This window comes from Calypte anna, chromosome 18, assembly GCF_003957555.1.
Source record: "Calypte anna isolate BGI_N300 chromosome 18, bCalAnn1_v1.p, whole genome shotgun sequence".
Taxonomy (NCBI): Eukaryota; Metazoa; Chordata; class Aves; order Apodiformes; family Trochilidae; genus Calypte; species Calypte anna.
Window position 1 is genome coordinate 10,475,030 of NC_044263.1, and position 53,160 is coordinate 10,528,189.

Sequence of the window (53,160 nt, forward strand, 5' to 3'; positions counted from 1 at the left end):
GCTACACTAAAAGAACCAGCTCTTGCTGCTCTTCAATGCAGATAAAATGTCTATTTGCAGAATGTAATTAATCTCTTCTTCAAAATCAGGAACCTTAGTGTCCTTGGTAACAACATGCCAATGACTCAGAGAGTGTCTCCAGCTTTTTCTTCTGATTTTTGAGCAAGTTATTCAAAGTGACCCCAAATTCTAGCACTGAAAAGGAGATGTGCTTCAGAAGTGGAAAAGCCAGTGGGGTACCTGGAGGTGGGGATGGGTTTTACTCACCTCTCTGGTCTCTGCAGAACCCCTTCAGCAGCTTAAGGAGATTCCTGGACTTGTTTCAGCCACGTTAAATAAGATGAGATGAGCTCTGTCCCAAGACCTGGTCCTCAAACCACAGAGCAGGATTTCCCTTTATCACCAGGTGTAACCAGGCAGGCAATAAAGCTGAAAGCAAAACAAGGGTGAAAATCAGAGGGTTCCTTCCTTTGCCCAGACCCCACTGGCAATAAGGGCTGGGCCCTTACACAGGTGTGTGGGGATGTATGAGCACACACACGGGTGGATGTTCCCTAAGGTGCCTTTCTAGCCTGCTGGCTTATTTCAGCCAAGTGAGGCAGGAAAGAGACATCCAAAGGCATCCAGTCCCTCCCAGGTAACAGAGATGCAAAGCCACGTGCACTGCTGAGGCAGAGCAATGCAGGGAAGTGCTGCTGGCAGAGCCCCTGGTCCCTTTGAAGGTTGTGCTTGAGCACTGCCTGCTCCTCTGGCCATCCCACCCTGGGCTGGCTGAGATGGGGGCCAAAAAGCCAAAGCTGGGCCCCTCCAAAGCCCCCAGGGGCCATATCTGCTTTCTGTGAATTTCTGGAAGTAACCACGGCATGTCACTCACTGACCCTGTCCCAAAGCCCAGGGGAAGGATGGGCTGTGATAAAGTGACAGCTGGTTGGAGAGAGTGGGTGATGGAGGACTTCCATGATGTACTTATTTCCTGGGGGAAAAAAAAAAAAGATAAAAAGAATTGTTGGATAAAATCAGCATTTTCCAGTATAAATGCTGTCCCCCCCTCATGACACTTGAGCTGAGATGCTTGGTCCCCATGCAAGAGACATCCAGCCCTGCCTGCTGCACTCTGGAGAGAAAAAGGAGGGGTTTGTTGTAACCAAGGGCTTGGCTCCTTCAGTGCAAAGCAGCCCTTTCTTGCAGCAAGTTATCACTTTGATTTAGCCAGGCCTGCAGCTGGCACCACAGCTCACCCCATCCCCTCTGTCCCCAGGGATCCTGAAGGAGAAGAAGAGAGCAGGAGAGAGCCCAGCTCTGAGCCTGACACCACATAACACTGGAGTAAAAACCAGGTAGGATGTCGTGGTTGTCTGGGATAGATGCAGCTTTGGGGAAACTGTGGAAAGAATGTGCTAACTTGGGGTAAAAAGCCTGGTCTGGGCACTTCTGGGCTGCTCCCAGAGCCTCCAGGCATTTTGATGAGAGTTTCTTCCTGTTTCACACAGGATTTCTAGGTCCCTGCCTACTGGTGAGGCTGTGAAGGCTCTAGAAAAGTGTCCGACTCTGCAGGAAAGAAATTAGAGCCTGAAATGATCAGATTGGAAGGGAAAAACCCTTTTTTTCCTTTGCTTTCAATAGCAGCTCAGTTCCCAGGTGAGGGGCTCCCCACCCTCTGCCTTGAGGCCAGGATTATTTTGTAGGGATAGAAAAGGCATCAGCAGAGCTGGTGGTGACCTGGCCAGGGTAGGGATGGGGTGGATGTGATGTGGGCATTTGGATCTGACCTGGCTTTGTGTCCTGCACAGTGACCCCTGGGAGTCAGGGCTGGCTCCAGACTGTCCATCTGCAGCTCCCAGCAAAGGTAGGAGAACCCAAAGCACTCCCTGGGAACCCAGAGAGTTTTCTTTGGTGTCAAGGGTGAGGGGATGCTGGCCTGGGCTGGAGAAGGTGTCTGGGGGGGAAACTGAAGCCAGAGATGGCTTTCACATCTCCCCCGAGCCCTGCTTGCAGCTCAGGGACTCCCCTTGCCCTTCCTTCCCTTCAGCAGATCCCCAAAAGCTCAGAATCTCCTCAGTCCCAGCTCTCACCATTAACCATTCCTCCTCCTGCAGCTCCCTGTGCCCTGCACCACCACGTCCCACCCTTGGCAGACACCAAAACCCAAAGAACCCAGGACGCCAACCTGTGCACCCACCAACCCCCATCATCCCAGCTCCCCTCCTGGGGCACCAGACAGAAGGGTAAAGGCTGGGGCAGCAAAGAACTTTGCTTTTTTTGAAGTCTGAGCCCTGGGGGGCACTGGGGGTCAGGCGGGGGGCTCCTGGGGGTGGAGCTGGGGTCTCACCCACCCTCTGCAGCTTTCCCATCTCTATAAACACGTGGATAAAAGATGAGTTTGCAGCTGCAGCTTGCTGTGGATGGCAGCATTAGAGGTGCATCTGTTCCCACTAAGCACCAGTCTCGTGCTGGGTTTATTTGTCCCACTCGTGGCAGGGAGGAGTTGCTTTCGGCACTGGGAGATCTCTCGTGTCTGGGAGAAGCTGGGAGGGGGGGAAATGGGGGGAGGGAGATATATTTTTGGCTCTGTTTAGCCACAAAAATTTGGGTTTAAAATAAAGACAAATATTCCTGTTTTCTTTTGGCTGCCAAACTGAGGCAGACGATTTCTTGTGCAAGCCTTCATTTGTTTGAGTACTCGGTGTCCTGTTGGAAAAATAAATTGCTCTGATGAGGGAAGTCTATCAGCATCTATTGATCAGTCACCAGGGGACCTGCAAACATCAGCTCCACTCCAACAGAAGAAGCAGCTCCCAAAGCTTTTGCCACTCTGTGTGGGGCAGAAGGAGGCAGGTCTTTGCTTTTTTGTTGAGCAAAATAGTTACAGAGCAGCATCCTTTTTGTGGGCACAGCTGTGGCAGCCTCAGCGTGGCTGCCATGAATTTGCAGTGCCAAACACACCCCTTTTACACCCAGAACAGACAGGTTGCTCCTTCCCAAGAGCTGAGCACAAGCAGGATGCAGGGATGGGGGAAGGAGAGCAGCTGATCAGCAACAGTGGGGTTTTTCCCCATCATCTGGGGGACCATCATCTCTCCCCCATACAGGGGCCCCACTGCTCAGGTAAGGCCAGACAGACAGACTGCAGCTCCCACTGCCTTGGTTTTCCACAGTGATGATTTTACAAATGCTTACAGAGTTTTCCAAGTAGATTTTTTTCTCCCTGAAGCTTTTAAACTAAGAATTTACGACCTCCACTTGAAGTGATTTTTTTCTTTTTTTCTTTTTTTCTTTTTTCTTTTTTTTTTTTTTCTTTTTCTTTTTTTTTTTTTTTTTTTTGGTAAAAAAAAATATAAATTCCAATCAGGAAGAATAAAACTGCTGTTTTACCTGGGGCTGCCTTCATTTTATAGAAGATTAAAAGAAAGATGAAGAGTTAATAATGCCAGGAAGGAGGGGTCAGGGGATGAAAACAACATTTATGCATTGAAGGCAACAAAGAAGAGATTGGGAGCTGGAAAGAAAAATTCTTATCAGGATTGAAGCCTCAAAAGCAGAATCAGCTCCTCAGATGATATAAATCACCTTGGAGTCTCCTGGCATGCTGGTATAGCTGTAGCATGGCTCTTATGCTCTGATTTCAGGGAAAATAAAGGTCAGGGGCTTAGCTGCAGGGGATGCATCAGGGCTGAGGCTGTTCAGCTCTGGGTGGGCAGTCATGAGCGACAAGGAGGATCTGCAAGGTCAGAACCAGGATGGAAAGGAACCCCAAGGAAGATGCAGATGTACTGGAGCTCTGAGAGCCCCAAAGAGCAGGAGCAGAGCTTAATGCAACCCCCTGAAGGTCATCAGCTGGAGCTCAGATTTGCAGGGTTACTCATCCTAGGCTTGGGGTAAAATCCAGATTTCAGTCTGGGCCTTTACCAGCAGTAACTCTGACCTTTCTCCCCATCTGGAGTAGCACACACACACACACAAAATCCCTGGACAACATGGGACCAGCTGGAAACCCTGCCTGCAAATGTCACATTGCTGCTGGGAACAGGGTCACTGCACCACAAACCTGGGTACACAAACACTGCTTGCTAAATCAGCTGCAGGGGGTGGTGTAGATTTGGGAGATAAAGGTTTGCTGAGCCACAGACAGGCCAGCTCTCCATCTGGGGACCTCCAAGAGGGTGGGTTTGATGAGAAATGTCCTCTATTACTCAATGAGCCACAGCCAGCAGCCAAGCTAGAAAGGGGTGAGTCTGTGGCTGCCTGAGGGCTGCTGGCTGCACAGAGGAGTTTGCTGTCTGGGCTGAGATTTGTGATGGTCCTGGAAGGCTTTTGGTGGGTGGGAATGGGAATTCTCATAACCTTGCTAACTGCATCCTCTCTGCTGGCCAAAGCCACCCTCAGCTTTACCAGAAACACAGAGTTGGTAGTGATGGCCATCACAGGCCAGGAGAGGGGTCACTGGAGGTTCTCCAAAGGGTGAGATGCTGATGGTCTTCTCGGGGCCAGGAGGATGAAGGATGTGGTCCCACCATCAGGGTCCTGCTTGGGAGCTGCTGTTTGTTTCAGGAGGAAGGATTGCAGCATCTCTGCTCTTCTTCTTTCCACCTCTGTCCTCACTAAAACACACCTTGTGAAAACAACAAAAGAGAAATGAAGTGGTGAGTGGGCTACAGGCAGGACCAGCAGTCCCACACAGCCTGGAGGAGGGGGGGAAGCTGTGGGGTCTTGCTGGGCTCAGCTCCCCGGGGTTTATCTGATTGTCTGTTTTCAGCATTGCTCTGTGAGAAGGGAAAGGGACCACACAGCAGCAGCAAGTCCTGGAAATCTGTGAGGGAGGCTGTTCCCAGAACTCTCCCCTCCATCCTCCTCCCTGTATACAATTGGCTGTGGAGGAATTATGGCCCTGTGTAGGCTCCAACTCAATGAGATAACACTTTGCAATTAAATTCCTAATTACAGCCAGTCAGTGCACTTTCCCAGCTCTGGCTCTCCTGTCTGGGTTGACAGATCAAGTGGACCAGGGATGGGGTCATCTCATCTGGACTGGGCTGTCTGGTCCTTCTCCTCCATGAGCAGACCCTGCCATCCCTCCTAGGCTCCTGCTTCTGAGGCATCCTAAAGGCTGCTTCTGCTCTATAACTTTTCTTTTTCTCAAAAAGAAAAACAAAACAAAACAAAACAACCAGACAAAAAGCTAAAAGGGAGGAAATTGCTTCAAGCTCCTTAACTATCTCATGGAACAAAAATGCTTCTTAAGGCTGCTCAGGGAAAGAGAGGGTCAAATGTCCCTTATTACACAGATTTACTGAGAGGGCTGGGAAGTGGAAGAGGGCAACTGTCCAGCTGCCTGTCTCAGTGCACAAGGAGTCTGGTCTGAGATCCAGGCTGGGAGGTGAGGGCTGGTTCCCCCATCATGAAACTGGGGTGCTGGGTTTGCCAACAGAAGGTACTGTCTTGCACACCAGAGCAGACCTGAGCTGCATGTTTGCAGCAGAGAGGCTGAACAGAGCTTTCTCAGGCCTCTGTTTGGAAGTTTGTTGACTTTCTGAAGAGCAGAAGTTGGGTCCTTTGCAGGGAGGCTGGTGCTGGGTTGGAGCAGTGTCCTTGCCCCAGCCCAAGTCCCTGCTCACTGGGCAGCCCTCAGGTGGAGCCTGGCAGAGAAGAAAGGGAGAAGGCTGGCCCAAATTTGAGGGTGTAAATCAGCAGGGTTCCACTCCAGAGAGAGCTCAATTACATTGATTTACACTTGCTGTGGATTTGGTCCATTCAACCCAATTAAAACTCCAGAGAAAGTAGAGAGAGGCAGGATGTAATTACCTGCACTGGAATCCCAGCTCAGAACAAGAGGCAGAGCTCTCCAGATCAAATTAATCCCTGGTGTAACAGTGCTGAAGTTACACCAGGGTTATAATTGGCCTGAAACATTTTAACTATCTCATTTAATGTTATTCCTGCTCTGCTGGAGATGAGAATGTTTATCCTAAATGAGAGACTCTAATGCTCCACACAGTAATAGAGTGTGAGGCTTATGTGGTTTCTCATTTACAAGGATGCTGGAGAGGCCAGATTGTCATGGAAGATGCAGCAGACCTGGGCTCCCCAAACCTTTAACCATTTCCATCACTCTTGTGATGCCTGGTTGTCCCATTGCCCTTCCAGCAGTGTGCTCCCTCTCCTCATGCCATGGATGATGCTTTTCCATCACTTGGAGATGTGGATGCCTTGCACCCCAGACCCAGCCAGGGGCAGAAGGAAGAAGAGATGTATAGTGGTAAAAGAGAGAACAGAAAACACCGAGAGGCCTTTCAGGATGAAAGCTTCTATAAACAAGCAAAGTGATACTTCCCAGCAGAAGTCTTGCCTCCCTAGTGATGCTAAAAGAGGGGATTTCCATGGAGGAGAGCTGACTCCGTGGCCTTTCCCTGCCCAAGGAGCAGGGGCAGTGCTGCAGGTAGCTCAGCAAGGATGTGGATCCTCAGAATCCCTGCTGCTAACCAGATAACTCCACAGAGAGCTCCCAGCTGCCAGCTCTGAGTTATCCACCAGGCTCTGAGGATGATCCCATGGTCATCTGAGCTGCCACCCCAGAGGAGGCCTGAGCACAGTCCCTGCAGAGGGAGGGAGCGAGGGCACTGTCCCCTTCCATGGGGAAGATGTCCTGGGAACCATCAGCCATCCCATGCTCCTTCCCATGGCAATGCATGCTCCAGCCCAAGCATTCATCCTGCTGTCAAGAAAGCCAAGCCTCTGGGTTTCATTCCTCCCTGTCACAGCTGTAGTCTGGCTGGTGGCACCCTGCCAGGGATGCAATTTGGCCCCAAACCTCTGCTGTGTGCCCTGCATCCTCCCTGAGCCAGCCCTGCCAGGTCCTGCTCCCTGCAGGCTCTGCACTGGCACTGCTGGAGGATTGTGATTTTCTGTCATTAAATGGAACTTCTGTTCCCCAGGCTCTTTTTAAGAGAGACCCCTGCTCTCTTCCTCTGCTCCCTTGCCAGTGGAAACCACAGGAAAGGCAGATCTGTTTGTTTCAAAGCAATTTTTAATGCCCTGTAGCACAGTAGAGGCTTGAGCATTACAATTCCTTCTGGCTCCTCTCTGCTCCTCAGAGGATATTATTCTTCTCTTGATATTTCCTCACTCTTGGTAGATGTTACCCTAGTTTTAATTTCCAGGGCTTCCAGACTGTTTTTAACAATGCTGAGCTTTCAAGTTGCTTCTTTCAAACTTTCTCCAGCCATGTTTTCCCAGAGCCTGAATAGCTTTGATTATTCCCAGATGTTTTCAGTTTGTTAACCCCAGAGTAGTATTGTGTAATGGCCTGGAAAGAAGACTGGCAGCAAGCACCCTGGATTCTTGGTCCTGGTTCACTTTCTGAGCAGAATATTGATGGATTTTATCCCACAGCAGTAATGTCCTTGGCACCAGGTTATCCCAGAGGACTAGAGGTGGCTGAAATGCTCTTGCTGATAAAGAGAACCCTCTGAAATCATGGGTCATTTCCTCCACCCAGTTCCTTCTTATCCTCTGCTGAGATTTCTAAGCAGGATGACACATTGAAGCACCAAGCCTGCAGGATGCCTTGGAGCAGGCAGCACCTGATGGAAAAGCTCTCACCTCCAGGCCAGGCTGGATTCAAGCTGGGGCCATCCCTGCCTGCCAGGCCAAGGGCACAACAGCAGCTTTGCTTGGACCAAATTTCCCTTGGCCTGTGAGGATGCATGGCTATATCCTGAGAGGCCAAAGTGTGGGGAGAAGGGAAGTGTTACACAACTGGTTGTGCTCCTAACAAACCTCTGCAGCCCTCTGACCCTGGCAGCCCCACTGCTGTCACGCTGAAGCCATTGCATTGCTAAACAACACTTTAAAAATATCCTCATTCCCACCAGCAGAGAGCCAGGGTGTAGCTGAGCTGGCAGGAGACACAGTTCCTCTCAACCATCCATAAATCTTCCCCGAGATCACCCCAAACAGCCCTTCTTTCTTGGTGCCTCCACCCACACTGCTGGATCCTTCCACTTCCATTTCCCAGCTCTGGGGAGGTTACAGGGGGGTGAATACATCACACAGTGTCTCCCTGCCACATGGGGAGGACCACGCCTGGGCAGGGAACAACCACAAAAGAGGAAAACAGGATGGGAGAGGGGGGGAAAAAAAAAAAAAGGATCAAGAAAGACTATTTTTCCAGCAGAAAGTTAACCTAAGGGATAAACCAGCACATCCCCAGGACTGCAGCAGGTAAGAAGCAACCCAGCAGCATTAAACCTTTGTACAAAGTGACCTGAAGTGCAAAGACCCTGCCCCAAGGGAAATGTCCCCAGTTCTGCCTGAGACACTGAGCATCCCAGCACCCAGCCCCACTGCAGCAGGGTGCAGCCTAGGGCTGAGCAGATGTGTCTCAGCCCAGTTCTGTCTGAGCTGGTGGGACCAGTGCTGCAGCCAGAAGTGCTCAGGAGAGCAAGGAGGAGGCTGAGGGAGGAAGATCAGAAAGCAAAGCTATGAGTGAAAAGTGTCAGTGCTTGGAAAGTGCAGCCAATTTGCTTTTAGTGCATTTCATGCCTCTCCAACAGTGCCTAGAATAATAAATTCCTTCCCCACTCCAAGCCTGAATGCTGGAGGAAGCTGCTGAGAAACTTAATTGATTAGCTGGATGCGTGCACAGAAAAAAATTGCCCAGCATCAAGGAAGTCACTGTCTTGACAGTTAATGCAAATCCTGGTGGGAGATTAGGGAGAGCAGCTGCAGTTTATCACACAACCCCTTCTTTTAGTCTGGGAACAAGGCAAGGTCTGTTTTGATAGGGCAACCCGTTTTGTAGTGCCATGGAGGGGCTGGAGGGTTAGGGCTGTGATCACACTGCACTCACCATGCACTCAAGGCTCACTGGGCAGGCATGGCCCAGGTCAGTCCCAGCACCTCCAGCTGGAGAAGGACAAGGCACAGGCTTTGGGCTGCCCACAACTCTTTCCCTCTGCTCTCCAGACCTGAGCTGCTACCAGCCCTGGCAGCCCCTCAGTAACAGCAGGAGATGTCCTGAGAGCAGCTTCAGCATCCAGGCTGTGTTGATCTGGGCACATCAGTGGTGCTGGATTCCCTGATGCCTCCCAGAAAAAGAGGCACCCATTTTCCCAGGTCCCTGCAGGTCCTCTCCCTCCTCCCAGCCCCTGCCTAGGCTTTCTGCTTTGCTCTCAGCATCTCTAGCTCTGCCCTGCCTGCCACAGGGTCACCTCCTGTGACCCTGTCACCACACAGGACTGCTTGCCCTGTTTGGCAAAAGAAAACAAGAAGCCAAAGGTCTGCAGGGGCTGTGAACTTGCCTGTCACATTCTCTGACAGTATCAAAACCTTTCCCTGCTTCTGTTTTTCCCAAACTGTCACCACCTGTCACACCCCGTGTTTAAAACCTCTGATCCTGAAAGCTGCCCTGAGCCCTCTGCAAAACAAATGGAGAGAGAGTGCTCTGTTCTCCAAGGAGATTGGACATCACCACCAAAGCAAGGAGAGTGCCAACACCAGAGCTCCCCAGAGCAGAGCCTGCCAGAGGTGGGAGGCAGGCAGCCTGCTAACCCCTGGCATCCTGCTCAGCTCCTGCTTTTTGGCTCAGGGGAGGATGGAAGGGGAAGCAAAGGGCTCATCCCTACTGTTTGCTCTCTCCTGAGCAGCACTGCTCTCCTGCCCTCCATTTCCTGTTGCTGCTGTTTGCTGTTTGACCAGAGCAGCCCAGAGGAATTTCAGTCACGGTGCATTCCTAGCACAGCAGCTGTTTTCTAGAGCAAAACGGGAACAGCTGCCAAGAAACAAAACCTTCCCTTGATGCCTGGCACCTCTCCTGGGTGGAAAGAAACTTCTTGAAACCCCAGGGGAAAAACCACCAGAGCTCAGCTGCAGCAAAACCCATCCCCTCCAGGGAATTCTGCAGCACCAGAGGGCTCAGACAGAGACTAATGAACATCATGACAGCATCCATACGGTACCACTTTGAAAGCTTTGAGTGAAAGGGGAGCTCAAGAGGGATCTCTCCTTTAGTTGAAGGCAGAAAATTGTGGGGAAGTGTGCACTCTGGCTAACCCAGCCCAGCACCCAAACGTACCCAGTGTCCTCCTTCCTGTGCAGGCCTGTTGTCCCTGCTGTAACAGGGCAGGGTGGACACAGGTAGGTGGTGCTGGAATGGAACATGCTTTGTTCACACCTGGCTTGCTGTGCAAGGGCTTCTGAGGCTTGCCAGGGCAAAGTGGGTTTGTCCCCAGGAGCTGTGGGAAAGGCTGGTGCCAGGCTAGGAGGGAGCAATGCACACAGGGGCTGTGCTGCTCTCCAATTTCAGGGGCATGGTTGAATAGCAGAGCTGACAGATGTTCATAATCCCTTTCTCCAGAAAGGTTGATATCTTCCCCCGGGTAACAAGATGCAGGACAGAACCTGCAGCAGTCTGTTTCTTCTCAGATTGCTGTGGTTTCAAGAGAGGCTGAAGAGTGATGGACAGAATCTCTGGTTACTGGGAGGAGGAAGGAGCAGAGCAGCTCAGGTAGCTGATGCAGTCAGGCAGAGCTCCAGCAGTGCTTTGGGGGCAGCAGCATATTATCAGGAATAAGGAGGTGGTCAGAGCCAGAAGAGAATGGCAGAAAAAACTTTCTAGCAGCCTGGGACCAGCTGAGGCACTCAAGCAGGCTGAGAGCACCTTTCAGCTGCAGGAACAAAGCTTGCTCTGTGTTTGTATCACATTCAGGATGTGAGCAAAGAATCAGGTCAGAAATATTGGTAACCCACCTTCTAGGAGGGCTCATGCCAGCTGGTTTTTGCTAGTAACCAGGTTCCACCCTCAGTCATGGTGGCCACTTACAGACACTTATGCTTTTTCTCATTAATCCTTCTTGAATCCAAGGTTTAGCTGCAAGGAGCCCATTTGCAGGCAGTGCTCAGCAGGCTCAGCAAGAGGTCTGGTGGAAGTTGAGCTCTCCCTCCCAGTGCACCATTTCCCAGGAGGTGCTGGAACAGGCTCAGGCAGCAGCAGTACCAGCTGGGAACACACACACCACCTCGGGGGGGGGGCACTGCTTTTTCCTCCCTGGGGGCTTTTAGGCATGAAGCATGTAGAGTTCACAGCTAGGACAGAAGCAGCACCAATCTGCTATAGCCTAAGGCAATGACAGCAGGTTAACCCCAGTTCAGATGCATTTAGGTTTTCTGTGAGGGTAAGATGAAGGTCACAGCACACATCACATCCTCAGCCATCAAGAGTCCCAGGAGATTGCCATGAATGCTGCAGAGTGGAGCTGCTGACAGCAGGCAAGTCATGGCAGCACTTTAGCTTGGAAGTTGAAGATGGCAGAAAAGTCTGAGCCTTGAAAAAGCAAAAATTCGTTTGTGATCTGGGCTTTCAGGCCAGGCTTACATAGCAAAGCAGTCTCATCAAAACCAGAGTGCAGCTTCTCCTTCCATTTCTTGGCAAGACCAGGCCCTTCTGTTACAACAACACAAGCAAAGTCCACTGTTGAAAACACCATCTGCTGAAGAGGAGGAAGGTTTCACACTGTGTCATTTTCTTTTATCTCAGTGTAGGTTCTGCACAGGAGCTGGCTGAAGTTGGAAAAGCAGAGGAGACCCCAGCAAAAGCTTTCCCAGGTGCTGTCTGTGAGCAGCTTTTGATTAGAACAGGGCTTCAGGGGAGCAGGGCAGCACATGAGCAGGCCAGTCCCTCACGTTACCCTTCAGGCTTGGGTTGAAAGCAGTTATCAGAGTTCTCCCCCCCTCAAAATGCACAAAGCCCCAGGAAACAGAAGCAGCCCTGCTCCAGAGCTAAGCCAGCTCAGCTGAGCTCATCCTGGTTTGGATCAGGTCACTCCAGCCACAGAAGCAGCAACAATCATCCTGGGACTGGCTGTACAAGGAACCACTGTGTGCATCTTCCCTCCTGTACCTGCACAGAGGCAGAGCCACACACAAAGCAGCAGCAGCAAGGTCTTAAATCACTCACCAGGTATTCGAGCTTCTCTGGAAACAGCATCTCCAGCTGACAGCTCAGCAGCTTTGTCAGACCAAACAGCTGAAGCAGGGACACCATTCTGGAGTCTGCAGGGAAAACACAGCAGATCAGAACACATTTCTGGAGCAATACAAGTTGTACACAACAGGCAAAGCAACCAACAGCAGAGACATCTCACAGCAGAGAGCAACTGCCCAGCTATGGGTGCTGAGGTGATGAATAACTCTCAGCCCAGCATGGGGCTGAGCAGGATTGGGCAAAAGGGAGACACAAGACAGGGCAGGTGTGACTGGGCAGAAGTGAGCCCTGACGTGGGGCTGGTGACCAGCTGAGGCCTCAGGCTGGTTGCTGGGGGGTACAGTCCTCCTCTGGCCCCCAGGCACCTTGTTTTCACAGATGCACCCTCATTTTCCCAGTCCAGATTCTCCCCCGTGCTGAAAAGGGTGCTGCCCTTCCCCTGACCCCACACCTGGGATCCTGGTCCAGGACAGATGCTCCAGGCCTTGGGATCTGGGATCCAGTGTCAGATCCACATGAAGCCTGCAGAGCAGGCACTGATCCCCACAGCCCATGGGACCCAGGGCTTCAAACCAAACCCCTCTCAGCCTGGAGCCAAGCCAGGGCTCCAGCTCCAGGGCTCCAGCTCCAGCTCTTCAACAGCACAAAGCTGAATTTGCTCAAGTCATGCTGCCAGCTGTGTATTTAAACAGCAATTACAGAGTTTCTGCTGCTGTCATGTACCAGGTGCTAGGGAGGCAGATGAGGAAGGAGGGGTAATGGGCTGGGAAGCAGGAGCCCCCATTTCCCAAGAGATGCTCAAGGGATGCTTCTGATTCCTGCCCTGCTTTTATGCAGGCAAAATACCCCCCCAGCACCTTGGTCTTTTTTGCTCCCTGACTTCTCCTGAGCATTGACCACCACGAACTTTAGGTCTGGGAAAGAAAAACCCAGCTGGGAGCACTGGCAGCCACTGACTGCTGAGCAGAGCTGCCCTGGCAGTGAACTGGGACGCTACAGCACGAGGTGCTGGCCAAATCAGACATCACAGGTGATGCCAGTGCCAAACTGCAGCCTCTTGGAGGAAGATGTTAGGGAAGCAATTATGAATTTGCAGCCTCCCAAAAAGTGTTGGCAGCTGGATCCTCTGGGTGAATAAAACTCTGCCAAAAATTAAGATCTGTTCCTGCAAAGCTGAAACAGCAAACTTGTTTGTCTTTTCTCCTTCCCCTCCCAGCCATCTTGTTGTTTTAAACATTTACAGAGAACTTTATACTGTTTAAATAATGACTGGGGAGAGGGGAGGAGGGATTGGCTTCACTGGTTTTTGCCAGCTGCTCCAAGTCAACAGCACTTCATACACAACTTCTGGTACATCAGGTGCTGTTTGAGATGTTACCACCCATGCTGTCCTGCTTACCATTGCCTCAGTTTCCCTGCCCCCCAACGGGTTTGGCACAAGGAGGAGCCCCCTGACCCCCCTCTAAGCCTCAGTCATGCCCAAACCAGGTGCCAGGGAAGAGACCAACATCTCCCTCTCTGCATGCTCTGCTGTGTGGCCATGCAGCAGGACTGCTGGCAAAGGGGCAAACCTCCAGCTTCCCTCCTCTGCCCCCCCAGCAGCACCTCCAAAGCCCCAGAGCTTGCACACTGGAGCTGGGACACACACACAGGTGTTGGGCATCCGTGGTGGAGAGGGGAGGTGGAGGTGGATGCCACCAAGGCTGAGTTCTCCCCATCTCCTGCCCACCTCCTGTAGCAGCAAAGCTGCTCGAGATGGCAGCTGAAGGGAGAGCACTTGGAATGTGGAGCAGTGGCTGGAGGAGTCAGACTGAGCTTTGTGCAGGAGCATTAGGTGAGCAGCTGAGCAGCAGTACCTGGGGTTGGTAAAGTCAGAGAGGAACAGGAGTCTCTCCTTTGTGGGCAGGTCTCCAAGAATCTGGGGGTTGAGATGGGCTGGTTGGGTTTTATTTGCAACCTGGCAGAGCCTGGGGGGAGCAAACAGTGAGGAAGGCTGTAAAGGAGAGCTGGAGGCTTTTTGCAGGATGTTTGGACTGAGTGAAAGGACAGAGAAGTGAGCAGAGACATGCTGCTCAAGCAGGATGTGGGATAGAGAAAAATGTTTATACAGTGGGCTAATCCATGGGAGGCTTCAAAGACCATAAAATCCAGCTGCAAATGGAGAGACCACATTCTGTAGGAAAAGAGAGGTTTAAAACCATGCTCACTCTTTGATCTATTCTGAAGAGATCAGACCTGGGAGCCTGAAGAGAAGGGAAGGATAAGTAGATCCCTAAGTTCTCACTGCACGGGCAGGGTGGGTAGAAAGAACCATCCCTGGTCTCTTCCTCTCCAAGAACACGGAACCATCAAGCAACAGAGGAGCCAGACACAGACCCAATGAAAGGAAGCTGGTCCCTCTCCTGGCACAGCCTGACCTGAGCAAGGCCCCTCCACAGAAGGGAATATCTGCCACAGGTCCCCAAGGGGGTTGGGAAAGTTCATGGAAAAGCAAGCTACCAAAATCTCCATTCCAGAAAACCTGCTAGTGGGGGCACTGAGCTGACATCTGGCTCTCAAAGTTCACCCTCCCCAGCTGGCTGGTGGCTGCTGTGATACTGGGAGATGTATCATATGTAACCACTCCACTCCTGCACTCTCCTAGGTATTTATTTTGGGCATCTCTTGGACACAGGACACAGTCTGGGTGGCCCTGCAACACAGCTCCCTCAAGAAGACAACTCCAAGGCTGCCCTCAGCAAATCTTACAGACAGGAGGAGGGATAACTGCAGCCTTTAACCAGCTGCCCACTGCAGTGCCCTCAGTTTACTCCTTTGAACTTGGTCTAATCAGGCAGGCATCTGGCCTGCTCCCCCTGCAGAAGGGCAAGAAAAAGGACCTCCCAGGTCCCGAAATAACCTGGCCTTTCAGCATTTAAACACATTATTTCCCACAAAGCAATGCAAGTAGCAGAGATGCTGTTTCTTGAAAGCACCTCACAGCAATTATCCCCTCCCTCTGGTAGAAATGGGGGGGAGGCAAGAGGTGAGCCAGAGCCACAGCATTTGCAATTCTCCATTTTCAGCCATCAGCAGGAAGAAATGTTGACAATTCATGTCATGCTCTGCCACTTCTGTTCGACCTCACTGCAGCTTATGCTAATTACTTGCAAGAATATGCTTATTTGCACCATGCCTGCCCAGCATGCTTCTTGGAGCCAAGCTTGACAGATGAAATATTGCTTATGTGACATTGCAGATTAGGTTGGCTGAACCAACAGCTGGCTGGCTAAGTAACCCAGGCAAACAGAAATACAGCTTGTGATAAAAGAAGACCTGAGAGAAGTTCCTCATTAACACTGCCTGGATATTTTTATGCCATCTCACTCCCTTTTTGTTTACTATGCCTTTAATCTCTCAGGCTGGAACAGAAAATAGAGAGGATCCCTCTCTTTGCCCAGAGCAAGGTCAACTCTCAGTTCTTGTTAATTTTTTATCTAGCTTGGCCTCAAAGACCATGGTGGGAATCCCACTCCTGGTTTCACTAACTTACAGCATTGAGCTTTTCCAACCACCTCTGAGTGCATATGTGCAGCTGTACACATCTTCCACCTCTGGGCATGCTCTGAGGAGATAAATTTTAATTAAGCATATCAATTGATGAAGAAGCTGGATTCCTACTGCTCCTGTTCAACAAGTGCATATGTCTGGCCCCAGGATTTACTGAAGCAATTGGAACAATTTGTTGTGTGCTCTCTGTTCTGATCAGCTCCTCCAAGGAAGGAAGCTGTGAATGCAATCTGCCTAGCTCTGACAAGATGGTCACTTTGCTTAGAAAACATCAGATCTAAAGAGACCAAGTCAGTCACCTTGTCTCCATTCCCCTGTCACGATCTCCTTGAGCTCCACTCCCCGTTGCAGTTCAGGACAGTTCCTCCAGGATTAGTTTGGTTACACTATGCCCAAAACTCAGTTGAGGAAAGGAGGAAGGATGGGAAGGAACAGCTGGGTGGCTGAAGTTGCCGTTTCTTCTGCTGTTCAGCACCATCAGGGGGAGAAAGGGCAACTTCTGCTCTCCATCTGCAGGAACCCACACCATAGCCCTGCCTGCAGAGACCACCATGCTCCCAGGAAAGCAACCCCTTTGTTGCACAGATCTGCTGTAAAGATAAAGCTCCTCTTGCTCAGTATACAAGGCTCAGCCTTTAGATGGACCCCAGTCAGAGCAGAGCACTTCTGAGCCTGCTGGATTTCTACCTAAGACCATGTTGAGGAGGAATGGCTTTAAGCATGTATTTAACATTACACAGAGGCTTAAGAGCTTTGCTACTGGGAGAAGGGAAGGACATTTTGTTTGCAGCCTGCCTCGTCCTGTGTGGAAAAATGTTGCTCATCTGAGCTCCAAAGCACCTGTCAGCTATTGCTGTGGTCTGATTTCAGGCAGCAGACACCACAATTTAGGACCTCAGGGCAGGCTTTTTTTTGTTTTTTTAACACTACAGATCTTTTCTCTCAGAAACCTGGTACCTGAAATACCAGCAAGCAATCTCCAGCTGTACCCCAGGGGACTGCTCTTCATGCACTGCTATGCACCAGGGACAAGCATCAACCCAGCTCCCCCCTCTACCTCAGCATCTCCTGGTGCTTCATGCTCTCAGCCCATGCAGGGGGCTGCTGCCTGCCAGGCACCATTAGCAATGAGGGGCTCATTTTTTGATGTCTTCAAATACTCTGCTTGCTTCCCCCCCCAGCAGTCTGTCAGAGCTGGTAACCACAGTGGGGCACCTCAGAATGAAAGCTGCTTTGTTCCTCCAGGCTCTGGGGAACCCCATCTGCAGCGTGGGACTGGGAGAGGCAGAGGGAGAAATCAGGAGGAAATGAAATTGCTGTCACCAGGCATGGAGAGATTCTCCCTGGAGGGACTTGGAGGCAGCCAAGAGGGGAAATGGGTGGGAAACTAGGAGGAGACCTTATCCTTCAGTTTAAGCGTGGGATCAAAGCTCAGATGAAGCTGGAGGGGCTCTGACATTGATTTCTGCTCAGTTCTTTTCCTGCTTGTCCCTTCTCTGCCCATTCTCCTCTTACCTGATCTAGCCATAACCAAGTGTTCTACAGCAGAGCTCAGGCTTCTTTGTAGAGGGTAATGCTGTGGCTTTGCAGGACAGATACTGAGGTTCCTTGAGAGAGCACAAAGATGGGGGCTTAATATAGCATATGATTTGCTGGAGGAAACAATCCCCCCCCCCAGATCCTCTGCTGAGAAGTTGAGAGCAGTTCCCAAACACTCACATGGAGAAGATCTCCATGGCCTTTTAATAGCTTTCCTTATTTGCTCAACCTTTCAAAGACTGAAGCAAGAAAATACCATAACTGACAGAAATTGGCCACAGGAAATCTATGACAATTATGTGCAAACTGCCTTGGGGAGCAGCTTTGCAACTGCCTGAAGAAGGAGAATATGTTGCACCAGAACTCTGCAGAGCAGACTAACCCCCTTCTCATCTCCAGAAAGGTTTCCAGACTCTTCAGAAGAGCCACCATGTTCTGCTGACCTCTGGGAGGCTTTGCCTTGTACTGCAGCTCCCGGGTGAAGCCTGCAGGCTGAAAATGTGCGGGACATCGACGCCCTCTAAAGGGAAGAGCTGAGAAAACTGAAGTCCGGCAGCCGAAGAGATGAGAGAGAACATGGGCAAAGTGATGACCACCTCTGCTCATCCTGAGTCTTTGTGAGGCCTCTGAAATATGCCTGGAAACATTATCTGTGCAATGCAGCCAGGAATAATGACAGGCAATCTACTGCACACTTAGCACACGCCATTCTCCTGAGCTTTTAATTGTCGAGTCAGTTCATTACTTGGTACCTGGCAGAGCTCATCCATTTATCAGCACAAGCAGACTGGTACTCTGCAGGCTGAGCAGCTTGCACCCAAAAATCAAGACAGTGGCAAAGCCCTCAGCACATCTGAGTCTGTATCCTCTCTCCTTCCAGGATCTGAACACTGCACAAGGCAGGTTTTTAGTTATTGTGCTTTAAAAACCTCATGTTCCTTGGGGACTGGGAGAGCTTATTCGAGTTGCAGGGGTTTTATGTATCTGCTTATTTGAAAAGCTAAAAGTAGTCAGGCAGACTGCCAGCCCCATCTTCACAGAGCAAAGGCCACAGCAATGAAGGCTGTGTTAATTACTGCTGTTCTGTACCATCATCTGCCTTCCCACCAGGCCAAACACCCATGCAACAGGCTCCTGCCGGGCTCCTATATCCTCATGCCAGAAGATGGGACTTGCTGCAGGCTGCTGCCTCCCAGCTCCTGCCCAGCCTGCCAGGCTCAGGGGGTTGGGGATGACCTTGTAGTCAGCCACTGAAGTTGGAAGTGGCTGATTTTTAACAGCACGCTAAAACACGTTAAAAAACTTATTTTTAACAGCACATTAAACACGTATCTTTTCACAGCCTTCTTGCACCACTGTAAAGAAAAAAGAAAACAAAACCCAACCAAAACAAAAAACGTGCCTCTTGCCATCTGTCGACTTTTTAAGAAAGACTTTTAAGAAACAACATGGGCCGTTCTGGGCAGAAAAGGACTTACAGGTTAAGTCTATGCTTTAAGAAAAAAAAAAAAACAACAAAACGAAAAACCACAGGTTCTAAAATAAGACCAAGGCCAGGAGGATCCAGGCACTAAAAATAAACATGAAATCACACTGCCTTTCCCTGGGAACTTAACTGCCTTGCTGGAGAGGGGCCTCCCAGAGCATCGGGTGTGGGCAGCAGCACAGATTCACCTCCCTGCTGGCAGAGGGAACCCAGCTCCGTGGCAGCACTTCCCTCCAGCTCCCAGCACTGCACTCTTTGGGATAACACAGGTTACGGATGGTACACACCATGACAACACTTTCATCCATGCAGACAGGTCAAACAGGAGGCTTGGCCATGCTGCACAACACTTTGCAGGGAACTGTGCAACTTCCCACGAGGACATCTTCAACTCTGCACCCAAGGGACTGCAAATCCCCCACTTCTCTCACGACATTTTAGGGATGTCACTTGTGAAACGCAGGGCTTCCATCTGTACTCAGGCTTTTCTGCTTGCAGACTCAGGTTTGTCTGCTTTCCATTTCCAGTCACTGGAGCTTTTTACCCTTAAGTGCAGATAAAGCTTTGGGGCAAGAAAGTGGCCAGTGACTATTCCTCTTTTCCTTCCCCTTGGTTCCATTTATTCCTTCTTGGTGTTGTTCAGAAGCTGGCCAGGCTCCCACAGGTGTCATAGAATGGTTTGGGTTGGAAGGGACCTTAAAGATCACCTGGTTCTGACCCTCTCATGGCAGGGACACCAGATGGTCACAGCACAGACAGCTGTAACACAGGGGGACTGTGGCCGTACCTCTGGAAGGATCAAAGCACAGTGCAGACATTTACCAACCAACCCCGGAGTGATCCCCCATCTCCAGCTAATGAAGTCCCTTGGATTCTGCCCCTTCCTCCAGCAGCTGATGCTTGTTCAGCATGGGCCGTGCTGAGCAGAGCCATGCCCATCTCCCTGGCAGACAGGGCACACAAGGAACGACGAAATGCAATTAATGAGCGGGATGATGGTGCAAAAAAACCCCTCCAGGTGCTAAATCACCATTTTGTGCCTTTCTCCTCCGCCCCTCAGGAGAGGAGCAGCCCCGGCCCCAGACATCCCCAGGGGACAGCCTGGGGGTGCAGGGTAACCTCGGGGTGGTATACCGGGACGTTCTGGGTGGCGGCGGGACCGGTCCGGTCCGTTCGGTTCGGTTCTGGGTTGGTTCGGGCTCTGACTGACCGGACTACACTTCCCGACAGACCGCGCGCCCCTCGCCACACCCCCGGCCCCGCCCCGCCCTTTCCGCGCTGGCTCGGGGTGAACGTGGCGGCCGCGCCGGAGCCGGTGAGCAGGGCCTGAAGCCATCGGCAGCCATCCGCCGGCACGGCGGCCCCGAGGGGTGCGGGGATGGAGGGAGGGACAGCGGGGTACCCTTGCGCACCGCCGCGGCTACCTAGAGGGGTGCGGCGAGGCTTCCATGTCCGCCTGTGGGGATGTAATGGTACCCACCCCCCCCCCAACACCGCCATAGTGAGGGGAGGAGGGCAGTGCGATCCAGCCCGGATTCTGAGTGCTGGTTCTGCCCCAGCAGCGCCTGGGGGAGAGTATTTAACGCAGCAGGTGATGTCGGGCAGCCTGAGCGCGGTACCGGGGCCGGTCCGGAGCCCCCGGCACGCAGCGAGGTTTGCGGGCTGAGCCCCCGCGCCCATCGCGTTTGACCTCCCAGAGGAGGAAGGCGGGGAAGGAGCCCCAGGAACCGCCTGTCCTCACAGCTACAAGGAGAGTTCCGAGTGTTCGGGGGGTCCCGGTCCCGCACGGTCCCGGTTCAGCTGCTGTGGAAGCTGAGCTGGTGATGAGAAAGTTATCCCTGTCTGAAAGCCCCCTGTGGAAACGTGATTCTGAGGCTCAGCACAGAGACACGAAGGTAAAGGAATTGGTTGGTTACCCCAAACTGACTCTGTCCCCTCCCTCTCTTTCAGAGCATCGTGCGGCAGCCGACAAGGGTAAAACCACTCACCTGCCCGGGATCTGGGTCCTTCACTGGGCTGACACAGAACCTGCACGATGGTAAGAAACATCAGCACTCATCAGAGTCTGTAAATAGTCTCTTCATTGCCCAGTTTTCTCCCGTGGCTGGGTTATGGCAGTAAGGTTCATTCTGCTGTATCAGAGGATCCCTACCTGTGCCCCTGGGAGGAGATATATGAGCCCCTTGGCTTGATTAATCTAATTGAGCCAATCAAAGCTGTGATTTGATTGGAGCAGCTGCCACCTGAGTTGCAGCCCTTTGCTGCCATGGAGCACAAGTTGAAAGGCAGCACAGATAGAATGAGAATTATACTGGTGTTGGTGGCCAGTGGAGCACCTGCTTGTCACCATGGTCAAAGATGAGGAGGAGTAGAAGGGATTAGATGGGAGGAGGGATTGGATGACAGCTCACTATGGAGATACTTGACACAGCTAATCTTCTAACTGTTTGTCCCAGAAGTAGACCTAGTGAAAGAATAATTGGTCTGTGTGCTTACCTGGAGGTGCATTGGGAGTTTCAGGCTTGCATCAGGTTGCTGGAGGTGGAGATGTGCAGTTCACATACAGCAAAGGGCTGTCCTGGAAAGGACACACCTTGAAGAATCCTTCCTCAGAAGGGATTTGTTTGTCTTAGGTCTTACACATTTCTCAAGATAAACCCAATGACAATTTACACCCCGGAGGAATGCATTCTTGTGTGCAAGGAGGGAGTTGGATTAAGATGTTTCTGAATGATGAGGAGGAGTAAATCTGCTTGACAAAGCTACCAGAAGTTTAGAACTGGTGGGTTTTTTTTTCCTAAGCAAGGATTTAAATAGCATCCATCTCCCTTCAAGTTTCTTGTCTCTTGAGTGGGGCAACTAACTGGCAAATGTGGTCCTTTGTCAATGAGGGACAGGTTTCTAGCCTGCTAAGTTTGTGAGACAAAAATGGCCTGTCTCTGAACAGAAAAATTCATTAATTCATGCTCTGTGACCCCAGGGCTGTTTCCTGTCAGGATGGGTAGAGGAGAAATAAATAGAGAAGAAATAAAAAGAGGGCAAACTGTATTCCAAGTGTTGTTGCTAACAGTGTTCAATGCTACTTAGGAGGAAATCATCCTGCAGAGTCCTGGGGTTGTATCTTCCCCCAGAGACAGCTTTGGCAAGAGGGCAGCTGCCAAGTTGGTCTTCAGGCTGGTAAGAGAACATTTCAGTGTTGCATGCTGCTTGTTCTGAAGAGCTGTAGGCTCATCTGAGCAGATTTCTTGGTCTTTGAGCACTTACCAGGAAACCACAAGTTATCAGCCAGAACTCTGGTCATCAATGTGTCAGCACTGGGGTGTCTGCTGTAGGGGACTTTGTAGAACTTGAGGAGTTTGTGTAGCCATGGGGTGAAAAGAAACTGCCTGTGATGTGCTGTTATCCCTGTCTGACAGCTCAGCCATGAGGGAGACACAATTGTCCACTGAGGCATCTGTACTCCCCCTTTGAAGGTCCCCAAAGACTTGGGTGACAGGAGTGGCCACAGCAGTGTCTGTCCCCTTTCCTCCTGCTCTTGTGCCACTGCAGCACAAGCACTGTCCCCTTGGGCACAGCCAGGGCACAGGGACTGCACACACTGCCTGCTGCTGTCACAGAGCTTTGAGGAGCTTCTGAAGTTGCTGATCCAAAGAGCCAGGCACAGCAGCAGGTTAAAGGGTAGATAACTGCATTTTTCTCTTGCCTGATGTACAGTCACTGAACACCCAGGCTGGAGCAGCACTTTGTCTGCAGGTAGCTGACACTGCACTGCTAAATAATTTCACACTTGGTTTAACAGAATTTGTGTTTGTTTGCAGAAGCTCAGTAACAATCACTGGCTGGCTTGACAACAGGGGACCTGTTATGAAATCAAGGTTGGTACACAGAAAGGGAGGGGATGGAACCATGAACCATCAGAGTGGTTGCTCTGTCAGTGCAGCATGTTCCAGGTCAGAGCAGTCACTGGGAAGAGCACAGGAGGCTCCTGACACCCAAGGAATAAGGGGAAAAAGTGGCAGCCAGGTGATAGAAAGTGCCTGGAGAACAGAGAGGGGCAGGAGTGGTGTTTCAGGACAAAGGAAAGCATTGACATTATTGCTCTGTGTTCTCTCCCAGCTCTAGAAGCAGCAGAAGGAAGGTTGTTCTGGAGCAGGTCTTGCAGATGGCCACTGATGGGTCACCTCAGTGAACCTCAGTGTGAAATGGCCACCTCAGTGTAACTGCTCCTGCTCCCCTCCCTGGCCTGGCTGCAGCCACCTCCTTGGTACGTTCCCAGTAAAGCCAAGGAGTATTTGGATACCAGTGCTACTGGTTTGGAAGTGGAGCAAGTTTTTGTCTCCAGAGACCTATATTCTAGATTAAACAAATGAGGACCTTGTCATCTGCCAGTTGCTTTGCTCTGACACTGTCTTTTTTTCCACTAGGACCTGATCTGCAGCTGGCTGGAGGGAAAAGAGATTGTCTTCTCTTGCAGAATAAAATAAGTAATGGAAAATCTTGAGAGTAGAAGTTGGGTTTTGTTTGTTAGGTTATCTCCTTGAACAGAGGTTTTGAGCAGGCAGAAAGGATTAGGGGTTAAAATACTTCTTAAAACTCAGGCAGGTGGGAGCTCACCCTCCACAGCAAAACCTGTTCTACCTCATAGCTAAAGACTGCAGTGGCTGCAGGTGCTGAAAGTTGAAGAAATGCAACAGAACTACTTAGGGCTGAGCTCCTGGTGACAGAAATGGTCCTTGTGGTCTCCTCAGAAGCTCAGAGATAAGGAAGAAGCAGTAGTACAGCCAGCAGGTCCCTTGTCTGGCTGAGCTCTCAGTGTTTAACTCCAGGCCCTGGCTACACCCCTGGCTTGAAAACCTCCCTATTTGAACTGAAAAAGGAGAGTATGTGACCTCCCTGCTGTGCACAAACAGCTCTGCCTCTGAGCTGGATGGGATTCCTGGCAGGATGCTGCCCTGTGACAGCACTCACAAGGTTGGAAACCTGTTCTTTGTCACCATCCTCACCTGCATGGGCTTCACCAAGCCTTGTCCAGACCTAGTTCCAGGTGGTTTTGGTGCTGTCTTGGTCAGGTGATGTGAGGCTCAGGCTCATTCTTGTCCTGAAAAAGTATTTGCTGAGCTCTTGTGAATAAAAACAGGCTGAGCAGGCTGCCTTGGGACCTTAGTAAGGAGGTTCTGAGGTGAACAAAGGTTAATTTGAGACCTGGGAACACAAGATGGGCTGCAAGCTAGAGATTACATCTGAAACAAGTTTCCAGGCTAATCTCATAATGCTCATTTGAACTGGCTGGAAGCAGCCTGGTGTGAGCTGGGAGGAGGTTGAGGTCCCCTGGCTCATGGCCAGGCTATCTCTTGCCATCTCTGCAGTGAACTGCTCCTCCTGGTACAGCAAACAGCATCCCAAGTGGGAAAGGGTTGCTCAGAGCTGCTCTCAGGGATCCCACCCTGCTCAGAGCTGCCCCCGGGGATCCCTCCCAGCTCTCCCTGCCAGGTCAGGTCTCCACCATTGAACCCCACTCCCATCCTTGGCTTTGGGGCAATTCCCCAGGTGAGGATTGCTCTTACTCCCTGCTGTGGGAGGCCCTGGGGGGGGGTGGTCTCACCCCCACCCGGTTTGCTAAAATAACAAAGGGGAATAAAATGAAACAAATCATTCAACATTTATGTAATTACACAAAGTGGGAAAGTGTCTCAGGTTACATCTCTCTGCTGCTGGGCTGGATCCACCCTCTGGCCAGCAGGAGCAGCCTGCCCAGCAGGTCCCCTGGAGCAGCACTGGGATGGCTGAAGGGTTAAAGACCTTCACATCCTTCAGGGTTTTTTGAGGGAGAAAAAAAAAAAAAAAAGAATACAAAGAGTGGCAAAGAGACTCTCCCAAGGAGCCTGCAGGTTCCCTTACCCACCTGCTGGGGGTCTTCATTCTCAAAGCATTTAAGAGATTCCCCCCCATGCATGATGCTCATGCAAGCAGAACCCAACAAACCACACAGATGGACTGTGCGCCAGCTCAGCTCCAGGCTGCTCCAGCTCAGCCACTTTCCTGCTGTCCCAGCTGAGCTGTGGTTCCCCTGCTCTGAGCTGGTGGCTTTTAAGACCTCTCCTTGTTTGAAAACACCATGAGGTAGGGAAGGGGAAAATGAGACCCCCACATCTGTCCCAGGAGGGGACAGCCAAGCTGACCATCCAGGCAAAGATCCTGCTGAAAACCAGCACATAGCAACCCACAGCTGGCTCTGGTTTTCTGCAGTCTGTGGGGAAGGTGTTCTCCAGCAACACCACCTTCCTGGCAGCTGGATGATCTCCAGTTCCAGGATTCATCATCCCAGTTGCGGTCTCTCCACAGCCACAAGCGCTGGAGCTTGGGTGTCACCCCAAGGTCAGGGGCACCTTCCAGCCAGAGGCTGCCACAAATACACATCCTCATCATCTTCTTCCAGCATCACCCTTCCCCTCTTCTGCTCCCCAGCCATGTTCATGGCACTGGTAGGTCACAGCCACACACTGTGGTGCTTCGTGGTGCCCAAAGGCCACATTCAGTCACCTTGGAACCATGGAACAAGTTGCCAGAGACCCCTGAGGAAATCCAGCGTTTCCCTCTCCCTGCTCCACCACCACCACTGGCTGCAGCGTGGAGGGGCTGCTGCTCCTTGGGCTGGCCAGCCAGCTGGGAAGAGCCCTCCAGAGGGAGAAGATGGCCTTTGGGAAGGAGGAGAAGAGCCACAGGAGTCCTTGGATTTGCTCCCGTGAGCCACCAGCACCCATCCTCACCGCTGGTAGAGGGTCATGATCCCTGCCCTGTGCAGGCTCCTCCAGAGTGCAGCCTCCAGCATCATGTCATGGTTGGCATAGAACACCAGTGGCTTCTTCTCCAACTCGTAGTAGTGGTCTGAGAACTCCTCGTAGTTGGAGGTGATGAACCCATAAGCACTGACCTGTGGGGAAGGACAGAGGGGTGAAGGATGGGGTTAGGGCTCAGCCTGCCACCCCCTCTGGGGACAGGGACAGCCAGCAGGACATGCTGCTCCTCACCAACAGCAAGGAGGGGGTTTCCTGGTCCCCGGGGGACCCCACGTGGTCTCTTACCTGGTCACAGGTGTGGAGGGCAGTGAGGAGCATGAGGGCTCCAGTGCTGGGCATGTAGAGGGTCCCATACTGCGTGCTGAGGAGCTCCGAGCGCAGGAACCTGCTGGGGAGGGGGGGGTCAGGGGGGGCATCACCCCCTCCATGGCACCACGGCCCCCAGCACCAGACCCAGCAGCACCCAGCACCTGCCCAGCCCCCCCCAGCAAGGTGGGAGCACTGAGTGAAACAGTTCTTGTTTGGATTCTCTGATGGCTGCTACTGAGGTTCAGCTCAGGGGCTGCCGGTCGGCAAGGCACCCCCCAGCTCTTTGGAAATCACCCCAACCCAGGTGTCTGCTTCCATGGAAGGAAAGGAATGGGAATCCCTTAGGGCTCTGCCTCTGCAGACTGGGTCAGAATGGTGCTGATTCTGGGAAGCAGGAGGTGAGGTGAGCATGGTGAGGCCGTGGGAACCTCCCTGCCAGGAGGGGACAGGAGCTGTGCTGTGGTGGATGGGGATGGCAGGGGACAAATCTCTGCTTTATCTGCAGAGAGCAGGACAGAGGTGGTTCCAGTGACTGGGGAGGACTGGGATGCTGGGCAGCTATTGGTCTGTACTGGTGGGAGCCAGATGGTCTGAGCCCAGCCCAGGGCAGAGCCAGGCAGCAGCCATGGTCCTCCTCATCCTCACCTTGCTCTCAGGTAATGCAAGAAATCAGGATGCAGCAGCTTGAACTTCTCTGCAGATGCCTCTGGTCCAAAATACTTCTGTGGCCTGCAGAGGGGTGAGGAGAAGGGCAGAAGAGTCATGGGACTCTTGGGGCTACCTGGGGTCTATTCCACCAGGGACAGAGGGGGGGTGAGAGCTGGCTTGTCATGCCCCCTCTGCTGTGTCTCCAAAGATTCTCGGGGGGATCTTGGAGGCTTTACTCACTTGTCTCCCTTGTCTGAGCCCTCGGGGACTGGGATGCCCTGGATAGCTGCCTTCAGCATCACGTAGTCCCTGATGTCTGAAGGGATGAAGATGTACCTCAGGTCCTGCAGGGGGTCACAGCCACGGTGCTTGGTGAGGCTTTGGGGCGAGGGCTGAGGTTCTCCTGAGACGGGCAGAAGGTTCTGGGGGCGAGCCCAGCCCCAGGGGACAACTGGGGGTCACCTACCCAACGAGCCCTTGAGTCCTCACCTTGGCCTGGGGTATCTGGGTGAAGCCATACTCCTCGTAGGCGATGAGGGAGTTCTTCATGGTGTTCACAGTGAAGCCATAGAAGGAGATCTTGGTCCCGACATCCTCCTCAAAGCCTTTGATCACAGCACCATTGAGCCTGCAGGAGCCAGGCAGGATGTGTGTGTCCAGGACTGGCCACTCCCCAGCACCTGTGGCCTCATCCTGCCCGGGACCCATCCCCACCTGAACACCAGGTCGTGACCGTCGATGGCCTTGCCCTGCCGGGAGCCATTGAGGATCCCCCCGTTGCCCACCACGGCGCAGCGGACGCAGCCCCTGGGCAAGGAGGCTCTGTCAAAGAGGTGCCTGTTGGCTGAGGTGTTGAGGAGCTGGAGGGTGCTGCCCACCACTGGAAAGGAGCAGGACAGAGGGGGTCAGTGGGGAGGAGGTGGGCATCAGCCTCCGTGAGATCCCATCCAGGAGCAGCAGGAGGCAAAGCTCACAGCACCCCCAGGCAGGGGAGGGGGATGCAAGGAGGGTTGGGGGCAGATCCTCCTCTCCCAGGTTTGCCATCTGCCCCCTCACAGCCCCCCCAAGCTCAAACCCACTCCGGGCAGCAGCTGCCTGAGGCCAGGCAAGGCACAAGGACACATCCAAACATCCCCAGCCCTCTGGGTGCTGCTGCCCACGGCCCCTCCTGACAATGTCCCCTTGCAGCTGCCCCCACTTCGCTCTTCCCCGGGTGTCCCCAGCACTTCCCAGCCCAGGCTGCAAAGTGGGTTTGGGGTAGGAAGGAAAAACAATCTCCTGCCTCAACAATGGAGCGGGTTGTCCAAGCTGCTCCAGCCCCAGCTCAGAACCGAGCACACACTGAGGCTTTTATTTGGGCAAAATGTCACAAGATGCAGCAAGCAGTGGCTGTAAAGCTGTCCCCTTCCCCTCCCCCGTGACCCTGGGAGGTGGAATGGAGAGAGATGAAGGTCCCCAGTTCCTCTGCCTGCCTGCCCCATGCCTTCAGCACCCCGAGCTGCCCCACATCCCCCTTAGCCCCATTGCTAACACCCCCAGGGCTCTGGGTCCCTACCTCTGTGGGACAACCCTTGCCAGCCATAGGGGACATGTCGTGTCTTCAGCTTGTCCCAGGTCTCCGGGGTGAAGTGCTGGTCCCACATGAAGACAGGGGTGTCAAAGCTGAAGATCTGCCCAAACCTGGGGTTTGCCTTTGCCCTGACCATCACTGGGCGGAGGCAAGAGCTGGGCTGGAGGGGAGGAAAACCTTGGATGAGTCTCCAGCCTGGGTCTGTCTTCCATCCAACATCCCACAGAAATGGGGATCTCCACAGGGACAGAAATGCTCCCTGCCCTTCATCCCTGGTGTGTCACATAGGCCAGGGCATTGTCTTGTGCCTCAGTTTCCCCAGCTGCTAAACACTCATTAGTACCTGGCTCACCAGGGCTGGAAGGGCCAGGGCTTGGAGACACCTGAGAGCACGAGCCCTGCCAAAGCTGCAGCAGCTTCTGGTGTGGGCACCTTCCTAAAGGCCTTTGCTACACACCAGTCCCTCCTAGTGCCTGGGTCCACTCTCCCCAGCCTGTGCTGGTGACCCAGGTGTCACAGGACTGGCAGGAGCAGATGGCACTGACTCCAACCTCCATGCTGGGGAAGTGATGAGGAGATGCTGCAGCCATAGCAAGGGGACCCAGCCCCATGGATGCAGGAGGTTGTTCCTCCACCCCCCCCCCCAAACCTCTTCCAGATGCTGCTCCTCCTCCTCAGCTTCTCCCTTGCAGACCTTGAACTGACAAAGCCCAGGGAGGAGGAGGTGCTGGGGACACTGCCCGTGACTTTGCTGATGATTACCTGCTTTCTGCTGGGTGTGGGCTCCTCCAGCTCAGCAGAAGGCTTGAAGGATTTCCCTCTGCAAAGGAGGGAACACAGAGCAGAGTAAAAAGTCCAGGCCACGGGGGAGCCCCACAGCTCCTGCTGGGATCACCACCCTCCCCTTCCCCCTTACCTCTCTGAGCCACCCCCAAGGGTCCATCTGTGGCTGCCAGCTCGGTGTGATGTCCCCCAAGGAGCAAGGACCAAAGTCTCTGGGTGCAGCAGGCTGGGAGAAGCAGCCAGATGGGGGTTAAGCAGGGGACAGCCACCACCTCCACCTCTGTGACTCTACCAAATCCCACACCCAGCCCAGCTGCAGCCTTGGGAGGACCCCACCAACACCTCCCTGGCTCTTCCCACCACCACATCCATCCCAAGCCCAAGCTGGAGGAGGGGGACAAGCCTGGGACAAGCTGGGCAGGTTTAGGTGCTGCACTGGAGAAGCAACCAGCAACTCAGGGGATCTGGAGGCTCTCGGGGTGTCCAATACCCCCTTTTCCATGGGGTCAGCTGGGAAATACCCCAATCCCTCAGCAGTGCTGGGGATGGAGGCAGAGGGTCCCTGCCCTGAGCATCTCAGGGTGTCCCAGGGGGGCAAACAGAGCAGACCCAGCTTCCTGGGGGGGACCCGGGGCTGGGGGCCGGGCAAGGTCCCAGCCTGGTGAGTGGGAGGTGGGAGGGGAACAGGGATCCCATTCATCCCTGGACAGAAGGGCCCTTCAGAGCCCCCCAGCACCGCCTCCAGCCCAGCCAGCAGGTGCTCAGGGGGGGGTTGTGGAGAGGACAAGGGGCCCTTGTTACCAGAGCTCTGCTTGGGAGCACGGGGACAGGTAAAGGCAGGTGGGGAGTGGAGCTCTGCCTCCCTCCCAGTGCCACAGGCATTGGGTTTCCATCCTCACCATGGCCCCTGTCAACACCAGCAGCATCCACAGCCCTGCCCAGGAATGGATCCAGAGCCATCTGCTACCCAAACCCTGTTCCATGCCACCCAAACCTTCCTCTGTGCCACCCCAGGGGATGGCACAAGGCAGGGGGACAGCCCAGCTCTGTGCTGGGTGCTGGAAGAGGGGCTGGAGCATCAGCCCAGGTGTGGGTGGGCACTCGGGACCATGCTGACTGCAGAATCACAGAATGGGTTGGGGGCTGGAAGGAACCTTAAAGATCATCTCGTTCCAACCCCCTGCATGGGCAGGGACACCTCCCACCAGCCCAGGTTGCTCCAAACCCCATCCAACCTGGTATAGGTTTTAGTCCCAGCTCCCTCTTTGCCCTGTCCCAGCACGATCAGCTCTGGGCAGGGGACACTGAGGGTGAAGGTGTCCCCTCTGCACAGGGGGCTGAGCACCACCAGGTGCAGGACACCTTTTGAAATCAAGCCAGTGCATCTTTGCTCAGTGTCCCATAAAAAAATGCAGTTCCCCAGCAAGAGCTGCTGCCCTGTGAGCCCCTGGCATTCAAAACAGGAATGCTCCTGCCTGGGGACAAGGTCCTCAGCTCAGCCCTGCCCTGTGGCCAGGTCCTGACCCCCACAGAGGTACAAAGAGCCAAGTGGTTGCATACAAGAGTGCTGGCTCCAGGGCTGGCCCCAGAGCTGGGAGAGGGGGGTTGGGAGCTTTGCTTCCACCTTGCAGACAGCTTGTGCTGAGGCTCATCCCCATCTGGCAGGGGAAACCCCAGGAAGGTTCCACCAAGGGGGGACTGAGCCACCCCAGAGAGTTCAACCTTAGCAGCCAGGGGCTGAAGGAACCTCCCTGCTCCAGAGCCTGACACCCCTCCTGCAAAGCACTGAGCTTCCTGGGGGTAGCACACACCCCTGCACCCCAAGCCCCTGCTTTTACCACCCCCTCTTTGGTTGCAACAACCCCCCAGGAGCTGCCACCCTTACTCACCATGCTCAGGATGCTGCTGCCTGGGAGCCAGCAGCTTCTCCCAACCCTTCCCCTCCAGGCTGATGAGCCCCAGCTGCCCCTCAGTGCCCACCCACCCCCTTCCCAGTCCTCCAAACTCTTTCACCCTCAGAAAACCCCACCCCTGGCTCACCCCAGTGCCTGCAGGATGAGGCAGAGCCCTGGGTGCTGTGCTGGTTTCTGACCTGCCAGGGATGCTGCAGGAGCAGCCGGGGGGCTCAGGCCCAGCTGTGGGAGGTGGGCAGAGGCAGGTTGGCTCCTGCTGATGTTCAGTGGGACCCTGGCCCTACCTCCACCCATGGTCAGATACAGTGGGTGCCATGCTTGTCACTTCTTCCAGGACTTGTGCTGACCTGGTAAAACCCAGTCCCTGCGTCAGCACCACCCCACACTCACACCCCAGCTGTGGGTGCTGGAGCCATCTCCCCAGCATCGTGGCAGCCGTCCCAGCTGTGGCTGCTGCCCAAACCCTGTTGGGAAGGGCGTGGGGTGGAAAGGCCACCCCACAGATGGCAACTCAAGGGCATGCTGGGGGAGCTTTGACGTCACCTGCCAGGATGTGGCCAAGCACCTCGTGATGCTGGGTTGACTCAGATGACAGCCCTCCCCAGGACCAGCAGATGCACAATGGGGTTCAGGGGAAGGAGTGGCCCGTGGCTGCCTGGCCACTCTCTGCAGAGCCAGCCAAGCCTGGGGATGCTCTCTCACCACCCTGGCATTCACAAACACGACGCCCCTGGTCCACGGCCACCCCCCTGCTTCCGGAAGATAACACCATGTATGAGTGTTGTGAGCACACACTCCTGCCTTATCTCCAGCAAACACTTCCAGAGCCTGCAGAGCTGTTTGAGGGAGCCGAAGCACCCTCTGAAGTTGCCTGCTCCATCCCCCTGCTAAGGGCCCAGCATCATTGCCCACCACCAAGCCAGGGCAGAATGGAGGGGCTGGGCAGAGCTCCACACTCACCCTGTCTGCAGGAATTGCTCAGTGCCCCATCCAGCCTGGCCTGGAAGTGTTCAAGACCAGGTTGGATGGGGCCTTGAGCAACCTGATCTAGTGGGAGGTGTTCCTGCCCATGCAGGGGAGGTTGGAACTGGATGATTTTTAAGGTCCCTTTTAAACCCAAACCATTCTATTGATTCTATGATTCATAATAAAGCCACAAGTGGTCCCAGCAGCTCACTGCTGGTCTTTCAGAGAGATGGCCGGGCAGAGGGGGCTTAAGGATATGGCTCCCTGCAGCCCTGCAAGGATGGGGACATTTCAGCCATCTCCACGGGGCCATCACCACTGCCACCAGCCTTGTGGTCCCTTCTAACCCCTAACTTTCTGTGAACTCAGTGAGGGCTCTGCATTGCTATGGGTATCTGGCCCTTGAATGATTTACTGCTGGCAGCACCCAGCATCAACTGAGGGGGGGTCAGCATCCTCATGACCCCCTTTGTACCCTTGGAAGTCTGCATGGAGACACAGCTCACACAGACCTCCCCATCATAATGTGTACCCATGTGTGAGCATCCCAGAGCCTCCTTCTCTGCCCCGACAGCCATCAGAGCAGGCAGCATGTGCTCTGTGATGGGGGCAGCCACCCCAGCTTCACCCCCAGACTGGGCCCTGCACCCCCTGGCAGGGCAGCACCCATCCCCCTGGGTGCTGTGCACCCAGTGATCCCAGGGCAGTGTCTGCAAACAGGGGGAGCAAACAGGACTCATGCTGGTTGGGGTCTAATTTGAGTGGCTGGATTAAAACCAAGAGGAAAAGTCCAGGAGAGCCTTGGGAGTGCAGCTCAGCTCCCAGTTCCCTCAGACCCACCGGGCACAGGGCAGGAGCCTGGGTTGGTTTTGCAATCAGGGGACCCAGAGCTGGGCAGGTGCAGGCAGGGTCAGGCACTGGCTGTCACCTGCAGGCTGCCACCTGGGGGGAACCCACCCCATCCTGGGGGCTCCTCCAAACCCACCCACATCCTGGGGGCTCCTCCACACCAGGATCAGCCACAGACCCTGCCCCTGGGCACAGCTGGTTTCCATTCCCAGCTCCAGCACAGTCCTTGGGCATGTCCTGCTGCCCTCCTGGGCCTCAGTTTCCCCCCTGACAGACACAGCCCAGCTGTGATCTGCCCCAAGCACGGGGCAGGAGGGACTCACACTGCTGCCACCAGCTCTGCTGCCCACCCAGCGTGGCCAAGCATGGGCAGAGAAAACCTCTGCCTGGGCTGCTGAGGGAATTTCTGCTCCATGAGTCTGTCAGGAGAGGAAATCTCTGTCCTGCATGGAGCAGGAGACCCCCAGCTGGGGAAGAGGAAGCATCTAGACCCCAGGGCATCCCCACCAACTCCCAGCACAAACCTGGCTGCCCCGGGCTCACCCCATGCTCTGCTCCCTGCAGCATCCTCCATTCCCAGGCAGCACCCAGGCAGCTGCAGCAGCACCCAAGAGCACCCAGCCTGGAGGGTGGGAACACCTCCAGCACTCCTGGGACATCACCTGGTGCTCAGAGGAGAGGAGGGTTGGGTGGTCCTGCAGGCTCCCCCACACCCTGAGGACCCCAGTAACCTCACCCACCTGGCACTGGGGACACTGGGGAGGGGCTGGGAAGGATGGAGGGTGCAGGGAAGGAAGATGTGACCACAGGCAAACTGCTGGAGTTTGGGAAATGCCACGGCCCCTGGGAGTTTGCAAGTGGGGAGGGGAATGCAGCCCTGGGGACCCGAGTGGGCTGTGGGCAGCCGTGCCCTGGTCCCGCAGGGGGGATCGGCAGCTCCAGGGGACCCCAAACCTCCTCCCGGGGCAATCAGCTGGCTCGGATCCTGAGTCAACCCAGCAGGGACACCCGGGGCTGGCCGGCTGTTAAAGGGGGTTTGATCCTGCCGGGGCTGAGCACCCTCAGCCATCCCCGCTCCCAGCAATGTTTTCTTTGCACCGTCACGGGCTGAATCCACGCGGGGACCTCTGCACCCCTCCAGGCCTTGGGGTCCTGCTCTGGGCACCCCTGGGCTCGGCTGGCAGCCGTGGGCAGGTTGGGGTACCCAGGACACCTCGGTGGGAGCAGAGCCTGCTCCAAGCCCATTTTTTTAAACTGCGGGGGGACACCCACCCTCGCACCCCAATTCCCCCAGTTCCCAGGGCACGGTCCCTCAGGCTGGATCCGCACATCCCTTCCTCCTCCCTCCCTTTCCCCCCGTACCTGGTAACGAGCCTCTGGCTGCCGGGTAGCTCCACCGTAGCGTAGTAGTGACCGTAGAGGAGCAGGGAGGATGTTAAAGCCGCCAGGAGCAGGAGGCAGAGCCGCTTCCAGTGTGGGGACCCCATCCCGGGCACTTCAGCCTCTGGGGCAGGCAGGGGAGCGGCAGCCTGGGACTCAGCACCGCCCGCACCGGGATCGCCCCAAAAAAACTTCCCAGCTCTGCCCTGCTCCTCTCTCGTCCCGGGGGGTTCAGACACCGCTCCGGCCTGGCTCCCTCCTGCCCTGGGTGCCCAGCTCGCACCTTGGAGCAGGCTGGGATGTTCCTCCGGAGCGGTGAGAGGGAGGGTGTGAGCCAGAGGGAGGAGGCACCAGGCTGACTGGTTCAGACTTGCTGAGGAAAAAAGCACTTTTCGAGCTGTTTTTTTCGCCGAGCTGGGGATTAAACATTGACTCAGACCAGCAGGGAAATGCCCCTTTTTGTTTGTTTGTTGTTTGGTTTTTTCTTTTTTTTTTTTTTTTTTTTTTTTTTTAGTTGAGCTTTTTTGGTTTGTTGCCTCCTTTTCATGCCGCCCACCAACAGCTCACAAAAGCACCGAGTTTCCCCTTCTCTGTAACTTTCTTGTTCGGCTCCCACATCTGTTTTTACCCTGCCCCCCCTCCCCACGTCTGCTTCCCCACCAGCAGCCCACGCAGCTCCCCCCGAGCCCCGGTGACCCCACGGCACAGCCCCCCCCCCGAGCCTGCCCAGAGGCTTCTGCTCTTTGTGACAAGTTTATCAGAAACTCCGGGCTCCCAAGCCAAGCCCTGGGGTGCCCGATAGCATCCTCACACCCAGGGAGCCCAGAAGGGAGGGAGAGGAGGGGGACACTCGTGGGGTGGCTGCCCCCAGGCCCCTGCCTGAGCAGATCGCTGCCCCACAACGTGGTTTTTGCAGCAAACAAACCCGTTCAGGGCTTTGTGCAGAGCTGAAGAAATAGTGGGGGCCCGGGGAAAGGAAAAGCGGGTTTGGGAGGAGTTGTTTTTTTTTTTGGGGGGGGGAAGAATCTGACTCAAGTTCTTTTGATATTCTCGGGAATGCTTTGGGGTCTTTCTTGAGTGTTCCAGCACTACGTTGGCTAAAGGCACCTAAACAAAGAAAAGAGCCCTGCAAAGTAAAGGATATGCATACCAAAATGCTTGGTACGGTGGGGGAAGGGACTTGAAAAGGAACACAAGGGATTCCAGTTGGTCTGCAGTGAATTCGGGGGGGGGGGGAAACTGGATTTTTAGGAAGTGAGCAGACTGGGGAGGCAGCAGCCCTGCACCAGTGGCTCCCCAAGCACCCACACGTCACCCCAGGGTGCCACCCACTTCCACCCCTTCCCCAGTCACCCTTTCTTGTTCTTCAGACCCAGAAACTGGGGGCTGAACCCCATCCCTGTCCCCGAGCCCCCCCTGTGCACCCCCAGGCTGGTGTATTCATGGCTGCATTTTTCCCCAATGCTTCTCATCCCCCCCCAGATCCAAACCTCCCTCACTCCACCCCAACTTCCATGCCTCCCACACACATTTCCAGTGATGCTGCTTGCTCATAGGAAGATAAATATATATATAAAAAAATCATTTAATCTGAGTTTGCTTCAATCTCCACTGGCTGGTATTACTGCAAGCCCAGGGATTTTGGCTGTGTGGGGAGGGCACCTCGCCAGCATCCTGCTGCAAACACAGGAGCAGGGCTGTGACCTGGGCTTGGTGGTGGCAGCACTGGCCTTGTACCCCCGAGAGGAGCTGGGTCACCACGAGGGGATGGTGGCCAAGCTGGTTTTAAAGGGAACGTAGAGGGAAGAAGCTCTGGTGTTGCAGAGGGACCGGGGAGCTGTGGCAGGAGAGCTGAGCTGGGGGAATGGGGAGCAGGCAAGGAGCAGGAAGGACATTTCCCAGAGGGAAAAAGCATGAAGTTCTTCCATCACTGCACCCACATTTCCTCTGAGATGCCTTTTGCTGCTAAGGTCTGCATAAACTCACTCTTCTTGCCCTTCTTTTGTAGTTTAGAGCTCCAGCTGGGCTTTAGGTGTGATTTCATGGCTCCGAGTCCATCAGCAAAGGCTGTTCCCAGCATGGGGGAACTGGCACAAACTGGGAGAGGCACAGGGCCAGCAGAGGAGGGTACAAGAGTCTGAGGTCCTGCTCAAAGGTCCCCCAGGCTGGAGCCTGTCCCCACCTGGTGTGACTCAGGGCCACCCTCTGACCCAAAAGATTTGCTCCCAGCACCTCAGCTCATGTGCTCTTCACTCTGGCCCTTCGTTAATCACAGCTAATTATTACCAACTGGTCTTGTAAGTCTCAAGGAACATAGCAAGGCTTGGCCCAGGATGGGGATAACTGATGGTCCAGAGCCTGGGGAAAGTCAGGAATTTGCTATTGGGAGCCATTTATGGCCCAATTATGCAAATGCTGGTGGAGCAGCAGCAGCTTGGGTGCATTTCCCAGAGGGATGGAGGATTGCTTCACACCACTCTGATCTCTGTTTCCATGATATATGGCTTTCTACTGTTGGGATTTTTTTCAAAGGGGTGAAAATGAGATGCACAGTTCTTCATCTGCTCTGCTTCTTTTGTGCTACAGTTGATTTTGGCCCATGCCCCAAAATTAAGTGGTGCTTAATTTAGAAGGCAAGTAAGTGTGAAAATCTTTTAGGATTATCGTTGCCTAATAAAGATTAGGAAAAAGAACACAAAAGATATTAAAACGAAACCCAGCAAGTATCATTTTTAGCCTGGGCTTTTTATTCTGGTGATTATATCTTGGAGACAAAACCTAAGCCATCCACATGGCTGGAGAGAGAGAGTGAGAGGAAAATAAGCACATTTTGCACCAGCTGGCTGTTGGCCACAGGCTGGTGGAGGAAAAACCTTGTGGCCTTTGCTACGAGAAAGAGATTTCCAAAAATCTCAAGAAGGATTTATAGATCCCAACTGGCTCAGCACGGGCCAGAGGTGCATTTCAGAGAAAATCAGCTGAAAATCTGCTCATCGAAAAGGTCCCTGCAATTCCAGGTCTGGACCTAGGAATGTGGGAATGTGGGGCCACCATATGGCTGCCTGTGGAGGCAAGGCCATCACACCATGAAAAACTGATCAGCAGATGTCTGGGGAAGCTGACACAAAGCCCCCACCCCACGGGGTGTGCAGAGCAGTGAGAATCTGCCTTGGCCAAAGCTCCTCTCAGCAGGGCCAGGAGAAACGGGGCCAGGAAAAGCACCTGCACACACGGACACTGCTCAGGTGGTGCTGGGGGTGCTCCCTGAGGGCCTTCACTTGGATTTTTAGGTGTTACTGCAACCAAAGTCAGGAGGTGGGCAGGGGAAAAAAACCCCACGCAGAGGCTGCTGGAAGGTGAGGACCTGTGTGACAGCAGTGCCATGGGCAGCATTCAGCTGCAGGATCAGAGGTGCTGGGGCTGTGCTCAGCATCACCCTGTGGCACCCCCCAACCTCCCAGAGGGACAGGGGAAGGGGCTCACACATGGTGACAGCCCATGGCCCTGCTCAGCCCAGCTCTGATCACAGAGCAGTTGGTCAGCCCTGGACCACTGAGCAGGGCTGGGATAAACACGAAGTTCAAAGGCCACCCCCTCTCTGCTGGACACGAGGCCACCTCTGAAGCTCTGGGTTATGCCCTGGAGGGTGCAGATATGGGAAACAACTTTGAGAAATTAGGGTGACAAAGCAAACTGCTGCCTTCCTCTTTCTTGTGGTCTCTGGACCAGGTGTAGCAGGTGTGGACTGATCCTGCTCTGCTTTTAGCAGTGTCAGCAGCCCTGAAGATCTGCTGAAACACAGGAGCCTCGTAGCCACAGGGGTCAGGCCAGGCTCTGTCCCCAAAGCACACAGCTGGGGAGAGGGGACACCATCTCTGAGCAGAGGTGGGTGCCAGTCCCTTGTCCCCCTGTGCTGTCCCAGCTGGTGGTGGGTGGCTGCTCTGGGAGGGATGGAGGCAGCCTTGGGACATCCTCAGGGCTCAGCAAGTGTCTTTCCTGGATTTACCACTCCAAGGGGTGGGTCAGGCCAAGCTGGAAAAGTCCCCCAGAACCTCAGGTCCTTCTCCTGAGACTGGCAGAGGAGCCTGGACTACCACAAGGAGCTGGGACTCCTGCACCCCCAGGAGCTGCTTCTCTGCAGGACCCTGCAGCAGGGTAGGTGCTGGAGGTCATCTGGTGCTTTGTGCACAACCAAGCCACAGACTGCTCCTTTATCTTGTTCTCCCTCCCCCATTATCAATAGTTTTTCTGGTTTGACTGGATTTCCTTGCTGCCACATCCCCAACAAAAGGAGAATGTCCACACAGTGAAGGTGAGGAGGGTGAACGCCCCACAGTCTGCCCCAAACCACTGCAGTTGGTGAAGATAAATGACATCTGGGAAGGCACCAGCATAGGTTGGGTTTTTTCTGCTCACCTGGAGCAGGTACATACCTCTGGCTACACTCCCACGGTGCCCAGTCAGCTGTGGCAGCTCAAGAGTGACACATCAGGATGGGAACATCCACTCCAGGCCAGGAACCAGGCACTGGTGTCCCAGCTCTGGCTGCTCTCTGCTTCAGGTTCTTGCCTGGGAAGAAGAGACACAGACATGACAATCTGAATGTGCCACAGGGCTGCCTTTGAGCTGTGTGTCCCTCCTGCACCTGGCTGAGTTTGGTCTTGGCTGCCAGCACCAGCAGGCACCCCAAAACCCAGGACACATCTTGTGCCCTCTCCTGCTCAGCCTCACTCTGCTCTCTGAGGCTTGGGCTGACCAGGAGTAGGTACAAGATGGGTTCTGCACCACCCACTTGTCTCCAAGGTGCATCTCTGTCCCCTAAGCCACCAAGTCCCTGCCTGCTCCCTCCTCCTGCAGCCCCAGCCCCAGCTGAGGAGTTGTGTGATGCTGAACATGCAGCAGGACAGGGCCCTTGCTTCTGCTGGACAAGTGAGCAGTCACCCCAAAAGGGAAAGTAATGGAAATGAAACCAAAGATTCAAAGCCCTGCCAGGAAGGTGACAGCTCGAGAGCTCTTAAGTGACAAGAGGATTTGTCTCCTGCAACCTGGCAGGGAATATCTGGAGGCTGCTGACTTCTGGGGAATCCAGGGAGGAGCTGGGCACAGTTGGAACAGCAGCTCAGTATACTCACCCATAGCTTCCCAAAAAAGCAGGGCTGATGCTGCAGAATCTTCCCGAGATGTTAAAGCACAGCTCTCTTGCTTTCTCAAACCTGAGAGCTCTGTCTGAGTGTGGCAGCTCCTGGGCTGGCTGTGGGGACAGATGCTGCTGGTCACTGTGTCTGCACCCCGGGAGATGCAGTGTCTGAGACATCTGAGACCTGCTCTGAGGGTGGCACCTCTTCTACACAGGTCCCTGTGTGCCCCAAGGAGCCCCTGGGCCACAAACCCTACGGGCAAGAGGTAGAAAGTGAGGGACACCGACCTGGTGCAACCTGGCACCTGGAGACAGTGCCATCCACCTGGATGTGGCAGGAACCGCAGGATGCCGAGAGCTCCCCGGACAGGAGCTGCCACCTGGTGGCACCGGGACAATGCTGCTTGAACCTCCCTCCTCCTCGGAGGAGGATTTGTTTGGAGACATTTGGACTCAGCGTGCCCCGGGGGACCCCACGGCTCAGCCAGGCCGGGAGGCTGCAGCTGCATTGCCACTTCCACTGCGGGATGGATGCACATCCAGCCGGGATCACAGAATCACAGAACTGGCTGGGTTGGAAGGGACCTCAGAGCTCATCAAGTCCAACCCTTGATCCACTCCCCCCGTGGTTCCCAGCCCATGGCACTCAGTGCCACATCCAGGCTCTTTGGAAAGATCTCCAGACACGGAGAATCCACTATTTCCCTGGGCATTCCAGTGTCTGATCACCCTCTCTGCAAAGAATCCTTTCCTAATATCCAACCTAAACCTCCCCTGGCAGAGCTGAAGCTCTGCCAGGGGAGGTTTAGGTTGGATATTAGGAAAAAATTCTTTAGTCCGTGCCCTCTTATCCCACTGATACCTCCCCAACCCCCCCTGGCTCCAACCTCCTTTCAGGGAGTTGCAGAGAGTGATGAGGTCTCCCCTGAGCCTCCTCTTCTCCAGCCTCAACACCCCCAGCTCCCTCAGCCTCTCCTCACAGGGTCTGTGCTGGATCCCTTCACCAGCCTGATTGCCCAGCCTGGATGCTCCATCCTGAATCCTGGCTCTCCCCAAGGACTGCTCAGGCCCCACTGCCCTCCTCAGGTTTTTCCTACACTAGTTTGTGCCAGGAAAGGAGGAAATGGCACCTCCAGACCCCCTCTCAGCTTCCCGTGGCCATTCCAGACCTGGGGGTGGTTCTGGTCAGACACACCAAGGGCTCCTGGGCCAGGGAATATTTCCCTGTGTGTGCTGCACCTTGGGGGGTGGGACAGCCTGGTGAAGGGGGGGCAGAAGCAAAATGAGAAGGAGGTGACCAGAAGGTTAGAGCAGCTTTTTCTGGGGCCAGGGAAGACATATTAAACTTCAGACCTCCAGCAAAGGTCCTTCTACAGCCACGATTATCCCTGGTAACACCAAACCATGCCAGCTGTGTCGAAGGGAAAACCTGCAGGGAAGGGGCTTTGCCTCCCAGGAAGCTTCCTTCCCTCGACTCTGGGAAGCCTCAGTCCCAAAGAGGAGCTGGGAAAGAGGGGAAAGAGGGAAAGAGCAGGCTGGGGGCCACCAGCCCCTTCCCAAAGCCTCCTCACCCACCACAGTCCCCTTGCTCAGCAGCACTCAGCCCCATCCTGCTTCCCAAAGAAGAGAGAAACAAAAGAGTAGGAGGGGGGAGGGTCTAAGAGAAACTTCTTCCAACTTCTCAGCAGAGAAAAGCCCCATTCAGGCAGGAAAAATACCCACGAGGTCACTAAGCAACCCGCAGTGATTTGGTGAAGTCTGATGCACAGACAAGGAACAGAGCTGCCTCACTGCCCCCCCTGAGGGAGGAGAGCCTGCAGGGCTTGGGGACAGGGGACATCAGCCACACACAGCCACTGTGAGGGGCTGAGACACCCAGTGGGACCCAGGGTCCCTGGGGGCAGGATTTGTCCTCGGTTGCCTCTGGAGGGAGAACAAACTCCACCAGGTTCCCTCTTCACAGGCCACTTGCTGCTCAGGAAGGATTTCTGGTCTGCTCCAAAGCCCGTGGCTCTCCATGGGTCTGGTGTCCATCATTCCCAACAAAGGCACAGGGCCTTTCAGATCACTCCCTGCTCCTGTGGACACTGCAGGGATTGTCCAGGCAGAGCAGCCAAAGGCAGACTACACCTTCCCCCAGATAAGCAGAATTCTTCCTATAGATGAGAAATGTGAGGGGAGGCTCCTTGCAAACCAGGTCAGCCAGGAACAAGACACTGTTTGGCCTCTCCTCAGCACAAGGGAAAAAGGACAAAGGAGATCAGGCCTGACAAACCCTGCTGACCCCTGGAGGTGCTGCTGCCCCCAACATAAAAGCTGTGTTAAAGGAAAACCACTCACAGCCAGAGCAAGTCCACTGGGAGATGCACTGGACCTGCCTGGACACTGGAAGTGGTTTTATCATGGAGCCACCAGGCACCCTTTGTGCATTTGGCTCCAGCACCTGATACACTTGGGGAGCAGTTGCTGGGACAAGGACAAAGTCACCAGGTGTTTACCTGCTTCCTCAGGGAGGTGTCAGGCCAGCTCTGCTCCCCACCTTGCAACAGCAAAGTCAACAAGGGGCCCATGCTCAGGTGTCCCCAGAAAAGCTGCAGAGCACCTGCACATGCAGCATTCTCATTAATGCTCAGCCCTCTCCTGGCTTCCTTGTTCACTATCTCAGCCATGAAGACACTCCTTTGGATGCAAACTAAATAACCACATTCCACAGGGCTGAAGTGAAAAAAAAATCAGCTTGGTCAAGGCAGTGACATTTATTTTGTTTGCAAAACCCCTTTCAGAAGGCAAATATGCTGCAGGATTGGTGGCTGCAACCCAGTTCCTCTCAGCACACTGAGGAACAGGCACTCCAGGCAGCAGCAAGGGGCAGCATCCACCCCTGATCCTGGAGAGCTCCTACTGCCCCTGGCCAGAGGGAAAATGCAGAGCTCCTGGCCCAGCTGGGAGCCAAGCATGCCAAAGCCTGGCTGAGCAGGGACTTGGCAGGACCCTGACACAATATTCACACATCCTGAAGTCGAGGCAAGTCCAGAGCAAGAGGCAGCAAATGTGGCATGCTTGCTGCATCATGGAAAGCAGGTACCTGCCCTTGAGTCACTGGTGGTGCTCCTCTGGAGTTGTCATGACGAGGCCACAGTGGCAAGCAGAAGAGAGACTTCTCTTTTTCAAATCTGTCACCTGGAAATGTCTGATCCATCCTTTTTATCTGCAGGGAGCAGAGTGAAAGTGGCACCTCCAGGAACTAAGTCAGCCTGAGACAGCAGCTGTGTTTCCATCTCCATCCACTAGATGCAGAGGAAGTTGCTCAGACAACCCACCCAGCTCCATGATGGGCACTTCTAACAGAGAGGATCCACCCACAAAAGCAGCAGCCTCAGCCTCAGGAGCATTTCCTTGAAAAGAGAAACCCTGGATGAAGAGGTTGGGCAGGACACTGGACCATATGCTACCCAGATCCAACACCAGTGCCTACAACCATCAGCAACAGTCTGACTGCACAGGCAGCTGGGACTTCTTTGTTGGTGTGGTGCAATTTCTTGCTGTTCTTCTCCTGGTCTGTAGCATTTGTACATTTGTAGAAATGTTGTGAGAGAATAGTGGTGCTGAAGGAAGGAAGAAAACACCTTTGTGGAGATGAATTGTGTCTGGAAGTCTAGAGCTAACCTTGGCTCTGGTGGTCCTTCTGCCATTCCCAGTGAGCTGGGGTTGAGCTTTCCCAGGCAACAGCCCTCAGCACACAGTCAGGATCTCTGGTAAAGCTTCATGATGTTCTCATCATGAAGTTTTTTCCACAGCTGCTTCTCCAGGTTGAAGTCATGGTTGAGGTAGAACACCAGACGTTTCCACTCCTTGTCATAGTAGTGATCTGAGTACTTCCTGTGCCCCTCCGTGATGTAGCCATAGGCACTCACCTGGGAGAGACAGAGGGCTCACTGGGGAGAGGCACCAAGGACAGAGGGAGCCAAGTGAAATACAGAACACAGTTCCCAAATGGAGAGGGAGCACAGGACAGGGGTGCCAGTCAGGGCTTCTCCAGGTCACCCACATAAGGGTCCAGGAGGACCAGACTATGAGCACTGGCTCCAGAGAGCCTGCTTTGCTCCCACTGCCTCCTTGGGACACAGGATGGCTCTCAGCCCATAGCAGGCTTCACAACCTCAACGTGAACTATTTTGGGGGCTGCTTCTCAGGTCTTCTTGGGTCTTTAACCTGCTTCTCCACAGCTGGCAAGAACCCATCCAGCCTCAAGGCAGATGGCAGGTAGGGTTGGAGCCAGTCCTGCTTCTCTGCCCTCTTGTCTTCTCCCCCTCCCAGACAGTGCTATGTACAAGAACCATTGTGCCCTTACCTGGTCACAGAGGTGGAGGGCAGTCATCAGCAGGAAGGCCCCAGTTGTGGGTCTGTACAGGCGCCAGGAGGGCCTCTGCAGTCTTGCAGATTTTAAAAACCTGCAGCAAGAGAGAAAAAAAAAAATGAAAAAAAAGCACAGAGCAGTTACTGGGTGTGGTGGTTCAAACTGGGCACACCTTGTCCCCCTGCAGCCAGCATGGCACCTAAAAACAAGCCATGTTTCAGACAAGCCATGAGGATGCTCCCACACGTGGGTACCTTCACCTGCATGGGTACAAGGTCTGCTCAGAATGCTCCATCAGCTGCACTGCAACCTAAGCCCAGCTCTGCCCCAGCTTTAGGGCAGCTTGGTTTTGAGGCAGTGGGGATAAAAGGTGTGTGTGTGTGGGGGGAAATTAAAGGGTTTATTACATTAAAGTTCATTCTTAAACCTGTCTTCTGCCTTGCAGTGCCCAAGTGGCTTGAAGCTCCCTGGTTTGTCTACTCCCCAGTCCAGTGAAATGAGATGTAAGGTGCAGGGATGGGTCACAAAGCTTGCTAGGAGCTGCTGTGTTTTGTGCCAGCAATTGATAGGAAAGTAGGAGTCCCCACCAGGAAAAAGTAGCATTCAAGCCCTCTTGGTCCTGGAAGGGACCCAAGTCAGAGAAGAGAAAGCAGAAGGAGCAGGGAGGTGGCAGCCATCTGGCACTGCAGTTGCCTTCTCTCACAGAAGGCACAGCTCAGGCCTCAAGGAGACTAAAGGACAAACACAGACAAAGAAGGACACAACAGGAGCTCTTCTTCCTATGTCTATTGGTCACATGTGGCCCAGGACTGGCTGCTCTTAGAGTGACAGTGACCAGCAGGCTTGTGAAAAGGTCCAGAGAGGCAAAGAGCAGCAGCCAGGCCAGGGACAAAGTGCCTGTTTCTGTGTTTGAGGGCACAAACAACAACCCCCTGAATCAAGAAGGGATCTGGAGACAGAAGAACTGTTCCAGAGCCCTCATCCAAGGTGCTAAGCAATGGGAAAGATGAAAGCTTGGTCCTGAGCTACATCAACTCTTCTGACACTTCAACAACACTCTTCCCACACCTACAGTTGCTGCTAACCCAGGACATCTTTGGATGCAGAAAGCCAAAGTGTCCAACAGCTGCTGCTCCTCCAGCTCACAGCTGCTGGATACCTACCCACCACCACCAGCCTACTGCAGCATCCTGCTTCAGCTGCTCAGAAGACCTGAGAAGCAGCCCCAAAATAGTTCATATTGAGGTTGTGAAGGCTGCTATGGGCTGAGAGCCATCCTAAGCTTCCCCCCAATCTGCTGCTGTGGCTGAACTGCAGTTAAAAGGGAGTGAGCTGGGAGGAGACAGTTCAAAGAAAGACATAGAAGGTGCTGGCCAGAAAACCCCAGCCCACCATCAGCCTCCAGCTCACCTGTTTTTCACATATCTGAGGAAATCAGGATGAACCACCAGGTATCTGTCCAGTGTGAAATCTTTACTGAATCTCTCCCGGGGCTTCTGCCTGAGGAGAGGAAAGGGGAGACTCAGGACAAGCTCCTGTATTTCATCACAGCTGGAAAGCATCAGCCCCAATGCACTTGGTGCTAAGAGAAGAACCCCAAACACCCTCAAGTTATTCTGCAGCACTTCCCAGATGATGATAAAGCCTCCATGGTCTAGGTGCACTTCAGAGGAAGACATCAGGGAGGAGAGGCAACAAAATAAGCCAGAAATAGCAAAAGCATGTTTGTGTAGACAAGAACTGGTGACACTAGGCCTTCACCCATGAGGAGGCCACCATGTACAGATACCAGAGCAGACAACAGCAAGTGTTCACCTCAGAGGACCAAAAGGATTCCTCCAAGCTCTGGCTACACATAACTAGACTCAGCTACTTCTGGGAAGGAGATGTCCTGGTTACAGCAGAGCTCAGAGCTGGAAAAGAAATAAGATCTTTCTCCAGAGACATCTGCAAGGGGAGGGAGGGCTTTAACCTGGCTTAACCCTTGACCTGTGGAAAGGAAGAAAGGACAGCAGAGATCTCCAAACCAAGAGGTGTGAAGGTGGGTCCAGTTTTTTTTACCCAAATCTGTTTAAGAATCCTTTCCTGATGTCTGTGTTCAGCAGAAGAGCCCTCATCCACTCATAGTCTCTGGCTCCCTCCAGGAAGTGAATGTATCTGACATGCTAAAAAAACCAGACAAGTGAGCATTAATGAGGAGCACAGAGAGACACATTCTTTAAAACCAAAACCAAGTGGGTATCTTGGCCCACTGAGTTTCCCAGACACATATCTCTGAGCTGCAGCTTTTAACTGCCCCACAGGAGCAGAATGGAGATAACATCTGATGTGCAGCTGCTCCCACAAGCCAAAGGGCTGAGGTTGGGCTGACAAAGTTTGGCACTGCAAATACTCAGTCCCAGTTAAGGCAAGGCAGGTTCCCTCTCTAAGGGAAATGCTAAATAAAGTGCTAGCTCAGCCCCTCTGCTCCTCAGGCATGGCAAGACCAGAACTGAAGGCCACAGACTAACAGCATCCACCAGAGCTGTGCATGCGTACATTGTGGACATTACTCACTCTCTCCTGTGGGATCTTGCTGAAGCCTTTGCGTCCCAAGACCATGAGGGAGGACACCAGGGAGTAGGCTGTGAATCCATAAAAGGAGGTTTTTGTTCCCACATCTTTTTCATAGCCTTTGGTTACAGCCCCGCTCACACTGGCCATGGAAATCAATCAGAGGAGCAGAGTTAGCAGGTGACCATGGAAACCCCTCACATTGATGTGTATAACAGGAAAAGACAGTGTAAGTAAGGGGGAAGGGAAGATGAGACCCATCTGAGCTACACTTCTAAGTCTGCAGGGGAGCCACTTCCCCCTGCTTTGGGGGAGCCTCAGCTGTGAACTCAGGCTCCTCCTGGCTGCTGAGAAACTTTCCAGTTCCTTTCTGGTTTTCCATCTCCTCCTGCCATCAGTCTGTTCAGCACATGGGAGTCAGCACAAGGCTAGAAGAGGTGAAGTTATCCAGCTGTAATGACCTGCTAGCCAGAATAAGCCAGCTCTGCATCTTCTGAGAAGGAAGCCTGCCTTACCGGAAGACGTAGTCATGGGAGTCAATCTCCTGGCCCATCCCAGAATTATTCAGTATTCCTCCATTCCCCACAACTGCACAGCTGATGCATGCTGGCATGCTGCTGTTGCTGTTGGCCAGGAGCAGCTGCTGGTGAGGATTCGGTGGCAGGAGGGCCATGACCTCCTTCACCACTGTGAAACAAACAAGGTGCAGAGTTAGCATCAAGAGCCCTCAGGATGGGCACTGGGAAACCACCAGGGCTGCCACCCCAAGATCCACCCAGCCTGATGCCTTTGACATGGAGGTGCTGCCAACCTCCAGCCACTTGGCATCAGGATCCTGCTGGGAGTTTGCTGGTTCCATCCTGACATGCCCTGAGGGACTCACGTGAATAATTCAGCTCCATGAAGCCGTAGGGAGGTGCAAAATGCTCCAGACGCTCCCACTCGGTGTCACTGAAGTACCTCTGGTCTGTGAAGAGGGTGATGTTGGGCAGAAAAAGGTCTTGAAGCCAGTCAGACTTGGCAGCTTTGGCCTTCACTGATTCAGAGCAGGTCTTGGAAAAGAATAAGGGTTGGTTAGCAGGGAGCTGATAAAGCTGAGTGAGGTCAGTGTGCCTGTGAGTGTTAGAAAGCAGCACAGGAACTCCAGGCCTCAGCACCTTGAACCTGAGGCATAACTTCAGCACTACAGCAATCATTAGCTGGTGGAAAGTCTACAGGGAAAATCAGGTGTCCCCAGGACTTTGCTCTTCAGAGCAGACCTGTGATACTCATGTTTTACTGTCTCTGGGCCTCCTGAACTGATGCAAATTAATATTTGTAATAGACCTAAGCCAAACCTCACATCAAGCCAGCTGTGCCTCTCAGCTGCACAGCCTCACAAGGTTCTGAGCTCAGAGTGCACATGTGCAAATACACATGGGGTAAGATCACCACCATCACTCCCTACAATGATAAGAAAAAGCAGGCAAACAACTCGTTCAGTGTCTTAAATGAATCACAGAGAAGTCTGCAGCTGAGAAGGGAATCCAAACCATCTTATCCCCTCTAACAAGAGGGGTATCAGTGCAGCTGGCAAGAGTTTAGGCTGTGTGTGCAGATGAAGAGCAACCAGTTTGGGCTCTACTTTCGTTGACATCTTCCCCAAACACCTACTGCAAGACAAAACAGGAGCTCAAGCTGCATGCAGAGCTAAGCTCCCCAGCAATGACCAGTCCTCCACACCCAAAGCTGGGCTCTCTGCTAGATGAGGATGACAACCCAGTCCCAGCCTGAGCACACAGCCCTCATTCTGCCTGTCCCAACAGGACTGTAATGAGAACAACACTGGGGAGGGTTTCATGTTGGCCTCATTTCATCTGCAGCAGATTTCATGTCCAGAGACATTCCCTTCCTGTTCAAGCTGTGCTTTGAACTCTCCAAGGCTTGGTGCTCCTGCTCTCTGAGTGCCTCTGCTCCCTCAGCATCCCGGGCACCCTGGGATTGCAATGAGCCTGCGTTTTTCCACTCCTGCTCTAGTGAGAAAGGTCTGAGCAGCATGACATGGTGCCTGCCATCCCTGACAGTCCTCTGGAGCAACATCTACATTCCCCCTAATTCCACCAAAAGGACACAAGGCAATGGTGGAAGATTGCAGCCCCAAGACTTCAGATGGGTGAATGGCCCATCCAGGCACTCACCTGGAATGACCTCTGGGCACCTAAGTGTGGGACCACCTTGTAGCACATCTACAAGAGAGAGATGTTCCCCAGCTTCCAATGCTCCCGAGCTCTAGGAAGAGCTGCTCAGCCTGGCTTTCAAAGAAACCCATGGATATTCATGCAGCTTGCAGTACATTTCCATACTGGAACACAGTGGACTGGCCAGGCTACCTGAGTCACACATAAAGGTCTCTTCCTTCCTCTCTGGGTCCCAGCAACATCTGCATCTATCAGGGAGCTGACCTACCAGCCTGGAGATCATCCTCAACTGCAAAGGGCACACATGCCCAGGGGAGAGCAGACAAGGAGGTCATTGGGCAGGGATCATTTCTGACAAACACACAGGACCTACCGAGGGTGGAGATGAGCTGTCCAACAGGTATTCATCATCAAAATCCCACTGTGGCTCAGACTTGAAGTCAGCAGCCCTCAATTTCTTTTCTGTCCCTGCAGCAACATAAGTAACAGGTCTTGCAGTCTGCACTGATGCAGGAGGCTCTTTTGGCTTTGTTTGGTCCTTGGATATGTTGTTCTCATGAGCTCCCTTCAACCCAGAGGATGGTTTCACTGTTGTCTTCTCCTTGTTTCCCTCCACTCTGGGAAATGCTTTCACTGTTGTCTTTTCTGCAGCTTCTTCCACCTCTGGGGATGGTTTCACTGTTGTTGTCTCCTTGTTTCCATGCACCCTCGGGGTTGTTTTCACTGTTGTCTCCTTGGTTCCCTCCAACCAGGAGGGTGGTTCCACAGTCATGTACTCCTCCACTTTCTCCATCTTAGCAACTGTTCTCACCATTTCCTTCTGCTCTTCCTTTCCTTCCCATCTTGATGTCTTCTCAACCCTATCTTCTGTGAGCTTTGTGGTGTCTCCCCCCCAGCTCATCTTTAAAAGGCTCCCTGAGCTCCCATTACCAGCATGGCCTCCCCTCTGTTGCTCTGGGCTGTCCATTTTTAGCAGATATTCCCCGTGCTGGACAATGATCCATTTCCCAAACCTAATCAAAGGAAAAGCAGACACATCACACACATCCACCTCCCCCTCAACCCCAGACACCTTCCAGCCCATTTCTAATGCTCTTGACTGCTTCAGAGACAACCACCACCCTCAGAGGACCTGCCTTGATGACTGCCCCTGAGTTTCTGGGGGATGAATTCAATTTCATCTTTTGCCACCAAAGTGTAACTCAACTTCCCAAACCATCCCGGCCCCCAAACACCTCTTAGCTCCCCACACAGCAAATCCCAGAGGTTACACACTCTCCTTCAGCATTTGGCTGATGAAACAGCCACCCTGGCAGTAACTGCAAACCAGCACAGAACAGACTGGGCAGGACCCCTGGCAACATCCCCAGAGCACTGCAGGACTGGTTGGGAGATCCTGAGTTCAGGACATGGCACACACCATGCAGGCAGCCATCTGGCTCTCTTTTTTTTGCCAAGTGCTTCAGTGACAGAGCATGAAGAACTCCCAGAACTCAATAAGGGAAGGCTAATAAGAAATGGAACTCACTCCTGTCCCATGCACTTGAGCATTTGGGGCCACAAGGCACTTTTTCCTCCTCTCCTCCCCCTCAGCCAGCGACTGCAGAAGCATCACACAGCACTTGCCAGGTACACGTTTTAAGATAGGCACTTTGAAGATATTAAAATACCCTCTGAAGCTTAAAAATGTAAAATCTCTGAACTTTTAGCAGTCACTGCTAATATTGCAGCTTCCCTCTTGCCTGATTCAGAGGCACAGGCAGGTACGGAGGAGGCTACAGCTACCAGCAGCAGAAGAGCCATCTGTGAAAGACTGGGCTGAAACCCAGAAAAAAAAAAAAATAAAAAAAAAACCAAGGCAGAAGTGGTGGGGTTTTGTCCCAAACGTTCATCCTTATCTGCAGATGGCTGAACACTGGAACTGCAAAAAGAAAAATGAAAAATTTCTGCAGCTGAGCTCTCATGTCCAGTGAAGCTCTTCTGAATAAACCACCAACTAAGGAAGCTTGTGAAAATCATTTTGTAACAGATAAGATACTTGAACATTCCCCATGCTATTCCAAAAAAAAAAGAGGCTGTTGTGAATGACTTATCCACTCTTCCTCTACCTCTCCTCATAATCATTAACAAGTTTCAACCAAACATACAGCAGGTGCTTTCCACCAGAGTGCTTCATGTATGAACTCAAGTTGCTGTGTACTGCCCAGCAAGAGGAATGATTTTTATGAATACACTCTAAATAAAGAGAAATTTGGTAAGGTAGCTCAGGCAGATCTTAAACCCCTGAATGATTTTTTGTTGTACGCTTAAAATTATGTTTAAAATTTATGAAATGAAAGGGCAGAGAAGAAATGAAAGAGGGGAGTGTGACAAACCCCCTCCCACCCCAGACCTTCTGTACTTGTTGTATTGCAGGGCACAGATCCCACCCCAGTTCTATTACACTTTAATTTCAAATACTGTGCCAAACATAGAGACCAAAATGTAAAACCAAGGGCCCTTCATGTCCAAAACACTTCTCCAAGTACTTGTGCCTACACAGATCTCTCATTTCCTGACCAGCATCTTAAATCCCAATAACTGGTCAAAGCAGCTCATCAGGTTTAAGGCTCTAGACTCCAGCTGGCAAACAACTGCCAATGCTCAAGTGACATTTACTGTCATTCTCTCCATTTACAAAGACCTGGGACAACTAGAGGATAAAGCCACAAAAATGCTGCTTGGTGAATTTTACGTTGCATATAAAGACAAGGGAACAGAAGTGACACACATCCAGCTCACACCTAGCTGTGTGGCACAAAGGTTGCAAAACCAGGGACATTTTCATTGTCTAAAAGCACAGCAGAGTGAAAAGGCTTCAAGCAGCTGGGCATGGAGAGCCAGCTCTTGTCCCAGCCCTGCCACTGCAGGATAATTCCCTTTGCTTCTCTCCACCTCCTCCTCTCCTTCCCCCCAGCACCCTGCAGATGTTCCCAGCTTCACCCATCAGCCCTGAGAGGTCCAGCTGAAAATTAACCCCACAGAGATGAGATGAGATGAGATGAGATGAGATGAGATGAGATGAGATGAGATGAGATGAGATGAGATGAGATGAGATGAGATGAGATGAGCAGGCAAGGTGGGACCAGATGGAGTTTTGGGGAGCTGTGCTCCCCACATACAGCACAGGGCACCAACACATCAGCAAGCCATGCTTCCAGGAGGAAGGGCTCCAACAGCTGCTGTGCTCCTCATGCAAGGAACAGCACTTGCTGCCACTGATGCTGGAGACAATTACACTGCTATTCCCTCCACAACCATTCTTGTAGGATTTACCTGTTTATATAAAAAATAACACCTATCTTGATCGTGGCACTTGTGTCCCAATATGCAGTGTATTTGTAGGAGGAATCAGATGCTGAACTCACTATAAATTCCAAGGTGTCCCACCAAATTCAGTGTCCAGCAATGCAACCTGAACAAGGGTTGAGTGAGGGTCTGGGAGACATCAGGAAAAGAAAACACTAAGGAGTGCCAAAGCATGAAAATATGCAGCATTAGTAAAACAAAAGTTGCTTCCTTATACAGCTGCCCAAGGAAACACTGGAAATTAGTGATCCAGCAGCAGCAAATTTTTGACTGTGGCTCTTCCCACATCATGCTCCATCTGTACAAAACACTACAGCAAAGCAGTCATCTACCTCAGATGAAGGGTGCAAGTTTCAGAGAACAAAGACACAGAGAAAGAAAATGAGGCCAAGCACTCTATCAAGACAGAGAACATCCCGAGGAAGCAGGGCTTTTACCTGAAAATCCTGGTCTTCCTCAAGTCAAACCAGGAGCTCAAATAAACAATGAAGATGCAGAAGTTGATTAAAACAATGAGCCAAAGGAGGCCTCTGGGAATTTTAGAAAGCTTTCTCCTGAAAAGCCACATGGTGAGATGCCTGAGGCTGCCAGAGGCACTGCTGCTGCCCAGAGGTGCTCCCTTGGCAGTGCTTTCCAAAGGTGTGCTGAGTGGGTTGGTCTTCTCCTGGACTTCCTGACCAGAACATACACACCCCCTTCTCCCAGCCCTCTCTCCCAACATCCCCAGACACTCTGCACACAGCTGCAACTTCTTGAAAAAGTCAGCAGCATTGCACTGCTCTCATCTATCACCCCAAGCTTATTGCAACACAGAACAGGGAAAGAAACACCTTTTACTGCAAACAAGGGAAGTTTCCTATCTATTCCTTCATGAGATTAGCCTGGTGTAAACAGGAAACTCTGCACCTGTAATCTGGTGGAAGAATTGCTGTGAGTATTTGTGTGAATAATCAAAGCACCCACAGGTAAGACCACAACCTGCCCAAGGGCTCAGGCAAGATTCTGGGCATAACCAGAGACAGATCTTTCTGTTTCCATGCAGTACTTTCTTGTAGCTCCAATCTAGAAGCAATTCCTGTCCCCAAAAGCTGATGGCTAGATACACATCCATTTCAGCTTGTGGTTGCTTTCAAACAAGTCAAAGCAAGACTCCTTGCAAATCCACCACAGAACAGAGGACTTTGTGTTCAAAGGCAGATTAGTGCTCAGGTAGAGCATCAGAGAAGAGAGCTTAGAGTCAGGCAGTCTCCTCCCTCTCTAACAAAGCTGATCTGTCTTTACAGCAATTGGAACAACTTAATCCAGCATTTCACTTGGCTGAACGGTGCCAACTCCGTCACAATCTAAGCCTGCTATTGCTGACAACTCGTTACACAGACCTGCCCACAGCTCAGGTTCCCCAGCTGGCTCAGGAGTGTGGCCCTGCAGCTCTGAGCTGCTTGCAGAGGCAGAGCTCTCAGCCAGGCTTCCCTCAGCACCAGCTCTAGGACTGGTCTTTTATTGTTTGGCTTTTAAACTCTTGCCCCATCAGTTCACAGGGATCAGTGAGTGGCCAGGAATTCACAGCTAGTTCAGTTCACCACTAAACCAGGACATGCTTTGAGGCAGTGGGGAGTTGGAGAATTTAAAAGACCCAGATCCCTCAGGTGACCCCCTGAGTACAGCACCTTGACATTCAGTTGGTTTCAAGCAACCACTTAACAGAGCTGAACTTTTATTCCACATAACACCAAAACATATCTCCAGTTTCTAGAATCTGTCAATCATGCAGACAGACAGACAGACAACTGGGGATGGTACACCACTGCCCTTAGTGGGATCC

General features: G+C 53.1%; 2 protein-coding genes, 2 long non-coding RNA genes and 1 other non-coding gene across 10 annotated transcripts; 3 read left to right on the forward strand and 2 right to left on the reverse strand.

Annotated features, from left to right (window-relative positions):
• The first annotated feature begins 1,025 nt into the window (after window positions 1-1,025).
• On the forward strand, window positions 1,026-2,620 carry LOC115599327. Of its 2 annotated transcripts, none has more exons than XR_003988321.1 (3): window positions 1,026-1,337; window positions 1,791-1,846; window positions 2,097-2,620. It is a non-coding gene; the product is annotated as an uncharacterized LOC115599327 (long non-coding RNA). The 2 variants fall into 2 exon arrangements; XR_003988322.1 differs by lacking the exon at window positions 1,026-1,337 and adding an exon at window positions 1,494-1,638.
• A 17,180-nt stretch (window positions 2,621-19,800) lies between these two features.
• On the forward strand, window positions 19,801-23,046 carry LOC115599309. 3 transcript variants are annotated; one of them, XR_003988305.1, is made up of 6 exons: window positions 19,801-19,866; window positions 20,502-20,589; window positions 21,639-21,728; window positions 22,370-22,426; window positions 22,668-22,815; window positions 22,976-23,046. It is a non-coding gene; the product is annotated as an uncharacterized LOC115599309 (long non-coding RNA). The 3 variants fall into 3 exon arrangements; XR_003988306.1 differs by having other exon boundaries at window positions 19,832-19,921; XR_003988307.1 differs by lacking the exon at window positions 19,801-19,866 and adding an exon at window positions 20,048-20,142.
• Window positions 20,364-20,431, forward strand: LOC115599339. The gene has a single exon (XR_003988329.1). It is a non-coding gene; the product is annotated as a small nucleolar RNA R38 (small nucleolar RNA).
• A 1,145-nt stretch (window positions 23,047-24,191) lies between the features above and the next one.
• ST6GALNAC2 (ST6 N-acetylgalactosaminide alpha-2,6-sialyltransferase 2) lies at window positions 24,192-34,217 on the reverse strand. 2 transcript variants are annotated; one of them, XM_030461712.1, is made up of 10 exons: window positions 33,749-34,217; window positions 28,792-28,884; window positions 28,638-28,695; window positions 27,861-28,035; window positions 27,020-27,185; window positions 26,795-26,933; window positions 26,546-26,649; window positions 26,303-26,386; window positions 25,634-25,736; window positions 24,192-25,482 (listed from the first exon to the last, which is right to left on the reverse strand). In XM_030461712.1, exons 1-10 carry the CDS (start codon window positions 33,871-33,873, stop codon window positions 25,315-25,317), a joined length of 1,215 nt encoding a protein of 404 aa, XP_030317572.1. In that variant the 5' UTR covers window positions 33,874-34,217; the 3' UTR covers window positions 24,192-25,314. The 2 variants fall into 2 exon arrangements, with proteins under 2 accessions (XP_030317572.1, XP_008497979.2); XM_008499757.2 differs by having other exon boundaries at window positions 25,634-25,733; window positions 33,749-34,212.
• A 7,497-nt stretch (window positions 34,218-41,714) lies between these two features.
• Window positions 41,715-51,906, reverse strand: ST6GALNAC1 (ST6 N-acetylgalactosaminide alpha-2,6-sialyltransferase 1). 2 transcript variants are annotated; one of them, XR_003988304.1, is made up of 10 exons: window positions 51,776-51,906; window positions 48,364-49,003; window positions 46,697-46,865; window positions 46,329-46,500; window positions 45,817-45,955; window positions 45,322-45,425; window positions 44,671-44,760; window positions 43,255-43,354; window positions 42,570-42,817; window positions 41,715-42,314 (listed from the first exon to the last, which is right to left on the reverse strand). XR_003988304.1 is itself a non-coding variant. In XM_030461711.1 (9 exons), exons 1-9 carry the CDS (start codon window positions 51,904-51,906, stop codon window positions 42,647-42,649), a joined length of 1,716 nt encoding a protein of 571 aa, XP_030317571.1. In that variant the 3' UTR covers window positions 41,715-42,646. The 2 variants fall into 2 exon arrangements, 1 of the variants encoding a protein (XP_030317571.1); XM_030461711.1 differs by having other exon boundaries at window positions 41,715-42,817.
• Window positions 51,907-53,160: the final 1,254 nt, after the last annotated feature.

Coding starts and splice junctions, on each gene's coding strand:
- ST6GALNAC2 (XM_030461712.1), bottom strand. CDS start 33,873: ATGGGGTCCCCACACTGGAAGCGGCTCTGCCTCCTGCTCCTGGCGGCT. Junction 26,934..27,019: donor GGTCACGACCTGGTGTTCAG/GTGGGGATGGGT, acceptor TGGCTCCTGCAG/GCTCAATGGTGCTGTGATCA. Junction 25,737..26,302: donor TTGCATTACCTGAGAGCAAG/GTGAGGATGAGG, acceptor CCCCCTCCCCAG/CAGGTTCCTGCGCTCGGAGC.
- ST6GALNAC1 (XM_030461711.1), bottom strand. CDS start 51,906: ATGTGGCTTTTCAGGAGAAAGCTTTCTAAAATTCCCAGAGGCCTCCTT. Junction 49,004..51,775: donor AGGAAGACCAGGATTTTCAG/GTAAAAGCCCTG, acceptor TCCTTTGATTAG/GTTTGGGAAATGGATCATTG. Junction 45,956..46,328: donor TCCCATGACTACGTCTTCCG/GTAAGGCAGGCT, acceptor TTCCATGGCCAG/TGTGAGCGGGGCTGTAACCA.